The following is a 72089-nucleotide window of genomic DNA, read 5'->3' as shown; positions in this document are numbered from 1 at the left end:
CTTTACAAATCCTGAGGACACAAAAATCCCGTCAGCTCCGGAATCCACAAAAGCCATAATAGGCCATGTATTCTCAGATAACGAGAGCTGACCTGGGATACAACACTTAGAGGGTGCAGAAGACGTCTCTAGTAACCCCCCTCTAATGGTTACTAGGCCAGGGAGTTTCTCTGACGACTAGGACACTTGTTGGCATAGTGCCCAGCCTGACGACATACGTAACATATAGGAGGACCAGACTTGCGTAGTCTGGAGAACGTATGACCTAACTCCATAGGAGTGGGAGATGTTTCAGATGCTGAGGAAGATGGTAGTGGACCCTCAACAACTGGAATAGCCCGATGCTTAGGGCGTGAGGAAGAGACCTCGAGTCTACGTTCCTTATGGCGTACATCGATCCTCGTTGCAACTGTGATCAAGTCCTCCAGAGAAGCAGGGACCTCACGAGTAGCAAGGGCATCCTTGACATAGCCTGCCAACCCTCTCCAGAAGATAGGAATCAACACCTTCTCTGGCCAATCTAGTTCTGCCACCAGAGTTCTAAAAGCAATGGCATAAGAACTAGTGGATAACGAACCCTGAGATAGATCTAACAGTCTCAGGGCCGCATCATGGGTAACCTGCGGACCCATGAATACCGCCTTAAGAGCATCAAGAAAGTCTTGATGTCTCAGAGTAACCACATCAGAGCGCTCCCATAGGGGAGTCGCCCATTCTAAGGCTTTGTCCTGAAGTAATGAGATGATAAAGCCTACTCTGGACCTCTCCGTAGAGAAGCGAGAAGAGTTGACCTCTAGGTGTATCTGACACTGACTAATGAAACCACGACATGATCTGGCATCGCCAGAATATCTGTTTGGCAGAGCAAGTCGAGGATCATGTGCAGATGTCACCATGGTCTGAGGTTTATCCTCTATACTCTTGAGCCGTGACTCAAGTACTTGTATGTAACGGTGTAACTGCTGATATTCTGCCATAACTGCCAGACCCTTGGCTCAGTCCTAATGTTACGGGGGGCTGTCTGATAATAACCGAAAGGAGTATCAGACAGTCAGGGTCCACCGTGCAAAGACTTTGCTGCAGACTATGGCAGAGTGCAATACCTCTGTTAACTCACAGAAGGATATAATAAGTAAGTAAAGCAATTCCTCCCTTACTTGGAGGGTGTGTGGAATGATCTCTGTTAACAATCACAGAGACAAAGGCAATGTGTGCGAAATGGCACCTACCTAGGTCCGCTCTTCTAGTGGTGCAAAAGAGACGAACAGCAGCGTAAGCCGCACAAAGCTCCTACCTGCGTTCGCTCCACTAGTGTGCGAGGACACGAACCACTAGATATGGCACCTGCCTAGGTCCGCTCTTCTAGTGGTGCAAAAGAGACGAACAGCAGCGTAAGCCGCACAAAGCTCCTACCTCTGTTCGCTCCCCTAGTGTGCGAGGATACGAACAACTGCCAGACGCAGTATAAGGAACGTTACCCTAGCGGCAACGTCCACCTACGAGTAGAATCACAAGGCCCAGCCAGACCATGTGCCTCAGGCACCTGCCTATGTCCGCTCCCCTAAGAGGTAAGGATACGGACAGCAGCCGAAGCTGTAAGGTATAAGAACGCTACCCTGCCGGTAGCGCTCACCTAGCATAGACAGAGGAATGCCTAGAGGAACGCGCACAGAGCGTCTACTCATATGCATGAACCAAGAGGACTGAGCACCATGCGGCGTGTGTCAGGGTCTTATATAGACTCTGTGCCTCATCCAAGATGGAGGACACCAGAGCCAATCCGCTGCCAGAACGACAGGAGTGACGTCATGCTGGCCTATCACCGAGCAAGACGTCACAAGCACATGACCAGCGACCAATCGGCATAGAAGGTGTCAGAGACATGTGACCTCGTGTCAGCGATGATGTCACCCACACATGTGCAATGGCTCCAAGATTGGACTTAGTCTCCGGCGCTCGCACATGTGCAGTAGCAAGAAATCTGGACTTAGTCTCCAGCGCTCGCACATGTGCAGTAGCACGAAATCTGGACTTAGTCTCCAGCGCTCGCACATGTGCAGTAGCACGAAATCTGGACTTAGTCTCCAGCGCTCGCACATGTGCAGTAGCAAGAAATCTGGACTTAGTCTCCAGCGCTCGCACATGTGCAGTAGCAAGAAATCTGGACATAGTCTCCAGTGCTCGCAGCAACCGTAACAGACGACCTGACTAGTCCAGGGACGTCACACGTCTGATGACATAGTTTCAGTTGAATATTGAAATGGCCAAATTCTGCACCTGGGGCCCAGTGACTAGAAGCAAAGGAGGAGGGGACGGACTGGACGAAACAGCCTACCAGCGTGTCTCACCCAGTCCGGACCCCCTCTATGCTTCTGCTCACTGGGCCCCAAACAAGAGCAAGGACATTAATGCCCTAATGGCGGCCCTGGTGGGTAAAGTAAACCCTATTTTTTTTTACATTTTTAGAGATTGCAACTTATTACTTCACACTATAAATGTGGATATACACATTAGTCTAAAGTAGACCGCAATGTCAATCAAATTTATTGTTTTTCAGGTGGAATTTGGCAAAAAAATTTCATAATTTGGTCAAAGTCATTAAACATGTACAGTATGTAATTAAACAAAAGTAAACGTCAATATGGAGTAAAATATACAGTATCTGGCTGCAACATTGTAGCAATTGTTCAACAGGTGATTTAAAAGTTGTCCAACCAGCCCACTTCTTTTTAATGTACAACCCCTCGCACAAATTATGGAATCACCTGGCTCTGAGGATGTTCATTCAGTTGTTTACTATTGTTTAAAAATAGCAGATCACAGACATGGCACAAAACTAAAGTAATTTCAAATGGCAACTTTCTGGCTTTAAGAAACACTAAAAAAAATCATGAAAACATAATGTGCTAGCCAATAATGGTTACTTTTCAAGACCAAACGGAAAAAATTATGGAATCACTCAATTATGAGGAAAAAATTATGAAATCACCTTGTAAATATTCATTTCCAAAACTAACACCTGCATCAAATAAGATCTGGTCGTTAGTCTGCATCTAAAAAGGAGTTGTGACATAGTTACTTAGGTTGAATAAAGACCTAGGTCCATGTAGTTCAACCTTCCTCCACCAGTTCTACATTTGGTCACTAAGTCATTTATAACCAACAATGTTGTGTGTAGTGAGGAAATCATCCAGTCCTGATATTAAAGCTGTTATAGTATCTGCCATTACTACCTCTTGTGGTAGGGCATTCCACAGTCTGACTGCTCTAGCTGTAAAGAACCCTTTCCTATTTAGCTGCCGGAATCGCTTTTCTTCCACTCGCAGTGTATGCCCCCTGGTCCTTAGTATTGTCTTTGGAAGGAATAAGTCATTTGCCAGTCCTTTATATTGACCACACATGTATTTATACATATAAATGAGATCTCCTCTGAGACGTCTTTTTTCTAAGCTAAACATATCTAACTTTTTCAACCTCTCATCATATGGGAGGCCTTCCATTCCTTGTAGTAGTCTAGTTAGCCGCCTTTGAACTGACTCTAACTTCTGAATGTCCTTTTTAAAATGTGGATCCCAAAACTGAATCCCATATTCCAGATGTGGCCTTACAAGTGATTTATAGAGGGGTAACAATACGTTGGGATCACGGGATCTAATCTCTCTTTTTATACACCCTAAAATCTTGTTTGCTTTAGCAGCTGCTGCTTGACATTGAGTGCTGCTGCTCAGCTTATTTGTAATAAGAACACCCAAGTCCTTTTCTTGTTCTGTAGTCCCGAGTTTACTTCCATTTATTGTATAGTATGTAAAGTATGTATGTAAGCCCCCCCCCCTGCCAACAAGTTCATGTTTACATGTCATGCCTCATTTTAAACACCTTTTAAACACCTTTTCATTATAGTGATTCTTATATGGCAAGTACTTATGGGCGTTTTTCAGCCCATACAATGTATAGGTGGGCGTAATTTATATACATGGCTCCGGTTCTATTATAGATATGGGCGTTCTATTTACATTGCGATAGCGGTCCTTGTGACCGGTCATGTGATGCGGAAATGGGCGGCTCCTAAATGACGTCCTGATTCAGGGCTCTGCATCACATGCCCGGATGCGCGTCGGGTAATTACGCGCAGTTCCGGTCACTTGGCACTATGGGTAATGACAAGATGGGTGGCGCCGGCATGACGTCACATGAACGGATCACATGATCGCCATGTGCGGGGACGTCACTTAGTGACGGTTCTCTGTTTATGGCGCTATTTGGTTTCTAAGGGCGGGGCTTGAGTGACGTCCACCACTTATTGTGGTTAGACGCTCTGGTGGGCGGCACACCTTTTTGATCATTTGCCTATGGCTGGTTAGTTCTGGTAGGGGGGTGTCGCCCTTCCAGCTTGTGGGCGGCTATTATGATAAGTGGGGCGGTCCGCCCACAGGATATTTAAGGGCGGCAAGTTTGAAAGCCCAGTGCTTTATGCCAGCCCGGACACAGTATGCTGGATGTCCGTCTTCTAAATGAAGGTAGGAAGGAGATCTTTTTGAAAATGCTCTGCGAATTCTTTAGTAGATCCTTGCATTGTTTAGTCTGATCATACTGTTTATCTTTGCAGCTGTAATTTCTTGACCACAGTCCCCTGAGGATTAAGTTAAGTTAAGAAACGAGTCGGGAGGTCTAAGAAAGTATCAGGTCAGATTGTTGCCAGCTAAGGGGTATTGTGAGGCTGATTGGTGCCCCCCCTGTTACTGGACAACTATTTTTGCTTCATTCTTTACAGTGAGACCTTTGTCATGGTTATTTATCGCTGTGGATTATAAATTGTACACACTATTTATGAGACAGTTTTACACTCTGGTCTCAATTATTGTTATTTCGGTGGGGTGACTCCTATCGAATGTACATTTTGCTGTGGATTACTAACTGTATACATTATATATGGGACAGCTTTCTCTCTTGTCTCAACTAGTGTTATTTCGGTAGATTTGTTACTACCGGATATACAGTGTCCTTAACTGGGTAATGACAGGAGCCTAACATTAGCTCCAATCTTTGGTTGGTTTTACAACCATTTATGTTGTGTGGTATAAAAATTTTAACTTGGATATTAAAAGTTACATTTTAATTGTGACCACAATTGTTTAGTACCTTTGCTTTGCTGGTTATTGACTATTTGGTAAGCAACGACACATCTTTACCAGGCACCCATTGCCAATATTCGGCAAACGGGTCTCCGACTCCTCCGGGTCCAGACCACCGTCTGCAACCCATCCTTTTACTCCCCAGGAGCCACACGCTCCCCTTAGCTCCTCACTGCTCGAGGGCTACTCTGTTCTCCTGCTTCCTCTACCTTTGCTCCCCTGGAGCTGACTCTTCTCCTCTACTCCCTCCCACCAGTCTGCCTGACCCCTAGTGGAACGGTCCTATTCCAGCTTAGCAGCCCACTGGTGTGTCTGACAGGGTGTAGTGCAAGGTGTGAGTGGGATTTTGGATGCTGATGGAGGCAGTACTATAGGTTGGGAACCCAGAACCAAGAGGGGTTGAGTCCTGCACTAAGGAATAAAGAGCGTGCAGTACCCTGTGACGACCTGACTAGTCCAGGGACGTCACACGTCTGATGACATAGTTTCAGTTGAATATTGAAATGGCCAAATTCTGCACCTGGGGCCCAGTGACTAGAAGCAAAGGAGGAGGGGACGGACTGGACGAAACAGCCTACCAGCGTGTCTCACCCAGTCCGGACCCCCTCTATGCTTCTGCTCACTGGGCCCCAAACAAGAGCAAGGACATTAATGCCCTAATGGCGGCCCTGGTGGGTAAAGTAATTTTATTTCTTTTTACATTTTTAGAGATTGCAACTTATTACTTCACACTATAAATGTGGATATACACATTAGTCTAAAGTAGACCACAATGTCAATCAAATTTATTGTTTTTCAGGTGTAATTTGGCAAAAATTTTTTCATAATTTGGTCAAAGTCATTAAACATGTACAGTATGTAATTAAACAAAAGTAAACGTCAATATGGAGTAAAATATACAGTATCTGGCTGCAACATTGTAGCAATTGTTCAACAGGTGATTTAAAAGTTGTCCAACCAGCCCACTTCTTTTTAATGTACAACCCCTCGCAAAAATTATGGAATCACCTGCCTCTAAGGATGTTCATTCAGTTGTTTACTATTGTTTAAAAATAGCAGATCACAGACATGGCACAAAATTAAAGTAATTTCAAATGGCAACTTTCTGGCTTTAAGAAACACTAAAAAAAATCATGAAAACATAATGTGCTAGCCAATAATGGTTACTTTTCAAGACCAAACGGAAAAAATTATGGAATCACTCAATTATGAGGAAAAAATTATGAAATCACCTTGTAAATATTCATTTCCAAAACTAACACCTGCATCAAATAAGATCTGGTCGTTAGTCTGCATCTAAAAAGGAGTTGTGACATAGTTACTTAGGTTGAATAAAGACCTAGGTCCATGTAGTTCAACCTTCCTCCACCAGTTCTACATTTTGTCACTAAATCATTTATAACCAACAATGTTGTGTGTACTGAGGAAATCATCCAGCCCTTTTTTAAAAGCTGTTATAATATCTGCCATTACTACCTCTTGTGGTAGTGTATTCCACAGTCTGACTGCTCTAACTGTAAAGAACCCTTTCCTATTTAGCTGTCGGAATCGCTTTTCTTCCACTCGCAGTGTATGCCCCCTGGTCCTTAGTATTGTCTTTGGAAGGAATAAGTCATTTGCCAGTCCTTTATATTGACCACACATGTATTTATACATATAAATGAGATCTCCTCTGAGACGTCTTTTTTTCTAAGCTAAACATATCTAACTTTTTCAATCTCTCATCATATGGGAGGCCTTCCATTCCTTGTAGTGGTCTAGTTAGCCGCCTTTGAACTGACTCTAGCTTCTGGATGTCCTTTTTAAAATGTGGAGCCCAAAACTGAATCCCATATTCCAGATGTGGCCTTACAAGTGATTTATAGAGGGGTAACAATACGTTGGGATCACGGGATCTAATCTCTCTTTTTATACACCCTAAAATCTTGTTTGCTTTAGCAGCTGCTGCTTGACATTGAGTGCTGCTGCTCAGCTTATTTGTAATAAGAACACCCAAATCCTTTTCTTGTTCTGTAGTCCCGAGTTTACTTCCATTTATTGTATAGGCAGTTATAGGATTACTCCATCCTAGGTGCATTACTTTACATTTATCAACATTAAATCTCATTTGCCAAGTATCTGCCCATTCTGACATCTTATCCAGATCTTTTTGTAATATTGTACTATCAAGGTCAGTTTTTCAAATCCTACATAGTTTGGTGTCATCAGCAAAGACTGACACTTTACTATCAATCCCATCTACAAGGTCATTAATAAAGATATTAAAAAGAATCGGTCCTAGAACAGATCCCTGTGGCACCCCACTGCTGACTATAGCCCATTTAGAGAATGTACTATTTATGACTACTCTTTGTTTCCTATCTTTTAGCCAATTCCTTACCCAGTTGCATATAGTTTCCCCTAGTCCTTGTTTCTGAAGCTTTAGTATAAGGCTATTATGTGTTACAGTATCAAATGCTTTTGCAAAGTCCAAATAAATCACATCAGCTGCATTACCGATATCCAGGTTTGCACTTACCCCCTAATAGAACCCCAACAGGTTGGTTAGACATGACTTATCTTTCATAAACCCATGCTGTTTGTCAGTTATTATATTATTTTCTGCAATATATTTTTGCATGTCATCCCTTAAAATGCCCTCAAAAACTTTGCATACTACTGATGTCAGGCTTACTGGACGGTAGTTGCCTGGATCTACCCTCTTACCTTTCTTAAATATCGGTACCACATCAGCAATCCTTCAATCCTGAGGCACCAACCCTGTTAAAAGCGAGTCTAAAAAGATGAGATACAGCGGTCTGTCTATTACGAAGCTCAATTCCCTCAATATTCGTGAATGGATGCCATCTAGCCCTGGGGATTTGTCAATGTTTAATTTTCTCAGACGTAGGCGTACATATTCTTGTGTTAAATTAATTATATTGGGTGGTGAACTTTGATTTTTCACTTGTTGAATGATCCCTGGTACAGTCTGCTCCTTGGTGAACACACATGAGAAGTGCCTGTTTAATATCTCAGTCTTTTGTTTGTCCTCTATAACTAACTTGTTATTATATTTCAAGGGGCCGATACTATCCTTTGTTTTTCTTTTTGCATTAATGTATTTATAAAAGATTTGGGGATCTATTTTAATGTCATTGGCGATTTTTGTTTCAGTAGCTAATTTTGCTTGCTTGATTTCTTTTTTACATTTCCTATTGATATCTTTATACTTCTGAAATGCTATATCTGTATTCTCAGCCTTCAAGATTTTAAACGTCCATTGTTTTTGTTTTATTATACTTTGTACGGTCTTATTTATCCATAGTGGTTTCTTTTTATTCCTGGACATTTTATTATCAGAGGGTATAAGTTTTTTACAGGATTCTAGCAGTATATCCTTAAATTTACTCCATTTATGTTCGGTATCCCCAGTTACCATGACTTTGTCCCAATCCACACATTTAAGCTCTTCACTTAAGTTGTTGAAATTAGCTTTCCTAAAATTCCAGGTTTTAGTATTTCCTCTTTTAAATGTTCTATTGAATATTACTTTGAAGCTTACCATATTATGATCGCTGGTGCCCAAGTGCTCCCGGACTTGTAGATCTGAAATTGTATCCGGTCTATTTGACAGGACTAAATCTAGCAAATTATCTCCCCTTGTCGGTTCATCTACCATCTGAGAGAGGAAATTGTCTTGAATAGTAGATAAGAACTTACAGCTTTTAGCACAACCAGAGGATTCTATGTCCCACTGTATGTCTGGATAGTTGAAATTCCCCATAATAAGGACCCGATTATTATTATTATTATTGTTAGCTGCCTTTTCAATTTGTTGCAGCATTTCACCCTCTACCTGTTCAGGTATGTTAGGAGGGTTATAGCAAACTCCAATTAGCATTTTTCCATTATTCCCCTCCCCATGTACATTTACCCATACTGACTCCACATTGTTGCCGTTCCCCCCAATGTCATCATTCAACACAGGTTTTAGGTTAGATTTGCTAAATATACACACCCCACCACCTTTTTTGTCTTTCCTGTCCTTCCTGAATGTAGTACAGTCATATGAAAAAGTTTGGGCACCCCTATTAATGTTAACCTTTTTTCTTTAGAACAATTTGGGGTTTTGCAACAGCTATTTCAGTTTCATAAATTTAATAACTGATGGACTGAGTAATATTTCTGGATTAAAATGAGGTTTATTGTACAGAAAATGTGCAATCCGCATTTAAACAAAATTTGACCAGTGCAAAAGTATGGGCACCTCAACATAAAAGTGACATTAATATTTTGTAGATCCTCCTTTTGCAAAAATAACAGCCTCTAGTCGCTTCCTGTAGCTTTTAATGAGTTCCTGGATCCTGGATGAAGGTATATTTGACCATTTCTGTTTACAAAACCATTCCAGTTCAGTTAAGTTTGCTGGTCGCCGAGCACGGACCGCCCACTTCACATCATCCCACAGATGCTCAATGATATTCAGGTCTGGGGCCTGGGATGGCCATTCCAGAACATTGTAATTCTTCCTCTGCATGAATGCCTGAGTAGATTTGGACCAGTGCTTTGGATCATTGTCTTGCTGAAATATCCATCCCCTGCGTAACTTCAACTTCATCACTGATTCTTGCACATTATTGTCAAGAATCTGCTGATACTGAGTTGAATCCATGTGACCCTCAACTTTAACAAGATTCCTGGTGCCGGCATTGGCCACACAGCCCCAAAGCATGATGGAAGCTCCACCAAATTTTACTGTGGGTAGAAAGTGCTTTTCTTGGAATGACGTGTTTTTTTGCCTTCATGCATAACGTCTTTTTGTATGAACAAACAACTCAATCTTTGTTTCATCAGTCCACAGGACCTTCGTCCAAAATGTAACTGGCTTGTCCAAATGTGCTTTTGCATACCTCAGGCGACTCTGTTTGTGGCGTGCTTGCAGAAACGGCTTCTTTCGCATCACTCTCCCATACAGCTTCTCCTTGTGCAACGTGCGCTGTATTGTTGACAGATGCACAGTGACACCATCTGCAGCAAGATGAACCTGCAGGTCTTTGGAGGTGGTCTGTGGATTGTCCTTGACTGTTCTCACCATAATTCTTCTCTGCCTTTCTGATATTTTTCTTGGCCTGCCACTTCTGGGCTTAACAAGAACTGTACCTGTGTTCTTCCATTTCCTTACTATGTTCCTCACAGTGGAAACTGACAGTTTAAATCTCTGAGACAACTTTTTGTATCCTTCCCCTGAACAACTATGTTGAATAATCTTTGTTTTCAGATCATTTGAGAGTTGTTTTGAGGAGCCCATGATGCCACTCTTCATAGGAGATTCAAATACGAGAACTACTTGCAAGTGGCCACCTTAAATACCTTTTCTCATGATTGGATACACCTGCCTATGAAGTTCAAAGCTCAATGAGGTTACAAAACCAATGTAGTGCTTTAGTAAGTCAGTAAAAAGTAGTTAGGAGGGTTCAAATCAAGAAATTTATAAGGGTGCCCATACTTTTGCACCGGTCAAATTTTGTTTAAATGCGGATTGCACATTTTCTGTTAGTACAAAAAACCTCATTTCAATCCAGAAATATTACTCAGTCCATCAGTTATTACATATATGAAACTGAAATAGCTGTTGCAAAAACCCAAATTGTTATAAAGAAAAAAGGTTAACATTAATAGGGGTGCCCAAACTTTTTCATATGACTGTATAACCCTGTATGTTTGTCACCCAGTCATGGCTTTCATCCAGCCATGTTTCCGTAATGCCCACCACATCATAATCCATGGTTGACATAAGAGTCTCCAATTGATTCATTTTGTTTGCAAGACTTCTTGCGTTTGCCAGTAGACATTTAATACTATTAACACATTTATTACTCGTAGCCTCCCTACGTTCCTTGCATCTCCCATCCCCCCCAATCCTTCATGGACCCCTACCGTCTCACTCTCTATCTGCTCTATCTATCCCCTTATTTGCTCCACTACCCTCCCTCCCCCAGATCCTAGTTTGAAAGCCCTCCATCCGTCTGACCATTTTCTCCCCCAGCGCAGCTGCACCCTCCCCATTGAGGTGCAGCCCGTCCCTACCGTAGAGCCTGTTGCCAACTGAGAATTCGGCCCAGTTCTCCATGAACCCGAACCCTGCCTTCCTGCACCAATTTCTAAGCTCCTGCTGTCTTTCTAGTGACGCTCGTGGCACCGGTAGTATTTTTGAAAACACCACCTTGGAGGTCCTGGACTTCAGCTTCTCTCCTAGTTCCCTGAAATCATTTTTAAGGACCTTCCACCTGCCTCTAACTTTGTCATTAGTACCAATATGCACCATGACCGCTGGGTTTTCCCCAGCCCCACCCAGCAATCTGTCTATCCGATCCACAATATGCCGAACCCGAGCACCCGGTAGACAACACACTGTTCGGCATTCATGGTCTCAGCGACAGATGACCCTGTCAGTCCGCCTAATTATAGAGTCCCCTACCACCAATATCTGTCTGGGCTTTGCTGCACTCCTATTTCCTTCCTTCCTACAGCAGTCGTTTTCCTGGTTGCTAGGAGCAATGTTCTGCTGTAGTGACCCTAGTCCTGGCTCTTCATTCCTAATATCAGCCAAACAGGCATATTTACTAGGTCAGGACTAGTCTCCCTGACACTTATCCCCCTATCTCTTCATCTAATTGTTACCCAGCTGCTTACCTCTGGGTCCTGATCTTCCCCACCTCCACCCTCCTCCATAGCACTGGCCCCAGCCAGAGAAAGCTCAGTGAGCTCTAAACTCCTCTCCAGGTTTGCAATGCCCCTGAGTGTTGCAAGCTTCTTATTTAGATCAATTACCTGGGCTTCCAAATATGAAACATGCTTGCATCAAGTGCAGACATATTCACCCTCGAACGGCTGCTCAAGGCATGCTTACATCTGACAAGATACACACCTGGTAGCATTGTACATGGAGCACCTATTAAATGGGGATATAAACAGTAAAGTAGAAAAACAAAGAAAAATAAAACAATGGGAAACGTATAAGGATAATTTCAAACTATGTTCTTGTGTCAAACTATGAGATTTTGTTTAAACTATACACTTATCTGCAGTTCCCGCACTTTGCTGCAGAACCGCACTCGCTAGTCAGGGTGTCACGGGTACTGCACTCCTGTCTCTTTTGGTGCAGAGCTCAACCCCCCATGGTTCTGGGATCCTAACCTTTGGTATTGCTCCATCAGCATTCAAATCCTAACCATACCTCACACCACACCCTGTCAGGCACATCAGTTGGTGGTCTAGCTGGAACAGGGCCACCCGCCTAGGGGTCAGGCAGACTGGTGGGAGGGGCTGAGTCAGTTGAGTGGTAGCCCTCAGAGAGTGAGGAGCTGGAGGGAGTTGGAGCTCCCTGGGAGATGTTGGCTAGGTCTCAGACGGTGGTCTGGGACCAGAGGAGTCAGAGACCCGTATTACCTAGTCTTGTGCCGGAGAGGGTGACGCATGCGCCCTCGCTTCTTCAGATCTCGTTGTGACTGCGGGAGCGCGTGCGCAGTCACAACAGGACGGGAGAACAGCTGATCTTACCAATTAGCTGCAGCAAAAATTTGCATATAGCCAGAAAGAGGGAGGAACGAGTGGTGGGGGGGGGGGCGTTTATCCATGTGCATAACCTGCCCGGATATTATCAGCAGAGGTGCAACTGTCAGTCAAAAAGATGATGAATTTTTAAACTTCACAAACTTGGATTTCAAAGCCTAAACATCCGAGCTGCCCACTAATGGTATGTACAGACTGTGCCTGATAGTGCCAGTACTGCACTGGTTTTATCTTATATACGAAAATCCTGATGTTCCCTTTAACTATTTGCTAGACTCACTATCCCTTTTGCTAGAAAATACCTGACCAACTTACCAGGCAGTAACTAAAACCTGGCCACTAGATGGCCACATTCAAATAGTAAACATAACCACATTACATCCATAACACAATTCACTTTACTGTTCTGTAACAACGATTAATAATAATAATAATAATAATAATCTTTATTTCTATAGCGCCAACATATTCCGCAGCGCTTTACAATTCAGGAGGAACATATACATATCATATACATAAACATATACAAACAAGTAACAATTATAGAGGCTACAATATTTAAAAGGAAAAATGGCAACCCTGCTCGTGAGAGCTTACAATCTACAATGAGATGGGGGGAGGGGCAAGGTACAAGTGTTTATTTAAAATGACAATCCAGCCAGCTCATGGGGGATAGATGATGGCTTCCTGGACCAGTTGGCAAGAGCCTTGAGATGCATTTGGGTGCCAAGGAGTTTGACGTGGGGTTATGTTCTGAGAATTAGTGTCTTCAGGGTGGGGCACACGGGCCTAGCACCCTCTTACAGTACTACAGCGCTGCGAGTTGAGTATTGTATCCATAGTTAACATTCATATATACCGGAATTGTGGACGAATATAAGTCACACAAAAGATCAGAAGTGATATACAGTGATAGAAAAGTAACACTGAGATTTGAACAAACATCATCTAAGCACTAAAGAAATATTCCATGCAAAAGATTGACCTATAAGTCAGATTTTCCCCATTGAGTTCAATGAGGAAGACCAAGTGTGCAACAAACCTATAGTTGCAAATTTTGTTGCCAATTAGAAGAAAACTCCACAGACAATTGTAAAGTAAAAGGCAGTTTAAAATACAAAACACTCACTTGGTAATGACAGTATGGTATCCTGACAGTCCCTAAATCAAGGCCTCCAGCAAGGACATGTCATATAGACACATGTCCGACACTGCCAGTCAAAAGCCATGGTGGCCACATGTGACAACGTGTCATCTCTGAGGCCAATGTACAGAGACCAGCAGGTGCCCAGGCTAGGGTTACAATGAAAGTGCCAGTAGGAGAGTTCTTTTTTTATTACTTTAGTATGTTTTTTCTCCCCGCTCAGCAGTGTGAATCCAATGTAAATGTTGCGGGCGGAGCAGGGGATGCTGCGCTCACCCACTGCTCGGGTCCGGCTGCTGCTCGGTGGTGGCTCGAGCGGTGGGCCGGATCCCGGGGACTCGAGCGGCGTTCCTCGCCCGTGAGTGAAAGGGGGTGGTTTGGGTTTAGGGATATTGTCCGTGACGCCACCCACGGTTGTGGTGGGGTTGTGACACCACCGCTGCTCTGGAGGGTGATCCCGGGAGCGATAACAGGGAGCAGCTTGGATGTTGTTTCTCCCCTCCGTGGGTAGGGAGGTTGGTTGTCCCGGGGCCCAGTGAGGGGTAGGGATGGATGTCAGGCGGGTTACGGGGCCTGGTGAGGTGCAGGGTCGCGGGGGCAGCGCTGTGCCGCACGGCCCGGTGGTACTCACTCAGCCAATGATGAATGCAAAGTCTCCGGTAAAACAAATGGCTGGATGGACGGGTCCCACAGACGGCTGCGGTAGCTCTCCCGGTAGGTTGGTGGTGAATGCCTTTCCCTGCACCTGTGTTGTGTTTACGGTTCCAATGGCTTCCCACCGGTAACCCGCTCCCCAGCTTGGATGGATGCTGAAGGAGCCCCTTTTGCTCGCAGGCTCTGGCCCTGGGAACTGTAGCCTTGGCGGTGACTGTGTTTCCCTTTACGGTTTGAGCTGTTGCCTTCAATCGGGTCTTGACTGCTGGGAAACCCCGGAGGTTCCCTTTGTTAACGGATTTGACCAGTTTTACGGCGACTCCTAGCCTAGTCGGGGTCCGTAAGCCCTGCCGGATGGTGCTGGCTTCTCTTTGCTCTCCGATCCGGTACCGTCGATCCACCGCCCGTCCACGGTCCTTACGGTTCGCTCCAATCAGCCTCTCCTGCAGACGGTCACCACCGTCTGCCAACCTTGCTGTTCCGTCCGGGCCACACACCCGGACCCCGTCAGACTGCTCCTCTACCACTTCACTCCTCCCACTTCAAAACTGAACTCTAATCTCACTCTTTTTCCCGCCTCAAAGGACTGTGTACTCCTCGGTGGGCGGGACCAACCGCCTGGCCCACCCCCTGGTGTGGACATCAGCCCCTGGAGGAAGGCAACAAGGATTTTTGTGTTTGGCTTCGGTGTGCCTAGCCAGGGTGTGGGGTGTGTTGGTGTAGTACCTGTGACGACCTGGCTTGTCCAGGGCGCCACATTCCCCCTTAGTAAAATGCAGACCGTCCGCAGGCTGCCCGTCCATCACCGGTTTTATTTTTGGTTAACTGCAAAAGAGTAAAAAAAAAACGGTAAAAACATGTAAAAACAAGCATTTTTCAATCTTCCCACATTGGGAGGCACATACTTAAACGTTACCAAACATTTTTAATAACGGTTACGGCTTCCGATCTTCTCCCACCCAAACAACCTGGCCCTGATGCTGCCCCTAAGAAGTGGGCAGCACCCCTTGACCCCAGTCCAGAACCAAGTTGCCCGAGCGGGTACTGTCTCTTTCAGGGGACCCACGTCCATGGGGAACCCCTGAACCCCCAGAGGATCGCCACCGGTTACGGTAGTGGCGGGCCTGGGCCATCACTTTCCTCCAGGCCCATCCTCCCAAATCAGCCTCTCCGGAGGCGGTAATGGTACAAGCCAAAACAGATTTTTATTTACATTCCACTAAGTTTGTGGTTGCCCTGCAAGTTCTCGGGCTTGTCCGTAAGCAGTTCCTTATGCAAGGATTAAAGGCAGTCCCTACGGGGACAACAGTTGCCGGCAACGGCCAGTTTAATCATGGTTCAATCAGGTAAACTTCTTCGGTTGATTCACTTATCATTTACAAACTTTCAACGGTACTGGTGGTCCCAACGGGGACAACTTGCAGCGGGGCTCCGCTGCCATCACTCTGACTCTTCTGCTGAGGTGGCCTCATCCTCTGCTACTAACATTTCGAACATGCAGTGACAGGCCTGTTGGGAGAGGGGTGCTCGGTATCCGTTTCCACCGGTGCGCGGAGTGTAGTAAACCACCGGCTCTCCTTCGTAGCGGAGACGCTCACTCGCCTTCTCGAATTCAGAGGTGGGCTCGGTGCCGGGGCCGGAGTCATTATCTTTTATCCCTGCGCCAGGCGGGTTGCCGCCAGCTGCCGCAATCTCCGGGCCTTCGACATCTAGCACGTCAGATTCTACTGTGGTAACATGGGGCAGCAGGTCAGGTTGGTCATCACTGGGGCGCCCCATGAATAATGGCAGGGACGATGCGAGGGCCGAGACTGGGCCGGGCCCCCCAGCCGCAGTGGCCGGTCCTGGTAGGACATGGGGACCTGGGTCACCCGTCGGCTCCGTCACATCTGCTCCCATCCCATACATCGGGGCAGTCGCAACCAGCATTTCCACCTCATTGGTCCACTGCTCCATCATGAGGTATATCTGATTCTGCTGGCGTTGGTTGAATTCAATTACTCTGGCCTTCATCCACGCCACGGTCCCGGGCTCGGGCACGGCGCCTGGTGCTATCCTTGCCGGGGCCTCTGATACATCTTCGTTAAGGGGCTGCGGTCTCGGTGGCTCCCACAGGAGCGGTTCAGGGCGGCCCTGAGCATCTGCAGCCGGTCGGTCCGCCGGGGAGGGTTGGCAGGGTATCGCTACCGGTTGGACGGGTAGCGGGCCTAGTGGCGGGGCAGCAGCGGATAACACGGGTAGCGGGGGAAGGGGCAGGGTGAGCGGGTGCAGGCCGGGCCCCCCAGCCGCAGTGGCCGATCCCTCAGGAATACAGGGGCGTGGGTCTCTTACCCGCTCCTCCAAATCCTCCTCCACCTCGCGTCTCCGCATAGCAACCACCACGTCCGCCATGTCGGTCTCCCACTCCTCCAGGAGGAGCTGCATGCAGGCCTGCAGACGGTCACTCAGCGGGGCGGTCCGATCCCTCACCCACGCCGCAGTGCCTGGCGCGGGGACTACGGGGTTGCTGGTGGGGTTGTGCATCTCGGCCATAGTGCTTTCCAGGAACCCAGTATCGCTGCAGAGTCCTGGCGTCCCTTCTCCTATAACCGCGGACTACATGCGGCCAGATGCCATCCCTTACTCTTTTTCCGGCTCCTCCTCTACAGGGGCGGGGTTTCGGTTTTCGCGCCTCCACTACTCGGGAAGACGATCGAGCGGGGACTTTTTGCGCCCAAAATGGCGGCTTCTGAAGATTTTCGGCCGGACACTTCCGGCGGTCACAAGGCGCACCTCTACCAGACGGCAGAGCGGTAAGATCCTGTTCGTGACGCCAAGTTGTCGCGGGCAGAGGCGGGGACGCTGCGCTCACCCACTGCTCGGGTCCGGCTGCTGCTTCTCGGTGGTTGCTCGAGCGGTGGGCCGGATCCCGGGGACTCGAGCGGCGTTCCTCGCCCGTGAGTGAAAGGGGGTGGTTTGGGTTTAGGGATATTGTCCGTGACGCCATCCACGGTTGTGGTGGGGTTGTGACACCACCGCTGCTCTGGACGGGGATCTCGGGAGCGATAACAGGGAGCAGCTTGGATGTTGTTTCTCCCCTCCGTGGGTAGGGGGGTTGGTTGTCCCGGGGCCCAGTGAGGGGTAGGGATGGATGTCAGGCGGGTTACGGGGCCTGGTGAGGTGCAGGGTCGCGGGGGCAGCGCTGTGTCGCATGGCACGGTGGTACTCACTCAGCCAATGATGAATGCAAAGTCTCCGGTAAAACAAACTATGGGGAGATAAGGTATGCACACCAGTGACTATGTAAGGGGAATACATGGAATAGCAGAAACTGCTGTGTGAATACTGACTTGAAAAATCCAATAGCTATATGTAAGAGTGAAAATGTGAAAAATGGAATCTGCATTACTGCCATGAACATATGAATCAAGAGAAATTTAGCTACTGAATTGATCAATGCAATAGAGCCCCAACACTACGCCAAAGTATTTCTCTACGTTGGGGTCCCTAGCTTGTGTGTGTCCTCTCATGCAGTTAAAAAACTTACCGTGTATGGGAAGCTGAGACCCAGGCTGCACCCTTTTGCACCCAGTTCAGACTTAGAATGGTGTTCCAAACGTTATTCCTTATTTATCCGGTAAAACAAACGGCTGGATGGACGGGTCCCACAGACGGCTGCGGTAGCTCTCCCGGTAGGTTGGTGGTGACTGCCTTTCCCTGCACCTGTGTTGTGTTTACAGTTCCAATGGCTTCCCACCGGTAACCCACTCCCCAGCTTGGATGGATGCTCTGGCAGGCTCTGGCCCTGGGAACTGTAGCCTTGGCGGTGACTGTGTTTCCCTTTACGGTTTGAGCTGTTGCCTTCAATCGGGTCTTGACTGCTGGGAAACCCCGGAGGTTCCCTTCGCTAACGGATTTGACCAGTTTTACGGCGACTCCTAGCCTGGTCGGGGCCCGTAAGCCCTGCTGGATGGTGCTGGCTTCTCTTTGTTCTCCGATCCGGTACCGTCGGGCCACCGCCCGTCCACGGTCCTTACGGTTCGCTCCAATCAGCCTCTCCTGCAGACGGTCACCACCGTCTGCCAACCTTGCTGTTCCGTCCGGGCCACACACCCGGACGCCGTCAGACTGCTCCTCTACCACTTCACTCCTCTCACTTCAAAACTGAACTCTAATCTCACTCCTTTTCCCGCCTGCAGGACTGTGTACTCCTCAGTGGGCGGGACCAACCGCCTGGCCCACCCCCTGGTGTGGACATCAGCCCCTGGAGGAAGGCAACAAGGATTTTTGTGTTTGGCTTCGGTGTGCCTAGCCGGGGTGTGGGGTGTGTTGGTGTAGTACCTGTGACGACCTGGCTTGTCCAGGGCGCCACATAAATAACCTGCAACTCGGAATAATTTAGTGAGGAGTTTAGAATCTGCATCAGATATACTGAACTCTACGTGATCCAGCTATATTCCAGGTTTATAATTTGGACACTATTTACACCATAGGGCTAAGATCCCTTGATGGGTATTTGATCACGTTTTTCATTGACATGATAAAGGTGCGTATGCCTTTCTGTGTAACATGATTTTGGCACACGTGTGATATCCGTGTGCTATCTGTGATAATACATGGAGATCAGGCACTTATATTCACCTGTCCACGCTCTTACGCTCTTGCGGTGTCCAGCCGCTGTCTCCCCTCTGCAGCTACTTCCGGGTCGGCTGTGCAGTGCATATTCAAGAGCATAATTAGCCGGACCGGAAGCAGAGACAGCAGCGGACAGTGTAGCGCCCCTGAAGCCATCAGGGTGCTACGAGGTTCTGCATCCCCACAAGGATGCAGGGCCTACCCCCCTAGCGACCCGGAGACTCAGTGCTGGTAACAACAAAAACCCAGGTAATCTCAGTTTTTCCCCAACAATCCCCCATACAATGGTACCTAGCTAGGGTCGGACCAATGGATGGCTACCTAGAGGTGGAGCCAGACCAGTCCACTAGTTGACCAGGTGGGAGGAGCAGACTGTGGAGAGTAGTCAGCAGACAGTACAAAGTAGAAGAAGAGTGAAGGTGGAAGCGAAGCGACGTCCTGACTCAGGTTAACGGTAACCTGGTACCCAGGAGAGTGGTTACCGGTGAAGTACGGTGGAGTACTCATGGAACTACGCACCGACGGGGTACAGGAACCTAGGATAGGAAAGAGCTTCAAGCCGACCTGTTAACACCTGCACAGCGAGGGGACCATCAAGGATCTCGCTGACCCTAAAAATCCGAAGAGAACGCGAGAACCCTTTTTCCTGGCGTTGTGAACAGGATTGAACTGAACCCGGTCAATCAGGTGATGTGTGCTTTAAAAACTGTATTTTATGGACTGTACTTTATTATTTGAAAAACCGCCGCCATTTTGCTGTGAATAATAACTTCCCCACAGCAGACCAAAAGGCGCGAAAAGAAATCCCTGCCCCCTGGGAGTATCTGGAATGTAAAACGAAACCGGAAGAAGGGAGCCCAGAGGCCCTGCACCAGAATGCCTCCAGGACTGTATCCAGCAACATGTCTGCTCCAGGGGATCGTGCCGGTGCACCAGGTCATTCAGGGACCTGGATCGCAGAGAGGCTAGAGGCAGAGGTCCAGTGGCTGTGCTGGACTCTGCCAGCGGAACACCTGTAGCGAGTCGAGGAGTGAAAGGCGGAGATGATGGAGGTGGTGGCAGCCATGCCGACTCAAGAAAGTGGAGCGCCGCTTAACCAGGCTGCACCGACCCAGCTACCGGGATCCATCCTTGACCAGGCCGCATCACCACCAGAGCCAGTGAGACCAGACACGGTCGCATCATCTTCTCCGCTGGAGAAGGGCAAAGTGGCATCAGCTTCCCCTGCCAGGCAAGAATCGGTCGCATTACCTTCTCCACTGGAGAAGGAGCAAGCACCCTCTGATCAAGTGATGGCAGCCCAGGCGATGACGTTATCGGGAGCCGCGGAGGAGGCCGCCACCAGTGCTGACGACTGTCCCCAGGTGCTGTACCCAGTCGCTGGCGGGGACTCGGCAGGCCTGATGTCCAGGCTGGGTACCGCGTGCGGGGGATGAATTCCTCCATGTTATGCTAACGAGGTACACGGTATCTGACATCTGGGCGCCTAAGCCAGAGGAACCTGTGTACAAGCCAGCTATTGTCCCATTCCTGGTGTGAGGTCGATTACCAGATGCAACCCTATATGCCAGCAGAGATCGTTACACAGGAACCCGCTCCCACTTCAGCACCACTCCCCCAGCTGCCACCAGGAGGCAGTGCAGGTGCACGAGACCAGTGCACGCAGACTCTACGTGCTGATCCTAGGAGGCCAAGTGAACCAAATGGCCCCTATCCAGCACCCTGGTAGCCGATACCTGCTATGCTACCAGTTTGTTTGTTTGTTTGTTTGTTTTGTTTACTGTTGAACTGTTCCTGATCTGAAAGTTTAAAATGTTGATTTAAACTGCTTAAAAATGGGTAATTGCTGAAAAATTGAAAAAAGTTCACCAGTTATGTGTTGATAAAAATGGACCCCAGGTTGCAGCACTGGTAGCAGCCAAAAACTCTACACTTGTAAAAAGTTGCACCAGTTGTGCATCACCAGAGCACCACCAGTGGACCCTGTTTAAGCACCACCACCAAAGAGATGGTCCGGACCTGGTCACTAATGGAACCGGTGACCTGCCTCCTGAGAGGATTCTGGGACCAGGATCTTTGGGTGGTGGGTGCAGGGAGCAGTTGAAACGTTAAAGTGATGTACCTCCCCTGCGTGGGAAGACCTGTTATGTTTTATATGTTGACAATAAAAGTATAACTAGTTTTACTTGCAACACCGCAAGTGGCGTCATGTATGAACACTAACCTAAATACCCTGTAAATACACCCCATTAGAAAAAAGGCCCAGGGCACGGAACCGGCAACAGCCACCCCAGTGACATTCCCAAGACATATACTGCCCGGAACCGAGTACTCCATATTCCTGGGCGCGACAACAGCATCGCTGGAGACGGGTGAGTTTAAAAAGCTTTTTCTTTTAAATGTACGTGATTTTTCTGGTATGTGTTTCAGAGATCACACCATAGTGGGGTCCATGGGACATCAGTGATGCCAGAAAACAAACAGACATGTCTCCATGCGGAGCACACGGACACGAGTGTATGCCGCACGGAAACACGTCAGTGAGAAATCACTGATGTGTGTGCAGACCCACTGATTTTAATCGGTCTGCGTATATCCGTGATTCTGGTACATATAAAAACTGCAACATACCAGAATAACTGACGTGTGAAGGGGGCCTTAGGTGAGTTTTTGATGATACAGAATATCTGCAGCAATTAGCTAAATTGCCTACTTGTGGTTTTTTTCATGGCATTTTTGAGTGCTTTTTTATTTTTTCTATGCTGTGGTTTTTGTCATGTGATGCTTTGTTTTTAATACTTCCTGTTATTTGGTTTTGACAAAGCTATATTGATCGTCATGTGCAGAATACTTGTGGTTAGTACTTGCCGATTTTGTGCATCTAATGCTCTTCTATGGGGAAAATCCGCATATAAAACTTGAAATGCAGTGGACTTCAAATACGCACCGCAGGTCAGTTTACGCCGAGTAAAAAAGAAACACAGTGGCCAGGAGATTTCTATAGATCCCATCCACTTTGCTGGAACTGTAAGATGTTGCGTTTTTGATGCAATGGCAATACGAGGGGCAAAAACTCATTGTGGCTAATAGAGGCTTCTGAGCCACACATTATTGAACCTAATGTATATTGGACTACTGGGACTATGGCTCTCATCCATAAATGCCTGATTCGTAATTCTTTGACTTGTTTTGCTCTTGTTAATATACCCTTGAGTGATGTCACCTTGTGCCATCTGTCATTGTCACCCTGGTTAAGTTTTCTGCCCTCGCCATGACACTTGTGTGATTGTCCCTGTGGTCGTAGAGATTGCGCTAGCACAAGATGCGGCATACAGCAAAAGAAATGGAAATGATAGACACTTGAAATCACACTCATGTGACAGCTGTTTACCATCAAAGAATTACATCGAGCTGTCTGCCCATTAATCTTCCTCCCCATCAATCTGTTCAGTAATATCATTATCTCATCAGTTTGTATGTATCATATAAATATGTGTTTCTCCATGTTATCTGCACGTCTCTTCTGTTCGTCTGTTACATCTCTTACTCAATCTCTCGCCTATCAGAGGGAAGCCCCATGTTCCAGTACCAGCTCCTTTTTCACAGCAGACTGTCTGATGGAGGGGGCAGAACTCAGGCTCAGTTGCCATGGAGTTTTAGCCAGGGTGTGACGACACATCTAGCGTCTCCTAGCATAGCGGATAAAAAAATAACTGAACAAACCCCCCTTTTCCCACAAGACTGTCACCACATAACTGTCTGCATCTTACACTACCCTTCTACCATCTCTATCTTTGATGCCATGTCTCTATTTGACCTTTAAGTTATTGGGAACTCCTAACCTCTTAAGTCACCACTGAGCAACTGCAGTTGGCATTTTCTAGTACACTTCTGCTCCAGATGCCAACTTGTTCTATATTCCCCACGGATGGTGGAAATTAGTATACTAACTATATGTGCAAAACAAATTTCTTTTTAGCTCTGTTCTGCTAAGCATGAGTCCTTACCAGCAAGTCTGTAACGCCTCAATACAATGGCATGTACTAATTATCTAATTTGCATACTTCCTTCCCAAGAAGCATTGGCTGAAATGTATTTTTTTTCAATAAGTACCAGTACCCCCCCTGAGCTACACAAACATCACATATTCACTAGTCTGTCTATTGTAACTTATATATCTATGTATTCTGTATGTAACCCCCATTCTCATGTACAGCACCATGGAATCAATGGTGCTCTATAAATAAATAATAATAATAATATTCAGCATCTTGCCTAAAGGAGGCACCGTACCCATCATAATCTGCCAGCTTTCCCATAACATCTGCATCCTGCAGACACTCCTCCCTCATATTTGAGCCTTTTGATCGTTGCCCAGCAGTCCTTGCTCTCACACCTCCATCTATTAGCAAGCACAAGGTTTAGGCAGCCCTGTCATGGGAAGCGGGCACAGGGTGTAGGGGGCAGTGCCAGGCAGAGATTGGGGAACGAAGTGACGTACACATAACCGGAGCAAGACTGAGAGGGAGGGGGTTCCATGAGAGAGATAGAGGAATAGAGAGAAGAAGAGAGAGAATCACAGGGAAGACAGATAAGTGAGAGGGAGAAAGGAGTCTGAGAGAGAAAGTGGTGAGGATTTGTAACAGGATAGAGCTATAAAGGGAGGAGTGAGACAAGAGGGAGTGGGAAGGAAGCATGGGAATCTTATAGAGAAGACAAGATAGGTCCACAGTGCACGTGAGACCGTAGCAGATATCTGTTGCTTAGAGGTTCCGCTATAGATGGCATCAGACTACCAGCATTTCATGCCCTGAAAGGCATTTGGTCCTTCTGTGCAATGGGGTGTCCGTATTCAGAAGAGAACTGGCCAAGACTCCTCCGACGATTGGCAGGGATGAGATCCCTGGCATGATTTTTTCTTCACGGAGAGATGGCGGTGCTATGGTGGGCACTGTTATGGTGCCATCATGCCCAGCATTTTCTCCATGCCAACGAGGATTTTCAGAGCCCTTCTTGGAAATATGCCATTGACGAGTGGACACCAACTCCAACCCCCACTCCATCACCAACATCTTTATCTCCTCTGCCAACTCCCTCAGTTTCTGTGCCTGTTCCTGTTTCTCCAGACTCTTCTCCCACTCCTCCAGTTACATATTCCTTTCTATTTTCACCCTCTCCTACAACAGCAACCCAAACAACTCCATTTGAGCCCTCCACGCCTAATCCAGACCAGCCTGATGAAGAGGGCAAAAAGGCAGCTGTACAGTTCTTACACTCAGGTGACCTTCTTTCTCTATCAGAAGCCAATTGCTCAAGGAGATTTGAGCTAACAGACCTGCAGGGGTCTCCACCTGAGACACTTCTCCATCATGTCAGAAGGCCACTGGACTACTTGTTGCATGCTACCAACTTCCTTAACATGATATTCCAGGCTAGTGACATGCGAGAATCCAGCATAAAGGAGGATATGGAATGGTACCATGCTTTGGTACGAAGTCTGGCTGGAGGGGAACCACATATATATAGGGCCATGCTCTCCTTCACTGCACATCCCATGTCCTCTAAACCTCAGCTGCTTCTTCAGGCGACAAAGGTGGGTCATGAAATTTTGCTTCAGGACCTGTCTTTGTCCCTTCATCGTTTGAGACACAGGATAGACCTTGGTAACTGGACCACCTTTCAAACCAACCCTTCTCTTACCAAAGCAATTCTACTAAATGACCTCCAGAGCCTAGAAACTCCCAAGTGGAGCAGAGGTGACAGCTATGTTTTGGACCCAAGCCATGTTCAGTGGTCGAAACCCTTTCTGGAGTGCGAGGGAGGTCGATTTGCACAAGGATGGATGGTCTCGTTGTCCACTGCATTTTATGGGCTGAAGCCTGATCTGAGTCCAGAATTTAAGTAAGTGAACCTCCATATTATTGTGTGGGCTGAGGACAGATGGGATCTTTGAAGAGCTTGGAACATGGAGGAGGGAGAGAAACGAGATGGGAGGGGGATGAGGGTCTGACTGAAAATGTATCTGTAGTGTTTCTGTTGATGATACAATATGATTATTAGTTTCACGGGAATAATACTAACTGGGTCATACTATAATATGCGGGTTATTATACGCAGTTGACATAATTATGACATTTTTTACTTTGCTTGCTATTTGCCCATTCTGTCTCTCACCTGTCCTTCCATTTTCCCTCCCCCCACAGATTAGACTGACACACGCTGATTTCTGTATCACTCACATCCGCCCTCAAACTGAGCAGCTGTTAAGCTGCAAATCTCCCATCCGCCAGCTCTGAGAGAGCAGATGGCCCTAGTATGCCAGGTCCTAGCTGTCTGTGCACCCCCACTGCCTCTCCATCTAAGTGTCCCCTTATTTATTAGTAAATCCATATAGAACTGCCATATCATAAATGACTTACCATAAAATTATGGCTCTACGGCCTTGATACCAATATTCTACCCTCACAGTTATGCTAAAGACATCTTTTTGCATAGTTAATAAGATTGAAAAAAACTAAAATGTCCGTTAAGTTCAATCGAGTGTTGGGGAACGACAAGGGAAAGTGTCACTTACACAACCACGATACATGATCCAGACTACCCACCCAAGAGAGCTACTCTTTCCCACGTTTTTAATTTTGCATTATTTCTTTTTTTGCTTCTGCTGAAGATGTACCTTCATATTTCATATTACTTAAATGACTTATGTAAATGTTCATTCCAATTATTATTTAACGTGGCTTTACAAATGTCTGTCCAAGCTGTGGCATCCCCATTGATGGAAACATGCTGTAACTGTGGCACCCTCCATGTCTCTCAGTTGTCTCTAGTTCAATCTATAATTTTAAGCTGGTTTTCTGGTTTCAGATAAAGGTTATTTATTGAAAAGTTATAAAATGTTACAATATACTTTGTATATTGATTCCTTGTGGTTTTTGACATCCCTAAATCTTCATTGTTTACTTTTAGTGGGGTTCTCACCATGCGAGGGACTTTAAGGTCCATGGGTTCTTGTAAGGCTAAGGGGTACTTTGCACGCTGCGACATCGCAGACCGATGATGCGATGCCGAGCGCGATAGTACCCGCCCCCGTCGCAGCAGCGATATCCTTGTGATAGCTGCCGTAGCGAACATTATCGCTACGGCAGCTTCACATGGACTCACCTGTCCTGGGACGTCGCTCTGGCCGGCGACCCGCCTCCTTGTTAAGGGGGTGGGTCGTGCGGCGTCACTGCGACATCACACGGCAGGTGGCCAATAGGAGCGGAGATGAGCAGGATGTAAACATCCCGCCCACCTCCTTCCTTCCGCATATCCTACGGAAGCCGCAGTGACGCCGGTAGGAGATGTTCCTCGCTCCTGCGGCTTCACACAAAGCGATGTGTGCTGCCACAGGAGCGAGGAACAACATCGGACTGTCGCGTCAGCGTAATTATGGATTACGCCGACGCTGCAGCGATGATACGATTACGACGCTTTTGCGCTCGTTAATCGTATCATCGAGCCTTTACACACTACGATGTCGCATGCGATGCCGGAAGTGCGTCACTTTTAATTTGACCCCACCGACATCGCAGCTGCGATGTCGTAGTGTGAAAAGTACCCCTTAGTTCACATATCCAATAATCATCCGTTAGAATGGATCCAGTAGCAGTCCACTGGCAGAAAGTTGTGCAAACACAACTTTTTTTTTTCTATTTTAAAAAAATTGATTTTTGCAAGATTTATTATTTTAACATGGGAGTTTATGGAAAAATGGATCCATTAACTCATTGCTATTTAACCATCCGTTTTTCTTTCATTTGTAAATGATCCATTTTTTCTTTACTGGGTCAATTTCAAATAGAATCAGTTAACGGATTAAAATTTCCATAGACTCCCAAGTAAAAAAAACGTATCCTGCAAAAATAATTTTTTTTTCAAAACAGACAAAAAAGTTATGTTTGCACGACTTTCTTGCCAATGGATTGGTGCTGGATCTGTTCTAAAGAATGATTACTGGACATGTGAACTCAGCCTAAGGCCCCCTTCACACGTCCGTGAAAAAAACGATCCGTTTTTTCACGTACAGTACGTGTTCATGGGGTGGTTTGATCCCCGTATGCCGTGTTTGTGGCACACTGCTGTTCACCGTGTGTTATACGTAATAACACACGGAGAATGGAAAGCCCCGCCTTACCTGCATCATCCGGCGCTGTCTGTGGTGCTGAATGACAGCTCCGGCCAAAGCCACGCCCCGCTGACGCTGCTTCCGGCCCCAGGTGAAGAAGACGCGTTGTTCAAATTCACTGGGGGACGGATGCAGGGGACAGCCGCGGCAGAGACTGCAGAGCTCGTGGAGGTATGTGTTTTTTTATTTTTTACAATGCCACGTGTGTTTCTCCAGCGCGAGTCACGTGCACCCGCATCCACACTTCTTCCGTGTGGTACATGTGCGGGACCATGCTGCCGGAGAAACACTGACATGCATCCGCGTGGAGCACACGGCACACGTCTGCTCCACACGGGCCTCTGGCAGAACACGTGCGTGCACATATACCCATTGATTTTAATGGGTATACGTGTGCCCGTGTCTCCGATACATACGGGCACGGACCTAGCACATACCGGAGACACGGACATGTGAAGGGGGCCTAAGATGTAGCTCTGATCCCTTTTACCTATAACCAACCAAGTATGATCACGTGATCAGGACAGATTTACTTCTGCTGAAGTCAACAATGAAAGTTCCAATTGTATGATGGCAAACAGAGATCATGAAAATCGAGTGGAATTAATTGAGTATTGTAAAACTTTCCCGGTTTTACACTCTGAAACCTAAATTCCGAATTATATCATACGCTATGATGACATTCACAAGAGAAAATCAAACATTGATACAGAAAATATACTATTTACTTAAACTGTCCATCCACATAACACCATGTTCATCTGAAAATGTATACAGGTGGCAGCAATCTCTCCCGACTCCCCAATAAACATGCATGTTCAGCACGACCTAGTGTGCATGTTTACATTGGAGTTGGGAGAGATAGCGGAGAGAGGCATAAGCTGCTGCCAGTCCTCTCTGGGGGCTTATCTCCTGCTGAAATAGAGGATTAGACATGTTAAAATCCAACATGCTGATCTTTCTTGCCCCAATAGTCTCCCGACAGGCCTCACATATGTGTCATTGGCCCATACTGACAGATTTGTACAGTTGAAACCAGAAGTTTACATACACTATCTAAATAGACATGTATGCATGTTTTTCTCACTATCCGACATGAAATCAGAATAAACCTTTCCCATTTAGGTCAATTAGGATTACCAAACTTTTTTTATATTTGCCAAATGCCAGAATAATGAGAGAGAATGTTTTAAGGCATTTTTATTACTTTCTGCAAAGTCAAATGTTTACATACATTTCATTAGTATTTGGTACTATTGACTTTAAACTGCATGACTTGGGTAAAATGTTCTTGATATCCTTCCACAAGCTTCTCATAATAGTTGGTAGGAATTTGGGCCCATTCCTCCTGCCAGAACTGGTGTAACTGAGCCATGTTTGTAGGTCGCCCTGCTCCTACCTGTCCTTTCAGCTTTGCCCATACATTTTCAATAGGATTGAGATCATGGCTTTCTGATGGTCCACTCCAAAACTTTGACTTTGCTATCCTTAAGCCACTTTGTCACCAGTTTGGCAGTATGCTTCGGGTCATTGTCCATGTGGACGACCCATTTCTGCCTGAGCTTTAAGTTCCTGGCTGATGTCTTGAGATGTTGCTTAAGTATTGCCACATAATCTTCTTTACTCATGTTGCCATCTATTTGTGAAGTGCACCAGTTCCTCCTGCAGTAAAACAACCCAACAACATGATGATGCCACCCCCATGCTTCACAGTTGGGATGGTATTCTTAAGCTTCAAAGCTTCTCTCTTTTTCCTCCAATTGTAACGATGGTCATTATGGCCAAACACTTCTATTTTAGTTTCATCAGACTACATGTCTTCAAAAATTAAGGTCTTTGTTCTTGTGTGCATTTGCATTTGCATTTGCAAACATTAATCTGGCATTTTTATGTTTCTTTTGGAGTAATGGCTTCTTTCTGGTAGAGTGGCCTTTCAGCCCATGTTGATACAGTACTCTTTCACTGTGGATAATGACACAAACTTACTAGATTTCGCCAGCATCTTCACAAGGTCTTTTGCTTTTGTTCTCGGGTTGATATGCACATGACTGACTGACCAAAGCACATTCATCTATGGTACACAGAACCCAGTATGATAGCTGGATATTCCCATCTTGTTTGTACTTGCGTATAATTGTTTGTACAGATGAACAAGGCACCTTCAGGTATCTGGAAATTGCACCCAAGTATGAACCAGACATGTGCAAGTCCACAATTCTGTTCCTGAGATCTTGGCTGATTTCTTTTGACTTTCCCAACAGTGTGTTTTAGCTTTGCATTAAAATACTTCCTCAGTTGTGTCTCTAACTCAGATGTTGCTAATAAACCTATCAGAAGCTTCAAAGACATGACATCATCAAATGGGCTGTCCAATTTTGTTTAAAGGCATAGTACTCTTAGTGATTGTAAACTTTTGATTTTGCAGAAAGTAATAAAAATGTCTTACAATATTCTCTTTCTCTCTCATTATTCCGGAATTTGGCAAATATAAACAATTTTGGTTCATAATTGACCTAAAACGGGAAAGGTTTATTCTGGTTTCATGTCATATAGTGAGAAAAACATGCAGATGTGTCTTTTTAAATAGTGTATGTAAACTTCTGGTTTCAACTGCATGTTCAACTCTATTCTTGCCTTCTCCTTGATTGTCATTTACCTTTCAGTATTTTCACACTTTTTTAATGTATGTTTTGTTGATATAAATTAAATTCATTTATAACAGCCAGTTATATATACATTCCACCTTTTTTACTTTATAATTAGAATGATGATACCATGGTATGGTTAACACGTTAAAGAGTGCCAGTCAGTACTCCTGGTCTCTCACAAAGTTCTCTATAAAATCTAAAACCTATACAGCTTCTGTTATTCCTCTTAGAAGTTTTTAATAAATTGTCAACTAGATGTCACCAATTGGGGGTGTCCATATACACTGTACTAGTCTCCAATGGGAGCTGAAAGTGAAGGCACATACACCTTTGACAAGGAAAAGTGTGAGATGTACAGTGCCTTGCGAAAGTATCCGGCCCCCTTGAATTTTTCAACCTTTACCCACATTTCAGGCTTCAAACATAAAGATAAAAATTTTAATGTTATGGTGAAGAATCAACAACAAGTGGGACACAATTGTGAAGGTGAATGATATTTATTGCTTATTTTAAACTTTTTAAAAAAATAAAAAACTGAAAAGTTGGGTGTGCAATATTATTCGGCCCCTTTAAGTTAATACTTTGTAGTGCCACCTTTTGTTGCGATTACTGCTGCAAGTCTCTTGAGGTATGTGTCTATCAGTTTTGCACATCGAGAGACTGAAATTCTTGCCCATTCTTCCTTTGCAAACAGCTCGAGATGAGTGAGGTTGGATGGAGTGCGTTTGTGAACAGCAGTTTTCAGCTCTTTCCACAGATTCTCGATTGGATTCAGGTCTGGTCTTTGATTTGCCCATTCTAACACCTGGATACGTTTATTTGTGAACCATTCCATTGTAGATTTTGCTTTATGTTTGGGATCATTGTCTTGTTGGAAGACAAATCTTCCTCCCAGTCTCAGGTCTTTTGCAGACTCCAAAAGGTTTTCTTCAAGAATGGTGCTGTATTTGTGTCCATCCATCTTCCCATCAGTTTTAACCTTCTTTCCTGTCCCTGCTGAAGAAAAGCAGGTGGGCCATTATGCTGCCACCATCATGTTTGACAGTGGGGATGGTGTGTTCAGGGTGATGAGCTGTGTTGCTTTTACACCAAACATGTCATTTGGCATTGTGCCCAAATAGTTTGATTTTGGTTTAATCTGACCAGAGCACCTTCTTCCATATATTTGGTGTGTCTCCCAGGTGGCTTGTGGCAAACGTTAAACAACACTTTTCATGGATACTTTGAGAAATGGCTTTTTCCTTGCCACTCTTCCATAAAGGCCAGATTTGTGCAGTGTACGACTGATTGTTGTCCTATGGACAAACTCTCCCACCTCAGCTGTAGATCTCTGCAGTTCATCCAGAATGATCATGGGCTTCTTGGCTGCATCTCTGATCAGTCTTCTCCTTGTTTGAGATGAAAGTTTGGATGAATGGCCGGTTTCTTGGCATATTTGCCGTGGTATGATACTCCTTTCATTTCAATATGATCGCTTGCTCAGTGCTCTTTATGATGTTTAACGGTTTGAAAATCTTTTTGTAACCAAATCCGGCTTTAAACTTCTCCACAACAGTATCACAGACCTGCCTGTTGTGTTCCTTGGTCTTCATGATGCTCGCTGTGCTTTAAACAGAACACTGAGACTATCACAGAGCAGGTGCATTTATATGGAGACTTGATTACACACAGGTGGCTTATATTTATCATCATCAGTCATTTAGGAGAACATTGGATCATTCAGAGATCCTCAATGAACTTCTGGAGTGAGTTTTCTGCACTGAAAGTAAAGGGGACGCATAATATTGCACGCCCCAATTTCCAGTTATTTTATTTTTTAAAAAGAGTTTAAAATTAGCAATAAATTTCGTTCAACTTCACAATTGTGTCCCACTTGTTGTTGATTCTTCACCATAACATTAAATTTTTTATCTTTATGTTTGAAGCCTTAAATGTGGGAAAAGGTTGAAAAATTCAAAGGAGCCGAATACTTTCACAAGGCATTGTAGTTGTCAATTTGTCTCTTAAATATTCGTGGAAGAATGTTGGCTAGTGAAAATTTTGACAAAAATGCTCCAAAATTGTTATTTTAAAGGATATATGGTATATAGGTTTTTACTAAAACATATAGGAGACAGATTAACTACAAAAGAGTTATTCGAGATGTAAACACTGATGTGCTAATCTTTGATGCCAATTGGCTATGGTTCTGAAAGTTTGATACTCCCTGGTGATCAAACATGAATTGCCTATACTATGGAGAGACCATCATTGCACTGCTCTTATGCCGTTTTCACCCTTAGCTTCTGACACTAGTTATAAGAAAGTGTGCAATGTTCATTTTATTGATTCTCCGTTACAGCCCAACATTTGTTATAAATCCCAACGGCATTTATAATTCTGCAGGGTCAAAAGAATCTCAGCATTTTATGGCCAAAACAATCCAACCCAATTGTTTGGTGGTTGTTTATAGAAAAGATTATGGCCCATTAATTATCATGGAGTGAATTTTTGAATTTGCATGTTTTGGTCAACACTCATTATAATTGCCAGTTTAAATGGCCTCTGTCATTTCAGCAAATTTAAAGGGAAACTGTGTACTTATTGAGGAAGGATGAACTTATTTCCTCCAGGTAGCTGTCAGCTTTCAGTCTTATGGGTACTTTGCACACTACGACATCGCAGATGCGATGTCGGTGAGGTCAAATCGAAAGTGACGTACATCCGGCGTCACTGTCGACATCGGAGTATGTGAATCCTTTTTACTATGATTAACGAGTGCAAAAGCGTCGAAATCGTATGATTGGTGTAGCATCAGTCCTTTCCATAATTTTGGAAGGACCGATGTTACGATGTTGTTCCTCGTTCCTGCGGCAGCACACATCGCTGTGTGTGAAGCCACAGGAGCGAGGAACATCTCCTTACCTGCGTCCCGGCTGCAATGAGGAAGGAAGGAGGTGGGCGGGATGTTTACGTCCCGCTCATCTCCACCCCTCTGCTTCTATTGGCCGCCTGCTGTGTGACGTCGCTGTGACGCCGCACGACCCGCCCCCTTAGGAAGGAGGCGGTTCACCGGCCAGAGCGACGTCGCAGGGCAGGTAAGTGCATGTGAAGCTGCCATAGCGATAATGTTCGCTACGGCAGCTATCACAAGATATCGCAGCTGCGACGGGGGCGGGGACTATCGCGCTCGGCATCGCTACTGTCGCGGGCGGGGAGGGCGCCGCCGCTGCTGCGCTCGCTAACGCTCGGGTCCGGCGTTGCTGCGATGGCTGCTCGGTGGCTCGAGCGGTGGGCCGGATCTGGGGACTCGAGTGGCGCTCCTCGCCCGTGAGTGAAAGGGGGTGGTTTGGTTTGGGGATTTGGTCCGTGACGCCACCCACGGTTTGTGGTGAGGTTGGGGCACCACCGCTGCTGGTGACGGGGATCCCGGGAGCGATGGCAGGGAGCAGCTGGGATGTTGTTTCCCCCTCCGTGGGTAGAGGTTGGTTGTCCCGGGGCCCGGTGAGGTGATGGGGAGTCAGGGTCGGGAAGGTGCAGGGTCGCTTGGACTGCGCAGCGCGGTGCCGGATGGCACGGTAGTACTCACTCAGCCACAAATGTACGCAAAGTCTCTGGTAAACCAAACGGCTGGATGAACAGGTCCCGCAGCCGGCTGCTGTGGCTTCTCCCGGACGGTTGGTGGTGGCTCCCTTTCCCTGCACCTGTGTGTATGTTCGGTCTCGATGGGTTCCCACCGGTAACCCGCTCCCCAGCGTGTATATGTGCCGGAGGAGCCCTTTTGCCCACAGTCTCTGGCCCTTGGAACTCTAGCTGTGGCGGTAGCTGTATTTCCTTTGGCTGGTTGGACAGTTGCCTTCAATCGGGTCTTGGCTGTTAGAAAACCCCTGGGGTTCCGGTCACTGACGGATTTGACCTCTAATGGCGACTCCAAGCCTGGTCGGGGTCCGTAGGCCCTGCCTGTGTGTGCTGGCTTCACTTCGCTCCCCGGTTCGGTACCGGCAGGCCACCGCCCGACCCCGGTCCTACGGTTCCGCGTTGATCTGCCTCTCCTGCAGACAGCCACCACCGTCTGCCAACCTTGCTCTTAGTGCCCGGGCCACACACCCGGACACGGTCAGTTTGCTCCTCCACTCCCACTTCACTCCTTCACGTCCCTAACTGATCTCTCAACTCCCTTCCTTTTCCCGCCTCCAGGACTGTGAACTCCTCAGTGGGTGGGGCCAACCGCCTGGCTCCACCTCACCTGGTGTGGACATCAGCCCCTGGGGGGAGGCAACAAAGATTTTGTGTCTGGCTGAGGTGCCTGTCTCGGGGTGGGGGTGTATGTTGCAGTACCTGTGACGACCTGGCTAGTCCAGGGCGCCACACTACCTTCGGCTTGCGATGTTGTAGTGTGCAAAGTACCCCTTAGGGGTGGTACAGGGCGGCCCTACAGTCACAGCTCACAACAGCAGTCACTATACCATGAGCAACAGCTATAAGCACGTCCTGGGCATTTTGATTGACAGTAGGATGTGCAGTGCGTGAGCTGTCAAAGTACCAGTGCTTACAGCCGCCACTCACAATATAGTGAGCAGTGTTGTGAGCGGACACTGTAGTCACTCCATGCACCACCCCTATTACTGGAATTTGGCAGCTCCCAATAGTCACACTTTCAATATAGCAGCAAAGTAGCATTGTGATGATATTTACCTGCAGATTAAGGCCCCAGTTTTTGATGCTTTTTGGTACAGTTTTGAGTGCAGTTTGTTGCCCTAAACTGCATGCATTTCCTTTCCCAGCAAAGTATATGAGAATTCAGAAAGGCCTTGCGCACGTTGCTTCTTTTTGCCTGCAGTTTTGAGTGCAGAAAAAAAAGAAGCAGCATGTCACTTCTTTTCGTGCTTTTCCCTGCGTTTCTGCCATTGAATATAGTGAAAAAACGCATGGGAAAAACGCACCAAAATGTGTCAAAAACACACTGAAAACACATCAAAAACACGTGTTCTTTGACGCGTTTTTTTCGGCTAGATGTGCGTTTTTCTGCCAGAGGCTGTGTTTTTTGCTGAAGAAACAAAACTGAAGTGTGTGCACATAGCCTTATGTGACGCCCTGGTAAAACCAGGTAGTCACAGAAAGAGTTAATCCTCCGTGGCAGCTACACAATCCCCACACAGATGTAGAGCAGCCAATTAGGGCCCTACTCACCCCCTCCCGAGGAAAAGGGAGGGGGCGAGAGGGGCTAAGGAAGTGACAAAGCAGAATTCAGTTCAGTTGTGCTGTAGTCAGTGGAAAGCTGACAGGGGAGGCTTGCAGCTCCCCGGAGAAAGTGGTAGCCGGGATTGGAGCCCTGGACTACCGGACTAGGTGGCTGTGAGGGCCACAGACGACGGAGATCCGGCAGCGGGGAACCTGAGGCGACCGGGACAGGGTTGTAGCCCGCCGGTGCCGGGAGATGGACCCAATCCGGAGGCCGTTCAAACGGACTAGTCCAGACAAGAGAGAGACAGACAGAGAGTGTGGAAGGAAGGGCCCCTGACTGTACATCTGGGTGTGAGACCCGAAGACACCCGCCAACAGTGAACGTCCATTTGGCAAGTTGGTTTACAAAGGACGGTCCCCAGAGGCAGCGGCGGTGCCACCATCTCATCACTGCAACCCACGGGTGGCGTCACAGACAATCCCCTTTACATATTAATAATAATAAATATATTCCCCTTTTGTTGTGGATCCTGGGATCACAGACCGGGTCACGTCACCGTGATACCTCTAGAAGCGACCCCATTGGCCCGGCTCTGAGTACCCCCTATCCCTGGGCGACACAATTACTGTATATCTGCAGGTAAATAGCATACTCCAAAGTGACAGGTTACCTTTAACATAAAACAATAGTACTAGAGAAACGTTTTTAATGTACGGTATCTTATCCAAGAAATCTGCTTCATTCTCCACATGGAGCCACTTCTCCTCCCCCATGTTTACTGAACTTTACATCCACTCTGAAAAAAGCACAGATGTCTTTGTCAAAACAAAAGGTGCAGCCAGCACAGTGAGGTGTAAGGTTACTTTGCCCATTTCAGTCTAAAGAGAGGATGGGGAGGGATGATAAGCACTCAGCACAGTGAAGGACCAGGCAGATATGGGCAGATCATGCTACAGATTTCAGCAATTGTATTTCACCTCAGAGCTGGAATCACAGCCACAAAGCTCAGTGTTGATGTATAATATATTCCAGGTGGCTGTTTGTCAGATAGTGAAGAATAGAGATAAAGAATACTAAGGGATATCTCTGTTCTGTGTATAGGAGACATCATAGCAGCTAGTTATCTCACTAGATCAGAGACAACTGAAACTTGAGACAGAGTCTATAAAGGTGAAAATTGGTGAAAAATGCAGAATGCAATGGAAATGACTGTCAGAAAAAGTGTTATTCCTCACGTACACACATATTGCAGCTAATTCTGAAAACATACAACCACGCGTGTGATTTAAAGAGGTTATCCAGGCAAATGCTGCTTGATACTTGGGGGATAGATTCAGAAAAAGTAAAAAAATATTCCACTTACCTACTGTCACCCTCCTTGATCCAGTGCAAGCCTCTCCATCACCTGCGCCAGCATCAGAAGTGATTATTTTGTTGTTCAACTAGTCACAGATCCACCGTAGTTTGTATTAGGTAATGCAAGAGGGTTGCCAGAAAAAGATACTCAGATTCAGTGCTCCAAGGCATTTGTGCACCAACATCGCCATCTGCCGGAGGATCAGGGTAACTGGGAACCAATCTGTAAGGAATGTGTTTCTTTGAGGGAAAATTTAGAAGAAGAAACCAAGTCAGGTGACCACTGTGGCGCATTTAAATTTAAAAGGCTGGGCCAGCAATGAGAAGGTGCTGCTGGCGCCATGTTTATCAGGGGAATGGATGTGTGCACAGCAAAGCAGGCCATGTTATCTGCAAGGGAATCATCTGGGAGTGCACTGAGCCCAGAGAAATCCAAACCCTGTATATCATAGTTAGAGGAACCCAAAGACGGCATACCATAGCCAGAGGAGCCCGAAGACCGTATACCAATGCCAGAATAACCCAAAGACCTAATATCATCGCCAGAGGAACCATAAGACAGCATATCATTGCCAGAGGACTCAGAACACCAAATGTCACCAAAGGAATCCAAAGACTGAATATCGTTGCCAGAGGAACCTGAAGACTGATTACAGAACTTTGTCACCGGAAAAAGATCAATCAAAGAAACATTTTTTCCAAGCGGCATTAAAGTAAATCGGGCCGTTACTTTCAACCTTGCGTATGGTACAGAAAGCGAATAGCTTAATAATAGAGTTAACTGCTGGTATAGTGCATTGCCATGTTTACTAAACCGCTGACATAAGTGGGTCTATAATAGTTTATGTTTTCCTGTTTATTGCATATTGTTGTAACGGGGTGCCAGGGGTGCCTCGGGGATCGTAGTCGTGGCCCCTTCTGCTAGGCTTAGGTGCCGCCGTCACTTTGGGGACAAGAGATGACTTGGTGGGGCAGAGTGTGGTGGTGCATATGTCGTCCGACGTGCAAACACTCTTCAGACGTGTTTCAGTGAAATCAGAAGGCATTTTATTGCTCACAACTTCTTCACACACCCGACAGTAATAGATGACTTTACACTTCTTTGGCTGGGGGAAAACCTGTCCTGACGTCTCCTCCAGTGGGGATGTGCCCGGCTAATCCTCTTCACCTGGCTCCCACTACGGCTACCCACAGACCGGACCCACACCGGTACTGCTTCGCACTTTGAGGTTCCGCCCGCTCCGTTTCTCTCCAGCTCCCACATTCTGCCCCTGCTCTGTTGCTTCTCTCCCGTCCCGGACTCAACTGCCTTCTTCCTCCCACTTTTTCTCAACATCTTTTCTCTCCCTCCCCTTAACTTGCCGGCTCCTCCTACCACTTGTTTCTGTGAGACAGCCGTCCCACCCGGTCATTGGGGAAACCCTAACACAATGTACATACATTAAAAACATTTTTATTGGATAACATCAGAAAAGAACTACACTCCCTTGTAAGGGGTCTGCCCACCCCTTACATTGTGACCCTGGTAGGGTAACTTTGACGTTCTCCTGATGGAAGGACACAGGTTGATTTATTGCTAAGTGAATTTATTTGTAAAAAATCTTCAGTGATTGCACATACTTGATCAGTCAAGTGTAACTGTGAGACATGCCAACTGTCATTTAATTTCTTTTGCTGTGTATTTTTTCATTGCCTTGCTTACCCATCCCTCCTCCATCTTCCGTTGAAGTCACCAGTGAGCATCCTTACTGCATGCTGCCTCTGTGCAACATTTGATGTAGTCGGCAGGATGCAACACTCCAACGCAAAGGTGGCAGGTCAGTCAATGACCAAGGCTGTCAGGGGCAGTATTCCTCAGGGAGCCATGCTCAGCAACTTGCCAAAGTTTGCTGGGGACAATCAGGTGCTGTGGGACTGGGTAGAATGACTGTAAAGCATGCTACACATGCATCCCATGACTTCTGCCTTATAGGCGAAGATAGCCCTGTTGTCCATAGATGGAGAGCCCCAACAGACCGTAATGTTTCAACAGCCAAAAAATCAAGATACGGTGGACAAGATCATTAACATTCTAGAAGACATGGACTTATATACCACCGACTTAGACAGTCTGCACATCCGTCCATTCCATTGGGTTCAGAGGGAAGGGAAAACTGGGATCCAATACATAAATGCATTGCAGGAAGTGATAGCCTATTTCACTATGAAGACTGAGGAAGAGTATAGGGACTGGGACCATTGGTTAAAGTATTATGGGACCAGTTGATTGATGGTTTGAAGGATCCTTACTTAAGAAAAGCCCTAAAAGAGTGCTTAAAGCATAACCCCAACATCAGTTTTCTAGAAGTCGGAGCTGAAGCCAGGGTATGAGAACTTGAGGCACCAGTACTGACCAGCATGATCCGAAGCCATGGGATAGCCACCTATGAGCTGACCAGTGTGGAGCTCAACTGGGCTTGTGAGTTGTGAAAGAGATTTTGAGAAATTAAGGAGGAGTTGCGTGATATTAAAAGAATCTCTGCAAAACTGGCTGAGGCAAACACCACACCGCTATATGAGAAGAGAACAGAACAGTACTATCCTTCTTTGAGAGATCAGCAGTACCAGCAGTGTTGCAGACCAGGGGAGTGTGGAATTGAAGGTTGGACTTGCGGAAGAAGAGGGCACATCTCCAGAAATTGCCCACCCAAAAAAAAAAAAAAACAGCAGAGGGGGCGGTTGTTAAACACATGCCCCACAGTCGAGGAACAGACCGTGGGGTTAGACAATTTTGGGGAGGAAGATGAAGACTCAGATAGCGTAGTCTCTGAGAGACCCACAACATTGGCAAAGTTTAATGGAATGAAAATCCGGTGATTGATAGATATGGGCTCTCAGGTGGCTACCATGCCTCCAACCCACTAGAAAGAGTGGTGGTGCCCCTGAACTCCGCTTTGACACAGCCCCTGAGACAGACAGTACTAGCCATGCCGGTCCGGCACGGTTACTGCTATGTGGGGTAGAAGTGTAGGTCAAGCCTGGAAGGAAGGAGGAAAAATGACACTCGAACTCCTAGTTGCCCGTACGCTGGCCATAGTGCATAAAGGACTATTGCTAGGGAGGTGCCTGAACATGAGCAGAGCTAGCTTGCAGCTAATTCCCCAAAAGAGGTTGCCTAAGTCTTTGTAATTCCAGAAGATCTCACCAGGTCAGATGCCATACGATTGTCACCAGTGGCAGGAGATCCATGAACTTTGGCCATGTCTCTTGAGCAGAAACTTCAGGAGGGTGAGGCAAGAGCCGGCCGACATCCTGAAGCAAATGGAAGCCAATCTGACAGAGTTTACCCCTCAACAAGTGGGAATGGTTGAAGAGCTACTGAGACTGTATAAAGAGGTGTTTGTGCGCCATAGTGACGACCTCAACTGTACCAAGGCTATCCAACATAAAATTCCATCTTGGCTTACTGCCCCCATCTAGGAAAGGTACCAGCAGATCCCAAATACAATGTACCAAGAGATGAAAGACTTGCTATCACATATGCTGCAAAATGGGGTGATTCGAAGAACCAGTCTTTGGACTGCATCTATTGTACTGGTCCGGAAGAAGGGTGTTATGAGTCTCTGCTCTGGGGAAAGCTAAATACTTCTACTCTCTTTATCTGGTTAGCGGCTACAGGCAGGTACCCATGGCCAAACAAGATTGGCCGAAGATGACCTTCATACTCCGCATAGGATTATTCGAGTTCAACTGAGTGCGGTACAGGTTCACTAACACTCCCAGAATGTTCCAAAGCCTCATGGAAAGATGTCTAGGACATTTAAACCTTGAAGCAACCTTGATATACCTTGATGACATCATCATGTTTGCTCCCATCTTCGAGGAGCACCTCAGCAGACTTGGACTGGTACTGGAGCAGCTTCAGAAGTACAGGCTGAAGATTACGCCCTGAAAATGTCATCTGTTCCAGAAAAAAATTGAATACCTGGGGCATACTGTCTCTAGTGAACTAGTGTATCCCATGAAGGAGAAGGTGGCTGCTGTACAAAAATGATCTATACCTATTACGCTCATAGAGTTGAGAGCCTTCCTGGGCCTATCTGGATATCTGGATACTATTGTTGATTTATTGAGGACTTTGACAAGGCCGCAGCTTCAGTGCATGAATTATTGAGGGGGAAAGCTGGAGGTGCTAAAGGCTGGTCCAACCAGTGGTGCAAGAGACAAGAGGAAGCCTTCCGGGCCCAGAAGGTCACGTTGACTGAAGCCCCAAGCCTGGCATATGTGAAAGAGTGAGTGATTGCCTATACTAGCCGATCTCTGAGGGAACCCTAGAAGAACCCTGATAACTACAGCTCCTTCAAGCTAAAGTTGTTAGCCCTGGTGTGGTCCATGATGGAAACGTTTGCAGAGTACTTGTTAGTGTCGGAAGTCCATGTGTGGACCGATAACAATCCCCTCCAACGCTTAGAGAATGCAAAGCTGGGAGTCCAGAAGCAGCGGTGGGTTGCCCGAATGTAAACATTTCGGTACAAATTATCCTATAGATTGAAGGTTGAGTATACCCATGCAGATGCCCTGTCCAGAGTAACACAAGAGCTACCAACTTGTAAAGTGGATGAAGAGCTGGAGGGAGATGAATCCCACACTTCAGACATTTTGCCACAGCTCTGGTGGCTGCCCAAGAGTTAAAAGAGGAAGCCCAGAGATGATGGTACAGTTGCAGGAGTCCGATTCTGAACTGGCTAAGTTACGAAAGTGGGTGACCGGTGGACACTTTGGGATGGAAATACATTTTTGGTGATTGCAGCAAGTCATGAACTGGTCCTAACTTTGTCACCTCATGGAAGTGGCCTGCCGAAAATGTCGACAGTGTAAACTAACCAAGCCGCCTGAAGAAAGGGTCCCTAGCAAAAGTAATTAAGACCTCTGAGCAGCTTAAAGTCTTGATGGTTGACTACTTCATGTTTGGTTCATCTCACAATGGGTACAAGTACTGCTTGGTAATGACCAACTACTTCACTAAATTTGTGGTTGTGACTCTATTCAGGGATCAGATGGCTGTCAACAGCTTTGGCTACCTGCCAGGATTTTATCTGTGTGTATGGGTGCCTGAAGAGGATCCACTTTGAAAAGGTACCTGCTTCCAGGGGAACGTCATGAAGGAATTACAGTGGGTACAGAAAGAATTCAGACTCCTTTAAATTTTTCACTCTGTTTCATTGCAGCCATTTGATAAATTCAAAAAAGTTCTTTTTTTTCCTCATTAATCTACACTCTGCACCCCATCTTGTCAGAAAAAAGCAGAAATGTAAATTTATTAAACAAGAAAAACTGAAATATCACATGGTCATAAGTATTCAGACCCTTTGCTCAGTATTGAGTAGAAGCACCCCTTTTGAGCTGGTACAGAAATGAGTCTTCTTGGGAATGATGCAACAAGTTTTTCACACCTGGATTTGGGGATCCTCTGCCATTCTTCCTTACAGATCCTCTCCAGTTCCGTCAGGTTGGATGGTGAACATTAGTGGACAGCCATTTTCAGGTCTCTCCAAAGATGCTCAATTGGGTTTAGGTGAGGGCCCTGGCTGGCCCAGTCAAGAATGGTCACAGAGTTGTTCTGAAGCCACTCCTTTGTTATTTTAGCTGTGTGCTTAGGGTCATTGTCTTGTTGGAAGGTGAACCTTCGGCCAAGTCTGAGGTCCAGAGCATTCTGGAAGAGGTTTTCTTCCAGGATATCTCTGTTCTTGGCCGCATTCATCTATCAATTGCAATCAGTCATCCTGTCCTTGTAGCTGGAAAACACCCCCATAGCATGATGCTGCCACCACCATGTTTCACTGTTGGGATTGTATTGGACAGGTGATGAACAGTGCCTGGTTTTCTCCACACATACTGCTTAGAATTATCACCAAAAATTCTATCTTCATCTCATCAGACCAGAGAATCTTATTTTTCATAGTCTGGGAGTCAGTCCTTCATGTGTTCCTTTGCAAACTCTATACGTGCTTTCATATGTCTTGCACTGAAGAGAGGCTTCCATCGGGCCACTCTGCCATACAGGTCCGACTGGTGGAGCGCTGCAGTGATAGTTGACTTTGTGGAACTTTCTCCCATCTCCCTACTGCATCTCTGAAGCTCAGTCACAGTGATCTTGGGGTTCTTCTTTATCTCTCTCATCAAGGCTCTTCTCCCACAATTACTCAGTGTGGCTGTACAGCCAAGTCTAGGAAGAGTTCTGGTGGTCCCTTCCATTTAAAGGGGTTATCCGGCTTCTTTTGACTTTTTTTTTTTTTATTACCCTATTAGGCTACATTGGGGCAGGTAAGTAGATAGAGAGCACTTACCTGCCCTGCTGTCAGCCCCTCTCCCCCGACTCAGAGTGGTCATGTGACCGCTCCTGCCGCGATTTTGCTGCTTCCGGTCATTTCATGTCAACATGGGCAGGACCATGTTGACATGCAAATCTGGAACAGCATGTCGCCTCCCTGCTGGGCGGCTACAGTGCGATGAGCCCCACCCCCCTTCCCTGCACCCTCCTCCTGCACTGCTGTGGGGTCCGTGACCTGGGGGAGGGGCCTGGCGGCGGCTGCAGCGGTGTCACCGCCAGCACCGGGCCCCCTGCTCAGGATCACACATTCAAATGTACCGGCATCACAGATCACAGATGCTGGTACATTTGAAAGTGCTGATGAGAAGCAGCGCAGCGCTGCTTCTCATCACTGCCCCGCTGTCTGTGCTCTCTTCAGCACAGCGGTGACGTCACTACTGTGCTGATATGTCCAGAGCACAGACAGTGCGCGAACGTGCAGGAGCGGCGGGGACCGATGACGATGACGGGTGAGTATGTACTAACTACATCTGTTCCCTATGGGGGTTGGGGGGGTCGGTACAGAGCGCCGTGTGTGCGTGCGGTGCAGAGCTATATGTGTGTGTGTGCGGTGCAGAGCCCTGTGTGTGTGCGGTGCAGAGCCCGATGTGCGTGTGCGGTGCAGAGCCCGATGTGCGTGTGCGGTGCAGAGCCCGATGTGGTGTGGGGTGCAGAGCCCGATGTGGTGTGAGGTGCAGAGCCTGATGTGGTGTGGGGTGCAGAGCCCGATGTGGTGTGGGGTGCAGAGCCCGATGTGGTGTGGGGTGCAGAGCCCGATGTGGTGTGGGGTGCAGAGCCCGATGTGGTGTGGGGTGCAAAGCCTGATGTGGGGCTGTTATTTGCAATTCTGTAGTGATAACAGGTCAGGTGCTGGGGAAGAATACTGACAGGGAATGTGTGTGCAGGGGGCGGGCAGAGGGAGAGGCTGGACACTGAGGCCAGGCGGTGCCAGCTCTGACTGAGGTTTTGCACAGGAAGTGGTCAGTTTGCTGGAGCTGAATGTAAACAAAGAGCTGCAGAGAATAAAGGGTGAATTCAAGAGGAACAAAAGTCAGAAAACAAAAAATAACAATGTAGCAGTGTTTTATATGACAATACAGCACAGATTAGCTTACCAAAAATTTTTGAGTTTGTCGGACAACTCCTTTAAGGATTATGGAGGCCACTGCTGTGCAAAAATGATCTACACCTATAACGCTGAACCTACACCTTGAATACTGCAGAAATTATTTTGTAACCTTGGCCAGATCTGTGCCTTGCAACAATTCTGTCACTGAGCTCCCTGACCTCATTATTCTCATTTGGTCTGACATGCACTGTAAGCTGTGAGGTTTTATATAGACAGGTATGTGCCTCTCCAAATCAAGTCCTATCAGTTTAATTAAACACAGATGGACTCCAATGAAAGAGTAGAACCATCTCAAGGAGGATCACAAGGAAATGGACAGCATGTGACTTAAATATGAGTGTCTGAGCAAAGGGTTTGAATACGTATGATCATGTCATAGTTCAGTTTTTCTTGTTTAATAAATTTGCAAAAATGTCTACATTTCTGGGGGTTTTTATGTCAAGATTTTGTGCAGAGTGTATATTAATGAGAAAAAAATGAACATTTTTGAATTTACCAAATGGCTGAAATGAAACAAAGAGTGAAAATTTAAAGGGGTCTGAATACTTTCTGTACCCACTATACATCGACTCTACGTCATTGATAAGTCCCAAACTACGCCTTACCATCCACAAAGTAATTGAGCCTGTAAGCATTTCAACTGAACGCTATTGCTAAATGTTGTGAACTTTGGAGGAGGACTAGAAGATGAGGTGTCCTGAATATGTTCCAGAACTAGTATCGGCATACAAAATCAATTCCACACCACCACTGGATACACCCCCTACATGCTACTGTTCGGTCATAATGGCCAAAATCACTGATGGGAATATTTGAAAAACAGAGATACTTACAGTAGCTTATGTATTGGCCAATGCATGTGAGCCTAGTAACCAACGACAAGGTGATCTCTTATATTCTGGGACCCAACTTAAAATGCCTCTATCTGGGTTAAAGGAAGGTGGATACAGCCTGGTTATAGGGCGTCCCTATAAACAGGCTGTGTCCACCTTCCTTTATAGCTGGATTCTTTCTGCCCAGACATGTAGGTTTTTAACCCAGATAGAGGCATTTTAAGTTAGGGTCCCAATATATAAGAGATCACCTTGTTGTTGATAACTGGGCCCACATACTTTGGCCAATACATGAGCTAAGTGTCTCTTTTTTTTAAATATTCCCATAGCAGTAATGCAATACCAGATTTTCCTTATTCAATGTTAGCATTTTAGAGTGCATGTATGTATTTTTGTAGTTATGGTGTGTTTCAAGCTAGCACCTGTTCACACTTGTTCAATGTGTAGGGCAGTCAGAACTCGATCCTGAAGAGGACTGCACGAAAGGCAATGTTAGTACTTGAGTGCGAGAACATTGATAGTGACTACAAACACTAAGAAGGTTGGGGGATCAAAAGTTTAATTCTTTCAGAAATGGACCATCCTGATATAATCCAGTGCAAGAAGTGCCTGTTTAGCCAGGAGATCAGGTGTTGAATTGGGCTAAAATTCCCAAGAAAAAGTTTAACTATTGTTGGGAGGTGACCCCCTCACAGGGTGAAATGGCGAGTTCACTCCAACAACTCGGTCTATGAAGTTCCACCTGAGGGGCAGGAGGAGGCGTCAGGTTGGCTGCTGAATTGCAACATGCTCCACCCCTGCGTATCCAAAGGAGAAGGCCCACAGTTGAGCTCTCAAAGGAACAACAAGATACCGTGTATAGGAGGTCTACCGGTAAAGAAGATAATTTGTTTGCAGTGCCCATTGAACCTCAAGTAGTAGAAAACCCTGCTCAAACTGAAACGGAATAGGGGCCCGAATCTGAGCCTCCACATGAAGTGCCTGAATTCTCAAATATCCTTATGGACATTTTATCCACCTGGATATTTCATAAATTTATCTGGCAAAGTATGTGCAGAAAATCCAGGACTGCAAGCAACTGTTGTTCACATTAGAACCTCTCATGAAGGACATCGGGGTGCAGAAGGAGTCTTTTCACTCGAGAACTGGCAAATTAATAGAAGAAATGGAATGTAAGAGGGTAGCCAGAAGAAGATACTCATAGTCAGTGCTCCACAGCATTTGTGCAGCAATAGTGCCATCTACCGAAGGATCAGGGTCCCCAGGAACCAATCTATAAGGAGTGTGTTTCCTCGAGCAAAGAGGTAGAAGAAGATGCTGAGTGAGGTGAACACTATGGCACAGTTACCAAATATATAAGGCTGAGCCGGCATCGGGAAGGTGCAATTTGCGCCAAGATCATCGGTGGAATGGACGTGTGAGCAGCAGAGCAGGCCCGTGTCGTCTGTAAGAGAATCATCTGGAAGCACACTGAGCCCAGAGGAACCCGAATCCTGCATATCGTCGCCAAAAAAATCCAAAGATCGTAAACCATTGCCAGAGGAACCCGAAGACTGCATACTGTCGCCAGAGGAACCCAAAGACCGAATATCGTTGCCAGATGAACCCGAAGAGCGCATATCGTCACCAGATGAACCAGAAGACCAAATATTGTCACCAAAGTAACCCAAAGACTAAATATTGTCGTAAGAGGAACCCGAAGACCGAACATAGTCACTGTAAGAGGATCAAGCGATGCGGTCAAGCACCAAAGATTGGACATTGAGAACCAGAGACTGAGAAATTAAAATTTATTCCTGAGTGGCATCCGAGTGAGCAACGCCATTACGTCTCGCCTTTTGTACAGTACAGAGAGAGAATAACTTAAAAGTTGGGTTATCTGCTGGTGTAGTGCATTGCCATGTTTACTGAACCACTAACATGAAAGTTTACATTTTCCTGTTTATTGCATATTGTGACGCTAGTAGGGTGACTCCGACTTTCCCCTGACAGAAGGACCGAGGATGGGTTATTGCTAATATTGCTAAGTGAATATATGTGTAAAAAAAATCTTCAGTGAATGCACATACTTGATTAATCAAGTGTAATTGTGAGACATGCCAACTGTCATTTAATTTCTTTTGTTCTATATTTCTTCACTTGCTTACCCATCCCTCCTCCATCTCCCTATCATTGCCAAATAAAAACCCGATGAAGTCACCACTGAGTCGTACTTACTGCGTGTTGCCTTCCTGGCCTCTGTGTGACAGTACGCTGCACAGATCAGGTTACGTGAGACAAGAGTCATTAGATGTTTTCCTCCTGATGAGCTAGTAAAGCTAACTGACCACTGCATGCCTTTCACGCCATGGTGGTTCTGTGACTGGTTAAAAGAGGACATAAACACCTCTGACTCCTGCACAAATGATGGAGCAGTCTGTGGTAGGTGAGAGTTTTCAAAATTAATCCACTTTTTATATGAAATATAGTTACGGTATATATATCATTTGTAAATTTGTTCTTAAAGGGAACTTGGCATATAAAAAAATGGTAATAACCTTCAGATATTGGGTTAATCTGCAGGTTAATAGTGATCTGAAGTTGCTTGGTGCCCACTTGGAGAGCCGAAGTGCAGGGAGGAAATTAACTTTAGTTCTTGTGGCAGCCTCGGACTTTCATTCACATGGGTGGCGCCGCCACAGCTTCAGTTACCATAGTGAGTGGTGCTTGTAACCACACTCCCGGCATTGAGTGACAGCCGGCTCAGTACTGGTGCAATACTGAGCCGGCTGTCAATCATTGCCAGGGGCGTGGTTACAGCCGTTGCTCACTATGCATTGTGCGGTTCCTGAATCCGCATTAGCGTCATCCCGTTAACTGAAACCCTGAGGTTGCTGGGAGGAACAAAGTTAATTTCCTCCCAGGAGAAGGACTCTCAGTATGGGCGCTGGGCAGCTAAAAAACTCTATTAAACTGCAGATTAATCCCATATCTGTAGGTTAACAGCCTTTTTTCACGACAGGTTCCCTTTAAAATGATTAGTGTACATACAGTAAACATTCATGTCTTTGTTCTTTTCATAGGGGAACATTGCATGTGGATGTGCGATTGCTGAGTCTGGGGATAGACCAGTGCTCCCAAGGCTCGGGCTGGTTTGCCAACACTCACAGTTGTGATGAGAACAGTACACAGGTAATAATGTCTACCACCATGGGGGTTTTAATTACATGTAGATAGTAATAGCAGAATTAGGAATTTTAATATATAGAAGGGGATTATGTCGATGGAGTTATAGGGTTGTACAAGAATAAAAATCCTATTTCCCAAAAATTAAACCACGTTTATTTTCTGACTGCATATTGCATTGCAGGTTTGTTGTTTTTTTAGAGAATGCAGCCATAGTTTTGTAATCATGTATAATGACTGTAATACATTTGTTCCTTACACTTATTCTGTTATATCAAAATTTTTAGAGAATGATCTTCAGGCCTTTTCTTTATATTTTAGTATGTGATTACTTTAAATGGTTTAAATGGTTTAGTAAGTCTACATTGTCTACATTGCTATTTCGTTGTTGTAGGGATTGAGCAGGATTAGTCATTATTGCTGCTTTAGGTATCACTCCTGTCCATGGGTTGTGTTCACTATTGCAGCTCTGCATTATTGTATAGAATGAAGCCGAGCTGCAATACCACACACAGCCTGTTGACTGACGTGGCACTGTTTTTAGAGCAATCTTGTTATTCTAATTCTTAAGACCCTTTTCATAAATGAATATTTTTCAAACTCCTTTAGATAATGAAATAGAGACAAGATAGAAGTTCTCCTTGGCTGTTCATGCATAGATTACCAGTATTACTAATATGGGCCAAATATTTAAAATATCCAGTCATCTTATAAAGTTTGCTTGCTCTGAGCTGTGTATTTCTCCCTTAGTGCGTGTCGGATGAAAGAGATGGCTCCATCCTGGGCAGGTACCGATGCGCGTGCCAGCCTGGCTATTACAGGAGACAGCCTGATGGTAATATAAAACTGTGTGCAAATATCCGTGTATACATACCGTACATAGATGTGTAGGTTTAAGTATAGACATAGACTTATAGCTATCCCCTAATATAATTTTCGTGCATTTTTGTGCTTCAAATATTTATCTGTTTGAAAAGAACAAAACAATTTATTGTGTCCTTACCTCTCTCTCTCTCTGTATGTATATGTGTATATATATATATATATATATATATATATATATATATACACATATACACTTTCTGCAGGTCCAGACAACTCTTACTTCGGGGCCACGTCCTGTCTACCTTGTAGTAAAGATTGTGCCACTTGTGTAGATAACACACCTTGCAAAGTGAAAGAAGACTGGGCTTTGCGTGTTACCGTATTGTCATTACAAGGTGCTGGGATGTTGGGAGTCTTCTTTAGTATGCTGGTATCTTACAACTTCCGAGAAAGCAAAGTGAGTATGATCGCTAAATTTTACTATTTCAAATGGAAACTGTCAGCTGATTCACGCTACCCGAACCACGAGCAGGATAAATCAGACACTGGCTCGTGGTGTCGTTTCAGGAAAATACAGATGAAAATGTGGCCACACATACAGTATAGGGAGAGACCTGCTCTTGGACTAGTCATCGTGTCCATGGCCCCAGTTTCAATTATTTTTTTCTGCAATGCTACAGCGAGCTGGTCTCTGAGTTACGCTTCCCATGGTTTGGGCGACAAGAATTATTTGACAGGTTCCCTTAATAATCAATTCAAGAATGCTTTTACATATTCATTTAACACCTTAAGCTGCATTCTCATTGCATTTTACCCTTGCGTCAGTGGCTCCTTAGGGCTTACAGCTGAAGCCCTGGTCCATTGACTGTAGTGTTGCAGATGGAGTCATTATGCGCTCTGACGGACATCATTTTTAGTTGTATCCTCCTATTTGAGCTAGGCTCCAAATTGGAGCTACAATGTGGAAGAATTAAGGCCATGTGCGCACATCTGCCTTCTGCGTGACAAATATTCTGCAGCATTTTGTCACTTTATGTGCGTTTCAAAACGCAGCCGAAAAGCTGTGTCTTCGAGTTATTTTGAATGCAGAATGGATGCAGAATTCATGCGTTCTGGATGCTTGCTCTGCCATAGACAGAGTCGGAAAAGCATCCAAATCGCACAAAAGAATTGATGTGTTGCTTCTTAGAACGCAGCGATTCGGCCACAAATTTCAGCATGCTAATCGCTGCGTTCTAAAACGCAACGTGCAAATGGAATTTTCACATGTTACGTAGACTTTGCTGGGGACGCAGAACGCATACGTTTACGCTGCAGTGCTAGACGCAGCGTAAATGCATGCAATACGCACACGTGAGCACATGGCCTTAAGCGGGCTTTACACGCTACGATTTCGCTACAGCGATCTCGTTGGGGTCACGGATTTTGTGACGCACATCCGGCCGCTGTAGCGATGTCGTAGCGTGTGACTCCTACGAGTGATTTTGGATCGTTGCAAAAATGTCCAAAATCTCTCCTCGTTGACATGGGGGTCCGCTGCCAGTTATCGCTGCTGTCGCTGGGGCGAAGTTGATCCTCGTCCCTGCAGCAGCACACATCGCTACGAGGATCATCTCCTTACCTATCTCCGGCCACAATGCGGAAGGAAGGAGGTGGGCGGGATGTTACGTCCCGCTCATCTCCGCCCCTCCGCTTACATTGGGCGGCCTCTTAGTGACGTCACTGTGACGCCAAACGGACTGCCCCCTTAGAAAGGAGGCGGTTCGCCGGTCACAGCAACGTCGAAGGACAGGTAAGTATGTGTGACGGGGGTGCGCGATTTTGTGCGCGACAGGCAGCGATATGCCCGTCGCGCACAAACGATGGGGACGGGTGTCATGCTAGCGATATCGGGCCGGATATCGCAGCATGTAAAGCCACCCTTACTCTTATTCTGCGGCGTTGCATATGTAAACGTGTCAGGACAAGTGTGGCAGGGCGTCCTGTCTTCCCACTGATAAGTCCTGCCTGGGTGGATGCGTTTTTGGCCTTAAAACTGCATGACTTTGCTTCCCCAGCAAAATCTATGAGTTTTCATTTTTGCTGTCCGCACAGTGCTTTTTTTTAAGCTGTGATTTTGAGTTGAAAAAAAAAAGCAACATGTCAATTCTTTTCTGCGTTTTTCCACCCATGCAATGCATTGGAAAAACGCAGCAAAACGCAGTGACAAAAAAACCCGCAAAATGCAGCCAAAAACACACAAAAACGTGGTAAAAACACATGCGTTTTTACCACTGTGTTTTTGCCGAGGGTGCGTTTTTTGTGGCCAAAAATGCAGCATCTTTATGGTCACAAAAAAGGCAACATGCGCACATAGCCTAAGGCGGGCTTTGCACGTTGTGACATCGCAAGCCGATGCTGCAATATCGCACGCGATAGTCCCTGCCCCCGTCGCAGCAGCGATATCTTGTGATTCCTGGCGTAGCGAACATTATCGCTATGCCAGCTTCACATGCACTCACCTGTCCTGCGACGTCGCTCTGGCCGGCGTCCCGCCTCCTTCCTAAGGGGGCGGGTCGTACAACGTCAGAGCGATGTCACACGGCAGGCGGCCAATCAAAGCGGAGGGGCGGAGATGAGCAGGATGTAAACATCCCGCCCACCTTCTTCCTTCCGTATAGCCGCCGGCGGCAGGTAAGGAGATGTTCCTCGCTCCTGCGGCTTCATACACAGCGATGTGTGCTGCTGCAGGAACGAGAAACAACATCGTACCTGTCGCGGCAGCGAAATTTTAAAAAAGTCGGCGCCTACACCGATGATACGATAACGATGCTTTTGCGCTCGTTAATCGTATCATCTAGGATTTACACACTACGATGTCGAAAGTGACGCCGGATGTGCGTCACTTTCGATTTGACCCCACCAACATCGCACGTGCGATGTTGCAACGTGCAAAGCCGCCCTAAGGCCCCTTCACACATCAGAATTTTCCAGTATGTGTAGCATCCGTTTTCACAGATACTGGAGACACGTTTATACACATATGGTAGTCATTCACCCCTTCACAATCAAGGACATACTGGTATGTCCTTGGCCGTGTCTGTCTTGTTACTGCGGGTTTGCGATGTAATCCAATCCCCCCCCACATGTCTGCTAATCAGTAGACATGCGAGGCTAAAAAGTGCAGGTGGATCAGAGATCCACCCACGCCTTTTTACCCCTTAGATCGCGCTGTCATCCAATGTGCTCCAGTGGGTTAAAAAAAAACAACTCAAGATGCAAAAAATAAGCCATTAATGAGCCCCAGATCACAAAAAATTAGAACACTACTCATCTCAGAAAATGGCGACAAAAGCACTATTCTTTTTTTTTTTTTCTACAAACTTCTGAATTTTTTTTTCACCACTTAGATAAAAGTAAAATTATGCATATTTGGTATCTACAAACTCAAACCAACATGGGGAATCATAATGCCAGGTCAGTTTTACCATATAGTGAACACAGTAAAGAACAACAACAAAAAACAAACGTGCAGTTAAACGTTTTTTGAAATGTCACCGCACTTGGAATTTTTTTCCTGTTTTACAGTACAATATTATTATTATCATTATTATTTATTATTATTATAGCGCCATTTAATCCATGGCGCTTTACATGTGAAAAGGGGGATACATAGTAGGGATAAGTACAATAATCATAAACAAAACTAGACACAGACTGGTACAGGAGGTGAGAGGACCCTGTCTACGAGGGCTCACAGTCTACAAGGGATGGGTGAGGATATAGTGGATGCGGCGCTATAGCGGACTGAGGGTTACGGCAGGTTGTAGGCTTGTCAGAAGAGGTGGGTCTTCAGGTTCCTTTTGAAGCTTGTCAAGGTAGGCAAGAGTCTTATATGTTGTGGCAGAGCATTCCAGAGAATGGGGGATGCACAAAAGAAATCTTGGATGCGGTGGTGGGAAGAGGAGATGAGAGGGGAGAAGAGAAGCAGATCTTGTGAGGATCGAAGATTATGTGCAGGTAAGTACCAGGAGACTAGGTCACAGATGTAAGGAGGAGACAGGTTGTGGATGGCTTTGTAGGTTAGGGTTTTGAACTGTAGTCGTTGGGCAATAGGAAGCCAGTGAAGGGATTGGCAGAGAGGAGAGGTCAGGGAGTAGTAGGGGAACAGGTGGATTAGTGGGGCAGCATAGTTTAGAATAGATTGTAGGGGCGCAAGACTGTTAGGCGGGCTTTGCACACTACGACATCGCAGGTGCGATGTCGGTGGGGTCAAATTGAAAGTGACGCACATCCGGCATTGCATGCGACATCGTAGTGTGTAAAGCCTAGATGATACGATTAACGAGCGCAAAATCGTCGTAATCGTATCATTGGTGCAGCGTCGGCGTAATCCATAATTACGCTGACGCGACGGTCCGATGTTGTTCCTCGCTCCTGCGGCAGCACACATCGCTGTGTGTGAAGTCGCAGGAGCGAGGAACATCTCCTACCGGCGTCACCGCGGCTTCCGTAGGATATGCGGAAGGAAGGAGGTGGGCGGGATGTTTACATCCTGCTCATCTCCGCCCATCCGCCGCTATTGGCCGCCTGCCGTGTGACATCGCTATGAGGCCGCACGACCCGCCCCCTTAGGAAGGAGGCGGGTCGCCGGCCAGAGCGACGGTCGCAGTGCAGGTGAGTGCATGTGAAGCTGGCGTAGCAATAATTTTCGCTACGCCAGCTTTCACACGATATCGTACCTGCGACGGGGGCGGGGACTATTGCGTACGACATCGCAGCATCAGTTTGCGATGTCGCAACGTGCAAAGCCGCCCATAGAAGGGAGGCCACAGAGCAAGAGGATGCAATAATCCAGGTGGGAGATAATAAGGGCATGCACTAGGGTTTTTTTAGTGTCTTGGGAAAGGAATGTGCGAGTCTGGGAAATATTTTTGAGTTGGAGGTGACAGAAGTTAAAAAGGGCTTGGATGTGGGGCTTGAAAGAGAGATCAGAGTCTAGAGTTAGGCGGGCTTTGCACACTACGACATCGCAGGTGCGATGCCGGTGGGGTCAAATTGAAAATGACGCACTTCCGGCATCGCATGCGACATCGTAGTGTGTAAAGGCTCGATGATACGATTAACGAGCGCAAAAGCGTCGTAATCGTATCATCGGTGCAGCGTCGGCGTAATCCATGATTACGCTGACGCGACAGTCCGATGTTGTTCCTCGCTCCTGCGGCAGCACACATCGCTGTGTGTTAAGCCGCAGGAACGAGGAACATCTCCTACCGGCGTCACTGCGGCTTCCGTAGGATATGCGGAAGGAAGGAGATGGGCGGGATGTTTACATCCCACTCATCTCCGCCCCTCCACTCCGATTGGCCGCCTGGCGTGTGACGTCGCTATGACGCCGCACGACCCGCCCCCTTAACAAGGAGGTGGGTCGCCGGCCAGAGCGACGGTCGCAGGACAGGTGAGTCCATGTGAAGCTGCCGTAGCGATAATGTTCGCTACGGCAGCTATCACAAGGAAATCGCTGCTGCGACGGGGGCGGGTACTATCGCGCTCGGCATCGCAGCATCGGCCTGCGATGTCGCAGCGTGCAAAGTACCCCTTACTCCCTGGTAGCGAGCATGTGGGACTGGGGAAAGTGAGAAGCCATTGACTTTGATGGATAGGTCAGTTGGGTGGTTGAGTGAGGAGGAGGAAAGACAATGAATTCTGGTTTGTCCATGTTCAGTTTTAGAAATCAAGCAGAGAAAAAGGATGAAATAGCAGACAGACATTGTGAGATTCGGGTTAGTAAGAAGGTGATGTCAGGTACAGAGAGGTAGATCTGCGTATCATCAGCGTAAAGGTGATACTGAAAATCGTGGGACTCTATGAGCTGTCCCAGGCTGAAGGTGTAAATGAAGAACAGCAGGGGTTCTAAACCTGAACCTTGGGGGACATCGACATAGGGGTGAGATGAGGAAGTGGAGTGAGAGTAGGAGAAGCTGAAAGTTCGATCGGTTAGGTATCAGGAGATCCAAGATAGCGCCAAGTCTGTGATGCCCAGAGACGAGAGAATTTGTAGAAGGAGGGAGTGGTCTACTGTGTCAAAGGCAGAGGATAGGTCTAGGAAGAGGAGAAGTTGTAGTGTCGCTGGACTTTGGCGGTTAATAGGTCATTGGTGACTTTAGTGACAATACAGGGCAGAATGAATGATGTTGTTCAAAAGTACAACTCCATGGTTATTGTGTCCTTCCCAGTCAAAAAATACCAGCTTGCAGCTGCCCCAGAAGTGCCACATCCCATTATATACGCCAGTTATGGCACTTCGCCTTGACTTTTCCCAATTGCCCTTTTGCTGTGGCAATCAGGGTAATGGTAGTTGGAGTTGTTGTCAGCTGTGAAATGTCCAAACACACAGCTGGCATCAAGCCCTGGTGTTAGTATCAGGCACACCCCTTACTAGTCCAGTAATCACAGAAGAAAGTTTGCCGTAGTCCAGGAAATCCGACATAGAACAGGAAATCCATCGTATTCCACAAATGGAAAGCTGCAAAACAATAAAAAACAAAAAATAAAACATTTGATAGGACAGGGTTGTAGCAGAGCTGAATCGCCGTGGGACCTCGTGTGGATTACTTTGCACCTGCAGGGGTGTTTGGGGGTTAATAAAGTGGTGAAAGAGGGTGCTTTTTGTATTTTATTCCAAATAACGCATTTTTGGGGGGGTTTATGCTTATTTACTTTCACTTACAGATTACTGATGGGGCGGGATCTTATAGACGACTGCCATCACTAATCTAGGACTTAGTGGCAGCTGTGGGCTGCCGTTAACTCCTTATTACCCAGGGCAACGGGAAGATCCGGGTCCAGTGCTAGAATTGGCACATCTAATGGATGCACCACTTTTGGAGCAGCTGAGAGCTGCTATTGTTAGGCTAGACATGGCCAAATAACAATGGCCCTTCTAGCCCTAGTAATATCAGCCTGTTGTCTGTTACAGTTGTCTGCTGTATCTTGGCTGGTTTTAGAAAAATGGTGGCAACCCCATGTCATTTTTTTTAAATAAGTCAAATAATTAAAAAAAAAAAGTGGGATCCCCTCAATTTTTCATAACCAGCCAAGGTACAGCAGACAGCTGGGGGTTGCAGCCTGCAGCTGCTGCTGTTCCTGTGCTGGATATGAAAAATGGGGAGGACCCACGTCATTTTCTTTACCCCAATTTTTTTTTAAAAAAAAAACAGCTGGCCAAGCTAGCTATCCCTCTATCAAGCTATTCTGTTATTTCTTTCTATCTATTCTTTCTTATTATCTATTCTATATGTTCTATCTACCTATCCTTTCTATCTATTTTGTCTATCCATCCATCTATTCTAGCTATCTATCAATTATCCTATCATATTTTGTTTCTCCTTTAAAAACGCATTAACAAAAAGGTTGCAAAATCAAGGCAAAAACGTGGCAAAAATTCAGCATCGTTACAAGCGTTTTCTGACATTTGCAGGCTCTCTGTGACATGGTACACTTTTGGTTGCAGTTTGAGTGCAGTTAAAACTGCAGCGTGCACATATAGCCTTAATATCAAAAGATTGGGAGATAAACCCAGAAGGGGTATGTAGATTGTGATCCCTCATCAGCAGGGTCCTCTCTTCTGTACCAATCTGTGCCTTGTATTGTTCATGATTATTGTACTTGTTTTTATTATGTATACCCCTTTTCACATGTAAAAGAGCCATAAATGATGCCATAATGAAATAAATGATGCTATAATAATAATAATACTAAAAAATAATAATAAGAAGGATATTACCGTATATTAAAAGGCAGTACAACAGACTGATGATAAAAACACAAAGGTTGCTGTATAGGCACAGAAATTCAATGCATAAAAAATTGGCCAGATACCCTTAATCGCTGGGTGCGACACACTCATGATAGTTGCCCATAAAATAACAATTCTGGAACATCTATTCTCAGAATTATTGTGTAATTTATGTTTTATTTCTCCTGGAAATGTAAGAATATAATTATGAATTGATAGGTGGGTCTATCCTCCCTAAAAAGTCTGACACATCACTGATTTACAATGAACATGCCATTGACAATGGGAATGGTAACTCCCAGAAGTCAACAGATTGGTGTGTGCCGCCCCAGCAGCGGATCGAACCGCTCGAGGGTCTCCGGACCCGGGGGCTTAGGGGGCCACACTCAAATGTAAAAGGGAGTATTTACAGGGGATTTGGAAATGTTTGTGACGCCACCCGTGGTGTGCGGTAATTGGGAGTACCGCCGCTACTGTTGGGAGTACCCGGGGTGATGGAGTGGGGCAGTTAGGTGACGTTGCCCTCCACAGTTAGGGACATGCCCCGGGGACTCTGGATAGTGATGCGGGGATGCCGTGCAGTGGTCAGTCGGTTACTCACTCAGCAATGAAGCAGACACTGACAACAGGGTAAACCAAGTCTCTGAACGCCACTGCCTCTCAAGGGGAGCTCTTCCGGGTCCCGTCCCCTGCAGTTCTGCTGGTGGTCTGTAACCTGCCTCCTGGCACTAAGTTTTAGATTGTCCGTTGTGGTCCGGTAGCTTGGAGCTATCCGGGACCCGCTCCCCACTGTGGCTAAGTGAAGGAGCCTGCTCTCAGGGCTCATGCTTGGGATTTCAGTGGGCTGCTTGCTAGGAAAGCCCTATCCCCTTCGTTGCGCTAGTGCCCCGATTCTGGAGCTGGTGGAAACAGTCCATAAAGGCCCCGTTCTCCTCAGGTTAATTGCCGGGTTGCCTGAAGCTTCTCCTCGACCTAGGGTCCATGTACCCCATCGTGCCTTTGGTCCCAAACTGGTGATAGGAACAGGCTGCCGGCCATCCTCCTCGACGGGTCCCAGGCACCTAGCCTCAATCCCCCGCGACCAGGGGTCCGACTCCTCTAGGTTCAGACCACTGTCTGCAACCTAGTTTTCTTCTCCCCTGGGAGCACCAACTCCCAGCTTCCTCAGAGCTCCTCACAGCTCGAGGGTCACTACTCATCTAACTGACCTTGACACCTCCCACCTCCCTGTCTGACCCCTAGGTGGGCGGCCCTATTCCTGGTAAGCAGCCCACTGGTGTGCCTGACAGGTGTGGTGCAAAGTTTATCTAGGATTTGTGAATGCTGATGAAGGCAGCACTGCAGGATGGAGACCCAGAACCATGGGGGTCGAATACTGCATGGGTAGGATAGTTTGTGCAGTACCCTGTGACGACCTGAATAGTCCAGGGGCGTCACAGGTACATGGTGGAGTTTGAAGATTTTCCAGCACTGTTATATTATCTGGATATAGAAAACAAAAATTTGTAGAAAAATTATAGCTAGAATTAATTTTGAAACAACAAAAAATACATTCAATCTCACTTTTTGTCAGTCTGCAGTATTTTCAGCATGATCCTGAAAGAGTCTTGTAGAAAGTGTGAGGAGAACTTCTGGAGGATCAATTCCCTCTTCTGCTGGTGGTCGGCTGAAGCACCACTGTATACCCAAATGTGCATTGCCTAATGAGTTTTTTTTAAGGTCCTTATACATATCAGAGAAAAGTTGTCCAAAACAGCCGATTTTGACCATAGTGAATGATCATCTGCTATTTCGGCAAAACCAACAACAGTTCATTTAGATCTAATGGCCTACAGACAGAGGCGTAACGACCGCGGTCGCAGGGTTATAGGGGCCCGGCAGCCGCTCTGCAGAGCCGGCTGCCGGGCCCCTATGTGTAGTGCCGCTGTGTAGTGGCCGACAATGCGACCGTCAGGGGGCCGGCCTGTGAGTCAGGGGAGCCCAGTGTCAGTAGAGGGGCCCCTGACCTGGAGAGGCCCACCAGCCGTTTCTGAGCTGCAGCAGAGCAGGAGTGCTCCTGACCTGCACAGCAGACGGAATAATCTATCCTGCGGGACCTGCGATGATGTCACGCCCATGTGACTGTTTGGGAGGAGACACAGGATACCGGGCAGAAAGCAAGAGATACTGAATCCTGAAGGAGATTTGGACACATGATGACTGGTAATAAGAAAAGAGGGGACATGAGGGGGAAGGGGGCTGCAGGGTGAGTGGCATATGAGGGCTGCAGACTGTAACAGAAGGATGTGAAGGGGTGCAGAGTGTTTGAGAGGGGTAAGTTGGGGTACAGGCAGGGTGAGATATGTGGGCAGGGTGTGTGAAATATGGGGGTAGTGTGTGTGATATGGGGGGTGCAGGCTGTATGGGGAGCAGGGTGTGTGACATATGGGGGTGTAGTGTGTGTGATCTGGGAGGTGCAGGCTGTACGGGGAGCAGGGTGTGTGACATATGGGGGTGTAGTGTGTGTTATATGGGGGTGCAGGCTGTATGGGGAGCAGGGTGTGTGACATATGGGGGTGTAGTGTGTGTGATCTGGGGGCTGCAGGCTGTGTGAGATATGGGGGTGTAGTGTGTGTGATATGGGGGTGCAGGCTGTATGGGGAGCAGGGTGTGTGACATATGGGGGTGTAGTGTGTGTGATCTGGGGGGTGCAGGCTGTATGGGAGCAGGGTGTGTGACATATGTGGGTGTAGTGTGTGTGATCTGGGGGGTGCAGGCTGTACGGGGAGCAGGGTGTGTGACATATGGGGGTGTAGTGTGTGTTATATGGGGGTGCATGCTGTATGGGGAGCAGGGTGTGTGACATATGGGGGTGTAGTGTGTGTGATCTGGGGGGTGCAGGCTGTGTGAGATATGGGGGTGTAGTGTGTGTGATCTGGGGGGTGCAGACTGTATGGGGAGCAGAGTGTGTGAGATGTGGGGGTGTAGTGTGTATGATATGGGGGTGCAGGCTGAATGGGGAGCAGGGTGTGTGACATATGGGGGCAGAGGCGTAACTACTGCGGTCGCAGGGGTCGGAAGGAGAAGAGAGGTACTTGTTTTTTTATTTTGCTGGCTGCATGACACATGGAGGCCTGGAGGGGCCTGGCTGCATGATACATGGAGGCCTGGGGGTGCTGACTCAATGATACATGGAGGTCTATGGGACTGCATAATAAACATGAAGGATACCTTATACATGGACTAGGGCTGCATTATACATGGAGGTCTATGGGACTGCATAATACAAAATGAAGGACACCTTATACATGGAATATAGGGGTGCATTATACATGGAGGAGTATGGGGCTGCATAATACAATATGATGATTTATGGCGCTGCATTATAATACATATAGGACAATGGGGGCTACATTATAATATATGGAGGAATATAGAGGCTACCTTATACATGGACTATGGATGTGCGTAATAAAACATGGAGGACTATGTGGTGCAGTATAATATGTGGAGAACTATGGGGTGAATTATAATACATGGAGAACTTTGGGGAAATGCATTGTAATACATGGAGAACTATGGGGGTGCATTATAATATATGACGGGTTTATGTGTGACCCTTTATATTATACGGAAGGCTATGTGGGGGCCATTATAGTATTTGGAGATCTATATACAAGCGGGGACAAAGATACAAGTATGGGATGGTAATGTTTTGTGCTGAGGGAAAAAGGCTCTTTCCCACAGCAACCAGATTTCCCATGCTCTGCTGTACATCTCTCAGCACCCAGCTTTTCCATGCTCTGTTATGGGAAAGCTGGGTGCTGAGGGAAAGATGTATGGCAGAGCATGGGGAAGCTGGGTGCTGATAGAGGGATTTCAGATCATGGGAAACCTGGGTGCGGAGGGTAAAAGCCAAGTGTCAGCATCATTATCCTGTACCCCGAGTGTCAGTGTCATTATCCCATACCCTAAGTGTCGGTGTACGTGGAGGGGGTCCCCGGTCCAAATTTTGCACCAGGGCCCATCAAACTCTAGTTACGCCACTGCCTACAGATAAACAACTTTTATCATTCATGCCGATCTGGTATGTTAGATTTATAGGTCTGATCATAAGCCATGACTGTAACATCGGGTAAAAAAAATCCAACATGGTTGACGAAGTTAGAGATGTTTTTTTTTTCTCTGCCGAGCATCAGCCCATACAGTGGGTACGTAAAGTATTCAGCTCTCTTAAATTTTTCACTCTTTGTTTCATTGCAGCCATTTGGTAAATTCAAAAAATTTCATTTTTTTTCTCAACTCTGCACCCCATCTTGACAGAAAGAAACAGAAATGTAGAAATTTTTGAAAATTTATTAAACAAGAAAAACTGAAATATCACATGATCATAAGAATTCAGACCCTTTGCTCAGATACTCCTATGTAAGTCACTTGCTGTCCATTTCCTTGTGATCCTCCTTGAGATGGTTCTACTCCTTCATTGGAGTCCAGCTGTGTTTAATTCATCTGATAGGACTTGATTTGGAAAGGCACACACTTGTCTATATAAAACCTCACAGCTCACAGTGTATGTCAGACAAAATGAGAATCATGAGGTCAAAGGAACTGCCTAAGGAGCTCAGAGACAGAATTGTTGCAAGGCACAGATCTGGCTAAGGTTACAAAAGAATTTCTGCAGTACTCAATTTTCCTAGGAGCACAATGGCCTCCATAATCCTTAAATGTAAGAAGTTTGGAACCACCAGAACTCTTAATTGACCTGGCCGTCCAACCAAACTGAGCAATCATGGGAGAAGAGCCTTGGTGAGAGAGGTAACGAAGAACCCCAAGATCAGTGTGGCTGAGCTCCAGTGATGCAGTAGGGAGATGGAAGAAAGTTCCACAAAGTCAACTATCACTGCAGCCCTCCACCAGTCTGGCCTTTATGGCAGAGCGGCCCGACGGAAGCCTCTCCTCAGTGCAAGACATATGAAAGCCCACATAGAGTTTGCAAAAAACACATGAAGGTTTCCCAAACTATGAGAAAGAAGATTAAACGTTTTGGTGATAATTCTAAGCGGTATGTGGGGAGAAAACCAGGCACTGCTCATCACCTGCCCAATACAGTCCCAACAGTGAAACATGGTGGTGGCAGCATCATGCTATGGGGGTGTTTTCCAGCTACAAGGACAGGATGACTGATTGCAATTGATAGATGAATGTGGCCAAGTACAGAGATATCCTGGAAGAAAACCTATTCCAGAGTGCTCTGGACCTCAGACTTGGCCGAAGATTCACCTTCCAACAAGGCAATGACCTAAGCACACAGCCAAAATAACAAAGGAGTGGCTTCAGAACAACTCTGTGACCATTCTTGACTGGCCCAGCCAGAGCCCTGACCTAAACCCAATTGAGCATCTCTGGAGAGACCTGAAAATGGCTGTCCACCAACGTTCACCATGCAACCTGATGGAACTGGAGAGGATCTGGTGTGAAAAAGATGTTGTATCATTCCCAAGAAGACATATGGCTGTACTACCTCAAAAGGGTGCTTCTAATCAACACTGAGCAAAGAGTCTGAATACTTATGACCATGTGATATTTCAGTTTTTCTTGTTTAATAGATTTGCAAAAATTTCTACATTTCTGCTTTTTTCTGTCAAGATGGGGAGCAGAGTGTACATTAATGAGAAAAAAATGAACTTTTTTGAATTTACCAAATGGCTGCAATGAAACAAAGAGTGACAAATTTAAAGGAGTCTGAATACTTTGCGTACCCACTGTATTTGTTTCATATCTATGGTGCACCTACATGTTACAGGGCCCAGTATTGATCTTATGCTGGAGTCACACTTGCGAGTCTCGCATGGGCATCACCCAACACGGCCTAACGTTCTCCTTACAGCCAAACTCAGGACATTAAGGAACAGAAGCGGGATAAGTACAGCCTCTGAAACAGAGAGGTACAAATTACTGTGATTTTATTTTGTGCTTCAAGACTGCAGACCAGTCCTTTAAGATCTTTAAATATTGCTTTGCATGTTCAGTCCCAATCATGTTAATTGATATTACAATGTTGAGTTATAAATGAGTGTTAAACATGGATGAAGTCCATAATGTTTTCTAACATCACAGCACACCCTTACCATAGATAGGGGTGACAGCTACATTTTGATTATAATTAATACTGAAAATGTTCTTCTTGGTATATGGACCATTATATGTAGAATATTGCTAGGAACATCTGGATTGCCAAAAGGTTGCTCATCCATGTCCTAAGACATCTTCTTCCTGAGAAATAACACCTGCACCTTGTCTCTTCCCATACAGAGGATTCGAGCCTCAGGTCTTCTCCTCCTAGAAACTATACTTTTTGGGTCACTACTGCTCTACTTTCCAGTGAGTTACAAAAATGTATTCATCACAAGTAATTAGACGAGGAAGTGCTCTTGATTATTTTTTTACTAAACCGCCTTTTGAATTGCAGGTATTTATTGTGTATTTTAAACCTGGTGTGTTCCGTTGCATGGTTCTTCGCTGGGTCCGTCTACTTGGTTTCTGTATTGTATATGGGACCATTGTACTTAAATTGTACAGGTAAGATTGTAGATGTTATTGGTCCACTTAGACATGTACAGTTTCATCAACTAATATATTGTATAATACCTTATTCCAGGGTTATGAAAGTTTTCCTGTCGAGGACTGCCCAGCGTGTGCCATACATGACTAGTGTGCGATTATTACGTATGTTATGTATCATCTTGGCGGTCTGTATCTGGTTCCTTGTGGGATGGACTGTAGGGACGCTGGAGAATTTACAAAGAGGAGTACCGGTGGTAATCCGAACACAAACACAAGAAGGGCTGATCTTTTACACATGTGATTATGATCGCTGGGACTACATGATGTCTCTGGGTAAGTCCTCTATTCTGTGTCAGATTTTAATTTTATATTGCAATATGTGACAACAAGCAAGTTGCATGTAGATGATTTGGAATCATATCCTTTACTGAAAATGAAAGGCACAGACCAAACTACCAAATAGTATATCTCCATCACCAACAGGACACTCATTCCATGAAGCTCTCGACACCGTTGCCAATATCATTTCCAGTATGAAATACCGTAGATGTAACCCTTAATCCCTCAGTACTGCCTCATGACTGAGGTCTTTTTTACCCCTAGAGTCTTCTGTTTCACAGTAACAGCTTTTAGTTTGACCAAAGCAGATGTAGCACATCAGAAAATTCACAAAATGTAGAATGCTGATAGTGATGTTCACAGTCACTCAGTTTCTCTATTTAAGTGAACTGATACCAATTTCCATGGAAATTGTATGTCCTATTTGCAACTGATGTGACTGAAACACCTGCATATAATAATTAGGGGGGGGGGGGGGCAGTTACTTTTTGCCATATGGTGTATGATTGAGAACAAAAAGTATGATGTCATATAAAGTGCTCCATGTGACATTCATCTCTCTCCACAGCTGAGCTACTCTTCCTCTTTTGGGGAAGTTATTTATGTTATGGAGCTCGTACAGTGCCCTCTGCTTTCCATGAACCACGTTACATGGGATTGGCGATACACAATGAGATGCTTATATCAACTGCATTCCATATTCTCAGGTAAGGTGAAAAGTACAAAAGTTATATGCACCATACTGTTCTTTTCCAACGTCACTCTGTGGTTCGCATATCAGTTTGGAATATTATCCTAGCCTTTAGCTCGCTTTGGTTGTGGATCCAGGAGGCATGTTTTCTTGGCAAAAGATAAACTGATACCATTATGCACTCAGCAATTATCTCCATCCAACTACAAACATGTCATTGCATGATATGCAATGCAACCTTCACAATCCCTTGACAGTCTGCTACACTGTCTTCTTCACTCTAGGTTTGTTATGGTCCCATCACTTCATCCGGATTGGACACTGCTTCTCTTCTTCATTCACACACATGGAACAGTCACAATGACACTCACCTTGATGTTTGTGCCCAAGGTAATATCATATTTGTGTTTGTCCATTTATATAAAAGATATTTTTTCACCAGATCCCAATGTTAGCGGCTGTGTTAGTTCTTACATGCAGGAGGTCCTCCGAGAGAAGAAATTGCAGAGGTGTATGAAGATGAATTGGACTTGAGACGGTCTAGATCCAACCTGAATAGTAGCATCACATCAGCCTGGAGTGAGCACAGCTTGGACCCTGATGACATTAGGGTGAGTCTTGAATATCTATGGATGTTATGAGCTAGAATACAAGTTTGGATCTATAGCTTTCTCCAGAATTTTCTAATATGGGACTCAGGGCATTATGCACTGATCTCATATAGCCCATCTAAAACACACAGGATAGAAACTAAGCGTAGTTCCCAATATCTCTTCCATGCTAACAGTTTGTCACCTTTTTTATTTCTGTTGCAGGACGAATTGAAGAAACTTTATGCGCAGTTGGAAGTCCATAAAACAAAAAAAATGACTCTAAACAATCCGCACCTGCAGAAGAAACGCAGCTCTAGAAGGGGTCTTGGTCGATCCATTATTCGACGCATCACTGAAATCCCAGATTCTGTTTCAAAGCAAAGTTCACGTGACGAACGTGAGGGATCACCAAGTTCGACTGGTGGACAAAGGCGGAGGCAACAAGACAGTAGTAGTGTTAAACTGCGTGAGGAGTCTCTGAGGCAGAGAGTTCTTTCCTTAAGAAAGTCACATAGCACATATGACCACATGCAAGAATCCAAGGATACAGGAGCTACTTCTCCACGACTGGAAAGCTCATCTCGGGATGCCTCCTTGCGAGACTCTGTCATGAGACGAAATCTTGCTCGGAATGTTTCTTTACGTTCACGTGGTGATTCACTTCGTCAAGCACCCTTGGTTTGTAAATCTCTTAGCGCCCACAATCTACTAGCTGATAAAAAGCCATTGAGTGTCCAACCTGGAACGCTACAGAAATCTCATAGCATGATAGGAAGTGCTAGAGGAAAGGGGCCACTAACAGATATCCCCTCAGAAAGAACAATGGAAGGAAGCCGAAACCCGTTATTGGGTGGCAGCTTTGACAAAGCAGAGGTATGTCCATGGGAAGTTCAAGAGCTCCCAATGCCGTCTGAAAATAGGTTGCAGAAACACGTCACTTATGCGCCAGGAAAATGCAGCAGCTTAGATAGCTCTCATTCATCAGAAAAGCCACATATTTCACATGTAAATAAGGGAGATGTAGGAGGGAAGCACCATAGTTTGGGTAGTATTGAAGAACCCAAGAGTCTAGAAGAGAGTAATCGATTTGGTAAACAAAATGAGAATGGATGTTCCCCTCTAACCATTAGGCCTGGAACAGTTCAACATGAAGGGAAGGTGTTAGAGACAACAGGTACAGTGGTGAAGAAGTCTGAATTAGTTGATAACACAAAACCACAGTACAAAAATACCCTAAAAAGTTTGGTTCTTGCAGTCAGAGCATTTAAAGGAACAGCTGTAGTAAAAGAAAACAAGGAGAAGGTGAAGCCAGCTGTGGAGGGAGCTGTAGATGCAAATAAACAAGTGCTTGAAGCAGTTTGTCCTTGGGAAACAGAAACCAATTATACAGTGGATAAGAAACCAAACCCCCCAGCATTCAGCATGGCAGAAAATAAAGGGCCGGCTTGCTCCTCCCCACAGCCAGATAAAAATGGTCTTAAGATGGAACAAGAGGGGAAATACTCTACTACAAAAGCCTCCAAACATACCCCTACAGTCAGCAGGTTAGAAAGAATGAGCCAGCTGAGAGAAGCAGTTTGCCCTTGGGAAAGCATGGAGGGTCCTAGAGATGCACCGCAAAAATCTAATAGTGTGGAAAGTAGAAGAAGTGAAATATGCCCATGGGAGAGCACAGACAGTGAAGGTGCAGGAGGTCCACTTAGTCAATCAGGTAGCAACCTTTCTTTCCACAGCCCTTCAACAGAAGGAAAAAAGGGTCATCATGAAAATGTATGGGGAAATGAAGAAAAAAACAAGAGAATGGGAACCAGTCCTAGTGAAGGTAAGCATGCAAGTCAAGAAAGAAAAGATATATGTCCATGGGAAACAAATGATGATGTACTGGAAATGGGAGGATTGAGTAGTAGCAAACTTGTTATGAAGCTTGAAGTACTTGGCAAACAAAGAGATGCAGTGTGTCCTTGGGAAAGTGAAGAATCAGGAGGTTCTCCTGGTGTACTTAGCCAATCACAGAGCAAGACATTTGATGGGTGTCCTGTTCCATCTAAAACTTCAGATAGTTTAGACATGGAAGCTAGGAGGGGTGAGATATGTCCTTGGGAAAGCCTAGATTCTGAGGAAACTCCAGCAACTATGAGTCAGTCCCAGAGTCACAGTTGGGAACCTTCATCAAAGGCAATGGATGAAATATCCACATGGGAGTCAGCCCAGACTAGCAGGCCTTCCAAGAGTCAGCTAGTGAAAGCACAAAGTAAACAGGATTCCTTGAGCACCTGGTCTAGTGAAGATCCTCGACCACTGACAAAAATCATTAGCAAAAGCGAAAGCCGCATTGGTGACCTTTATGCCTCCGACACTAATGTTAAACATGATAGGCGCTATCATTACTCTCTGGTAGAAAAAAGTATCAGGTGTTCTGATGAGCGCAAGAGCAGTGGAAACAACACACTAGACACAAATATACAAAATGCCAAGGCTGGAGACGTTGAAAAGTCAAACAAACTGGTAGACATCTGTCCCTGGGAGGTGAATGAAGAACCCAATGAAGTCAATGAGACTGAGATCCCAGGCAGTAAATCTGATGTGTGTCCATGGGACTTTCAGTAATAAGAGAAGGTGCCCCATGGTGCTCTGATATATAAATTATTGCCTAGAAGGTTGTGAATGTGACAGTTACAATAGGAACAAATTGTGTGAGTGGTAGATTTTAAAGATGAGAGGGATGAAGCAGAATTCGGTGTGTCAGATTTCCTCAGAAGTGTATGCGTGAGTATCGAAACAGTGCAGAATTTTAATATAAACTTTTTATTTCAAGATACATTAAAAAAACAAAACTGCAAAATTGAACTTGGCAGTTATGGCGTAATTTGATCCTTTGTCTGTGCCCAAATCTACAAATAAAAACTCTTTCTTTTCTTCCCTTGCCTCCAAGTTTGTACATTTGTAATTGATTTGAAAGGACAAAAATTGGTAAAAATATTTCACATGTTACTTTTAGTTATTGGTCATAAAAATAAGAATTATATAACTACACCCACTAATAAATATATCATAATAAAAACTGCTATGTTAAAAGCAGCACCTGTCTATTTGTGCAACAATGATATGGATAAAAAAAAATAATTCTGAAACACTATTGTATTAAAAACAAGGAAAATTAGTGATGGGCGAATAGTATTTAGGTTTGGATTATTTGTCTTGAATATTTGGTACAATTTGTGTATTCGTCATAAATAAGGAATCTAATGCAAGTCAATGGGAAACTCAAATATCCATGTCAGGGCTCTAAAATGCTGAAATGGATAGAAAAGTGCTGAAATTGAATGGGAAAAGCATGGGGAAGATGTCTGGATGCATCTCTGAAACATAAGTCGCTTCTGGGAACAATATTGTCAGACTAGTATTCCACTTTGACGTGCAGTCCCTGGCCTATGTGTTATAACCAGCGCAGGTAAAATAGACACCTGTGGACTGCAACCCTCAGCTTTGTGCTTTATTTTGTCCGGTTATCAAATATAGAGGCTGTCCCACAACATTTATTTTTTTAATTACTTAAATAAATAATTAAAAAAAAATGATGTGGGCTCCTGCCCATTTTTGATAACCAATAAAAACAAAAGAGACACCTGGGGACTGATATTCTGAGGCTGGGAAGAGCCATGGTTATTAGGCCCTCCCCAGCCTAGAAATAGCAGCCCACAGCCGCCCCACAATTGGTGCATCCATTAGATGCGTCACTTGTGGCGCTTTACCCTGGTGCGGTGGCAATCAGGGTAATATATAAAAAAATCACAGCTGCCATCAAGCCATGGGTTGGTAATGGAGAGGTATCTATGAGACCTCTCCATTACCAACCCTGTAAGTAAAAAGAGAGAAAACACAAACACACAAAAATCCTTTATTTTAAATAATTAAAAAAAAAACCACCCTCTTTCACCAATGTATTAATCCCCAAAATACCCCTGCAAGGCCGATATAATCTCCACAATGTCCCATGACAATACCGGCTCTGCTACTTCCATAAAGCACAGTAATGGAAAACGTGAACCATCACTGCAGCTCCTGGGATACACTGAGGGAAATGGGGACCCGGATTTGAGAAGCAGTAACATCAGTTAGGCCAATGGAGTTTACAGCTCGGTTCCCACAGTACCAAGTATGACTTCCAGTGAACCTGCTGCTGGATTGATGGACTGCCAGATTGTGGGACACATTGGCATAGAAGTCCAGCAATCTAGCAGTCAGGTCACCAGAGTTCACAGCTGGGTTCCCACAGTACCAAGTGTGACCACCAATGAACCCACTGTCAGATTGCCGGACTGCCAGATTACGGGACACAGCGGCATAGTAGAGGTTATCGGAGATCACACTTGGGGGCGTCCCCGCTGCCCTCAGTCAACTCATTGCCAGATTGTTGTATCGCCATGTCCCACAATTCAATAGTCTGGTAATCTGGCAGCGGGTTCAGCTGAGAGCAATGGAGATGCCCCCCAGGTGTGAACTCCAGTGACCTTACTGCTGGATTGGCGGACTGTCAGACTGCGGGACACAGCGACACAGCAGTCTAGCAGCTTTGAGGCCTGGAAACCTTAAATGAGCCTTTAAGGGGTCCTTTAAGGTTCTTGGCGCTCCCAGCTGTTGGCACACCTGGAGGCTGTGAACTCTGGTAACAGTTTGCAGCCTTCAGATGTCCCAACAGGTAGGAATTAACGGAAAGTCAAAGGCTCTCTTAAAGTTACCGGGTTGACAGCTGCCACGAGACCTGGTGGCTGTGAGCTCTGGGAACCTAGAAGGTTACTGGAGCTCATAGCGACTGGGTGTCCCAGCAGCTGTGAGGCCCGGAAACCTTAAAGGAGCTTGTAAGGGAGCCTTTAAGTTTATTGGAGTTCCCATCTGTTGAGACATTTGGAGGCTGTGAACACTTAACAATTCACAACCTTCAGATGTCCCAATGATTGAGTTCAATGAGGTCACCGGAGATGAGTTTACCTGCGGTCTCCGAAGATGAGTTTACCTGCGGTCACAGGTGGGTTACTATGGGAACCTCCACCTGTGACTGCACATAAACTCTCACAGCTGCTTGAAGGCGCATCGGGTGGTCATGTTTTCTAATGTGCCTGTGCGCTGTGACTTCAGTATGTAGCAGAATCGGGATCGTCATGGGATGTCATGGTGTGGATTATGTCGGACCTGGGTGTTTTGGTGTTAGTAAATTTGAGAAATAGGGTGGGGGTTTTTTTTGCTCGTTTCTTTTTTAAATAAAGGATTGTGTTTATTTGGTTTTTTTTTACTTACAGGATTAGTAATGGTGAAGGAGGTCTCATAGATCGCTCCCCATTACTAATCTTGGGCTTAATGGCAGCTGTGAGTTGTAAATAAACCCTTATATTGTAGATTGTAAGCTCCCACAAGCAGGGTTGTCTTTTTTTCCCTCTAAATATTGTATTTTCTATAACTGTTACTTGTTTGTATATGATCCTCCTGAATTGTAAAGTGCTGCGGAATATGTTGGCGCTATAGAAATAAAGATTATTATTATATTACCCCAATTGCCACTGCACCAGGGGAATCGAGAAGAGCTGGGTAAAGTGACGGTATTGTCACATCTAATGGATGCAACAATGCGGGGTGGCTGTGGGGTGCTATTTTTAGGCTGGGTGGGGCTGATAACCATGGGCCTCCCCAAGCTGAGAATACCTGCACCCAGCTGTCGGCTTTATCATGGCTTGGCATCAAAATTATGGGGGGAGCCGCACACTTTAAAAAAAAAAATATATATATATATATATATATATATATATATATATACATATACCGGTGTATATATATATATATATATATATATATATATATAATTTTTTTTTTTAAATTTTATTTAAAATAATTTAAAAAAAAAAGCCCCATGGGGTCACTTTTAGTTTGATACATAGCCAAGATAAGTCCACGACTGGGAGCTGCAGCCTTGCAGCTTGTAGCCATATGCTTTATCGGGACTGGGTATCAATATACAGGGATCCTGTGCCATTTTATTTATTTTTACACTCCATTGTGTAAATGACGTGACCTGCAAGAGAGAGCAACAACACCCTTCAGACCAGACCACCCCCTAGGTGACAAAACACAAACAATTTCGCTTAGTCCAGCTCACCTGCTATTTGCCGGAGACCGCTTATCCAGGACCGTGCACGGAATGGAAGGTAGCAGAACTCATTTCATGTATAAGAAAAAATTCCAGCAACAAGTCCATGGAAAAATCTTCATTAAAAATTCATGTTTATTTATCAAACTTATAAAAACAGTCCATGTTAAATTGCCCCAACAGAGGACGCATTTCGAACGACCAAGTTCTTAATCCGTCTCTAACTCTTCTGAGAAAAGAAGGGAATTTTGTTTACTTACCGTAAATTCCTTTTCTTCTAGCTCCAATTGGGAGACCCAGACAATTGGGGTGTATAGCTTCTGCCTCCGGAGGCCACACAAAGTATTACACTTAAAAGTGTAAAGCCCCTCCCCTTCTGCCTATACACCCCCCGTGCATCACGGGCTCCTCAGTTTTGGTGCAAAAGCAAGAAGGAGGAAAACTTATAAATTGGTCTAAAGTAAATTCAATCCGAAGGAATTTCGGAGAACTGAAAACCATTCAACATGAACAACATGTGTACACAAATAACAACAGCCCGAAGGAAACAGGGGCGGGTGCTGGGTCTCCCAATTGAAGCTAGAAGAAAAGGAATTTACGGTAAGTAAACAAAATTCCCTTCTTCTTTGTCGCTCCATTGGGAGACCCAGACAATTGGGACGTCCAAAAGCAGTCCCTGGGTGGGTAAAATAAAACCTCGATATAGAGCCGTAAAACGGCCCCTTCCTACAGGTGGGCAACCGCCGCCTGAAGGACTCGCCTACCTAGGCTGGCATCTGCCGAAGCATAGGTATGCACCTGATAGTGTTTCGTGAAAGTGTGCAGGCTCGACCAGGTAGCTGCCTGACACACCTGCTGAGCCGTAGCCTGGTGCCGCAAAGCCCAGGACGCACCCACGGCTCTGGTAGAATGGGCCTTCAGCCCTGAGGGAACCGGAAGCCCAGAAGATCGGTAAGCTTCGAGAATTGGTTCCTTGATCCACCGAGCCAGAGTTGATTTGGAAGCCTGTGACCCTTTACGCTGGCCAGCGACAAGGACAAAGAGTGCATCCGAGCGGCGCAGGGGCGCCGTACGAGAAATGTAGAGTCTGAGTGCTCTCACCAGATCTAACAAGTGCAAATCCCTTTCACATTGGTGAACTGGATGAGGACAAAAAGAGGGTAAGGAGATATCCTGATTGAGATGAAAGGGGGATACCACCTTAGGTAGAAATTCCGGAACCGGACGCAGAACCACCTTGTCCTGGTGAAACACCAGGAAAGGGGCTTTG

The 72089-nt window shown here is 45.9% G+C and overlaps 1 protein-coding gene across 1 annotated transcript; it reads left to right on the top strand.

Annotated features, from left to right (window-relative positions):
- The first annotated feature begins 23475 nt into the window (after positions 1-23475).
- On the top strand, positions 23476-67599 carry GPR179 (G protein-coupled receptor 179). Its single transcript, XM_075350077.1, has 11 exons — positions 23476-24999; positions 47810-47918; positions 48663-48747; positions 49001-49194; positions 62806-62874; positions 62963-63072; positions 63152-63390; positions 63965-64103; positions 64372-64477; positions 64555-64698; positions 64903-67599. The coding sequence occupies exons 1-11, from the start codon at positions 24029-24031 to the stop codon at positions 67285-67287; spliced, it is 4551 nt and encodes a 1516-aa protein (XP_075206192.1). The 5' UTR covers positions 23476-24028; the 3' UTR covers positions 67288-67599.
- The last annotated feature ends 4490 nt before the right edge of the window (positions 67600-72089 follow it).

Source organism: Anomaloglossus baeobatrachus, chromosome 5 (genome assembly GCF_048569485.1).
Source record: "Anomaloglossus baeobatrachus isolate aAnoBae1 chromosome 5, aAnoBae1.hap1, whole genome shotgun sequence".
Taxonomy (NCBI): Eukaryota; Metazoa; Chordata; class Amphibia; order Anura; family Aromobatidae; genus Anomaloglossus; species Anomaloglossus baeobatrachus.
The sequence above is the reverse complement of the archived record's forward strand: the minus strand, read 5'-3'. Positions and strand labels throughout refer to the sequence as shown.

Coding starts and splice junctions, on each gene's coding strand:
- GPR179 (XM_075350077.1), top strand. CDS start 24,029: ATGGCGGTGCTATGGTGGGCACTGTTATGGTGCCATCATGCCCAGCAT. Junction 47,919..48,662: donor GTGATGAGAACAGTACACAG/GTAATAATGTCT, acceptor TTTCTCCCTTAG/TGCGTGTCGGATGAAAGAGA. Junction 62,875..62,962: donor CACTACTGCTCTACTTTCCA/GTGAGTTACAAA, acceptor TTTGAATTGCAG/GTATTTATTGTGTATTTTAA.